Source organism: Medicago sativa, chromosome 8 (assembly GCF_051527215.1).
Source record: "Medicago sativa cultivar Bolivia chromosome 8, Bolivia_mono, whole genome shotgun sequence".
In the NCBI taxonomy this organism is placed as follows: Eukaryota; Viridiplantae; Streptophyta; class Magnoliopsida; order Fabales; family Fabaceae; genus Medicago; species Medicago sativa.
The window spans coordinates 63679702-63751790 of NC_140756.1; the positions used below are offsets into that span (position 1 = coordinate 63679702).

Consider the following 72089-nt stretch of genomic DNA (forward strand, 5'->3'; position numbering starts at 1 on the left):
ACCGACAGATTCTAGACGGGATTCTGATTGCTAATGAGGTGGTAGATGAGGCTCGAAAGAACAAAAAGGAGCTTATGTTGTTTAAGGTTGATTTTGAAAAAGCCTTTGACTCGGTAGATTGGGGATATCTGGATATGGTTATGAAAAAAATGGCGTTTCCAGTCTTATGGAGGAAATGGATTAAGGAATGTGTAACGACAGCAACTGCATCAATTCTTGTTAATGGCAGCCCTACAGATGAGTTCCGTTTGCAAAGAGGCCTCCGTCAGGGGGATCCTCTATCTCCTTTCTTGTTTTTGATAGCCTCGGAGGGTCTGAACGTTATGCTGACTTCGGCGGTGAGAAATAATATTTTCAATGGGTATACGGTTGGAAACACTAACTCGGTCGTAGTATCCCATCTCCAATTTGCTGATGATACTTTACTCCTTGGTGCTAAGAGTTGGGCCAATGTGCGTGCCTTACGGGCGGTCTTGTCTCTATTTGCAGAGATGTCTGGTTTAAAAGTTAACTTCAACAAAAGCCTGTTAGTCGGTATAAATATTGCAGATTCTTGGTTATACGAGGCGGCCTCTATCTTAAATTGTAAGGTGGGCAAGATTCTGTTTGTGTATCTGGGCTTATCGATTGGTGGTGACCCAAGGAGGTTAGCATTCTGGGAACCTGTGTTGCAAACAATTAAATCTAGACTGATGGGGTGGCAAAGTCGCTTTCTCTCTTATGGAGGTCGGTTGGTTCTTCTTAAGTCTGTCCTGACTGCGTTACCTGTCTATGCTCTTTCCTTCTTCAAGGCTCCGTCAGGTATAATCTCTATCATTGAATCTATTTTTAATAAATTTTTTTGGGGAGGGAGTGAGGATAACAGGAAAATTTCCTGGATTGCTTGGAGCTCTGTTTGCTTACGTAAGGAGTATGGAGGACTGGGGGTGAGGAAGTTGCAGGAATTTAATAGTGCTTTGTTAGGTAAATGGTGTTGGCGAATGTTGGTGGACAGAGGTGCGTTTTGGTATAGGGTTCTGGTTGCGCGGTATGGTGAGACGGCTGGGCGGTTGGAGGTTGGGGGCCGGAGTGTTTCATCTTGGTGGCGGGAAGTAGCGAAGATTAGGGATGGGGTGGGTGATGTAGAGGGGGGTTGGTTTGCAGAGAGGGTGTCGAAAAAGGTAGGAGATGGCACTAGTACGTTCTTTTGGTATGACAGGTGGCTTGGTGATGTCCCTTTTTGTATCAGATTTCGTCGCCTTTTTAATTTAGCGTCTAATAAGCTGAGCACGGTAGCTGATATGGTTGGTGGGGAGGTTGATGGAGTGGCGTGGGGTTGGAGGCGTAGGTTGAGGGTGTGGGAGGAGGAGATGCTAGAGGAGTGTAGGCAATTAACTAATGGTGTCATTTTGCAGTCTGATATTTCTAACAGGTGGCAATGGGACTCTGACTCTGAACGTGGTTACACTGTGAAAGGCGTCTATCAACAACTGACAACCCAGGTTGAACCTTCAGATAATACCATTGGAGATCTTATTTGGCATAATCAGGTGCCGCTGAAGGTCTCCATCTTTGCTTGGAGGTTGTTACGGGATAGATTGCCGACTAAGAATCATCTTCTGAGGCGTGGCATTATCTTTGGCAAGGCAGCCTTGTGTGTTTCTGGGTGCGGCATGGAAGAGTCCGCATCTCACTTATTTATTCACTGCACCACTTTCGGTACATTGTGGTATTTTATCAGGTGTTGGATTGGAATGTCAGGTGCTGATCCGCTAAATATTGACGACCATTTCATTCAGTTTACTCACTCTACAGGTCACTCAAAGGCTCGACAATCCTTCCTCCAACTTATTTGGTTACTTTGTGCTTGGTTGGTTTGGAATGAACGTAATAATAGACTACATAATAATATCCAAACCAACATGGAACAGCTCGTAGAAAAAGTTAAATTTCATTCTTTGTGGTGGCTTAAAGCTAATAAGACTAATTTTATGTACGGTACTCAAAGATGGTGGTCGGACCCTTTATTATGTTTGGGTATCGACTGACCTTCACTTTGTCTATACATTGTATGTCTGACTGTTTTTAGGGGTGACACTTTTAGTACATCTTGTACTTAGATGTCTCACCTCCGTTGTTAATATATTTCATTTTTATGTCTTCAAAAAAAAGTATTATATAAAAAATAAAAATTATATTAAAAAAATTGTAATTTTTTTTGACAGGATATAACGGAAATACATCATTGGACTGCCTTTTTCACTTCCAATTAAACCTTCAACAAATGTGCATGTTATACTATTGGTGTCATTCAATAAGATAAAAATTTATATTCTATTTGTTATATTGTTTGTATCATTGAAAAAGATAAGTACTGTTTATTACAATATGAAAGTGCACAATATTAATACATATAATTTATTCAAAATAATTTTAATCAAAATCTAAATTTCACAAAAACCAGTGTCTGTAATTCTTACATAAAAGAAGGAATTCTAAATTTCACAAAAACCAGTGTCTGTAATTCTTACATAAAAGAAGGAATATTGCTCTAGATTTCGAGTAAATTTCAACCTCGGTTAAAAATTCTTGTTGCAGTTGGAGATGTTGTGACGATTGCTATGATTGCAATCATTGTGGTTGTTGTGACGCATGTGACTAGGCATGGCAAAAAAATCTGCACCCGTGGATATTCGCGGTTAAATACGCCACGGACGGGAAGCGGATATCTTAATGGATATCAATGGATAAAATAAACGGGTATTTTAACCACCCGTTAATTAATGGATACGTATGCGGATTTAATAGTATCTGCATTGTTGATATCCATGTCCGCAATTAAACTAAGTAAATAACATTAAACCTTTCAATTTCCTAAGCAAAAAACCTCGGTAGTGTGAGTATTATTGGTTATTACACGACTATTCAAATTTGTATTACGCTCCTTTAAAAGGAAGTGAACGTCGTCCGAATTGTTGAAGCAAGAAGCTTTGTTTTTGTTGAATATGATGAGCTTTATTTATACTTTTGTTAAATCAAAGAACTTTATTTTTATTAAATGTAAGGATCTTTGTTGCTATTTTAATGTATTGATATTATGTTTTGCTAAAAAGAAAAGAAACTGCATGTGATGAACTTTTATTGTTAAATTTCAGCTAAAAAAAATTAACATTTTTTTTTTTAGTTTTTGTATAAATGTTATTCATGGATGTCTGTATGAACCAACGGATACCTCAAAATCCGTGGATTATCCGCTAAACGGATATCTGTGCGAATATGGATAGGATACAAATTTCATATTTATCCAACGGAGCAGACACAGATATCACACCATCCACATCCATGGATAATCATTTACATCGCTACATGTGACACCTTAAACTCAAATTCTAATCTAAAATACTTATTTTTGTCAAAAAATCTAAAATACTTATTAAAAAAAATACCATTTCCTAGGCATTTTGTTGAGGAGAGAAAAATTATAAATATAAAATAATTACACAACGGGTTCAAGGTACGACATTTGTACTTACACGTCGTAATTAAATATCTCTAAACTAAATCGTTGATCTAACAATAAATATTAAATATGACAACTTTTTATAAATGTTATCCATGGATGTCTGTATAAACTCGTAGATACCTTAAAATTCGTGGATTATCCGCTAAACGGATATCTGTATGGATATGGATAGGGTACGAATTTCATATTTATTCAACGGAGCAGACACATATATCACACCATCCACGTCCATGAATATTCATTTACATCCCTACATGTGACACCTTAAACTCAAATTCTAATCTAAAATACCTTTTTAAAAAATACCATTTTCTAGGCATTTCGTTGAGGAGAGAAAAATTATAAATATAAAATAATTAACACAACAGGTTCAAGGTACCACATTTGTACTTACATGTCGTAATTAAATATCTCTACATTAAATCGTTGATATAACAATAAATAGGACAACTTTTTATTCCTTCACAAAAATACGTTATAGATATTATTGCTGAAATAAGGTAACAATGTGAGCGCGTGCGCAGGTTTGTGTGTTGGTGTGACTCTATCACTCATCCATAGGTGTCACTATTAAAGCGGGAGGACAATAGTTCTATGCCACCATCCCGATGCGATGGGAGGACAATTTAAAATTCGAGGAATGGTATTTTGACAACCAATTTCCAACAACTTTTGGTGACAACCTTTTTCCTCTCTTTCTATTGGACAATAACAATAGAGAGAGAAAAAGGAAGAGAGGGAATAAAAGTACAATGAGAGTATGAGAGAGAGAGTTGTCACAAAAGCTGTTGAAAAATGGATGTTCAAATATCATTTCTCTAAAATTCCACGTCCTTATGGATACTTTGAGTTGGTAAATCTAGATGGTCTTATCCTCATTGATAATTTGATATAGGAACATTGAGTTGATCTTATCCTCATTGATAATCCGGGTTGGTAACATAAAGTTGGTCTTATACTCATTGATAAGTCGGGTTAGGCCTGTCCTCATAGACATCCTCCTCAACTATAGACATTTATGTGATTCGTTTAGAAGCACTTCCCCACTTCGCTTAGGTTTGTCACACCCTACTAATGACGCTTCATCATATGATGTTTGTTATGAATTGAAGCCTTTTTTCTATACATTTGAAGACAATATAGAGGTTTTAGATTGACTTGCTCATGGTTTGGAAAATGTTTTGTAATGCTTTGGTTTGAGTCGTTGTAATTCAACTTTTTCCCAACTAGACAACTTCATAGGTTTTTGAGTCTTTTAAGGTTTAAATCATGTAATTCGGAAAAACAAGACACCTCATAGAAGTTATGCAAGCTAGAGTGATTTAAAAGTAAGGACCACAAATTTGAATGATAGACGTGAGTTGATTTAAAAGTAGGGACAAAAAATGGTGATGTAAAACTTTTGAGAGACCAGAAGTCAAAGAAAATTTTAAGGGAACTAAAACTAAATGTTGGAATATTTATAGGAACAAAACACATATCTAACACTTTCTTTATGTTATTTATGCTATGAAGTGAGAAATATACATTTTAAATATATTGACATTTTAAAACACATATCAAACTCGATTAATCACATCATGCACTGCTTATTCAAACCTTCTCATTTGGTATCATAATCTTTTATAATTGAAAGATATCCCTTCTCATTTGGTTTCAAAATATTTTCTCATAATGAAATCCCTTCTAGTAGGAATCTCTCTCTGTAAGAGCACCCACATCCATGCCACCCATATGAGTGGTATAAATGGGTCCCACATAATACTTTATATTACTTCACACTTCTCAATTATTTAAATCACTCAACTACATTTTCTAAATATTCATACCACTCTTCTAAAACTCTAAAATGGGTCTCACTAATCTTACAATAGGTCCCACTAAATTCACAACAATCAATCACAATCCAGCATGTACGTGTTATTTGTGATTTATATGTTTTTTTATTCCAACACAACATATACCACGGCGATACTGTATAGGAACGGTGGCAACAATTAAAGTCACTTTTCAAAGCCAAGTGCCATGTTTTTCTGACAACTTCAGTAAAGACCAGTAAAGATACGGTTGTTTTTCAACCGATATTTATGCTCTAAAAAGTATACACCCTAAAGTAACATTATCCTCAAATTTTATATCACTTGATATTGTAGCCAGATTGGATGGCTCCAAATTCAATGTATGGTCTAAATTCACTAGATTAGCAGCATCACTATTCTTCTTTGCATGATATTTTGAAGGAACTTCACCACCATGACTTAATGACATTATCTAAATTTCCTTCATTGATTTTGTCCTCCTTGTAATCTCTTTGCAATGATATTCCTTATTAACCTTTTCACCACTTTTACCTTTGTCGTCTTCTGAATATGATGAAAACTTTTCATCCTTTACTACATAAGAGCATCCACATCCATACCACCCATATTGATGGTATAAATGGACCCCACACAATATATAAATATTACTTCATATTTTTAATTATCTAAACCACTCAACTACATTTTCCAAATATTCATACTACTCATCTAAAACTCTAAATTGAGTCTCACCTAATTACACAATACACCTCAAATTTATGGTGGCATTTAACATGGGAAAGTCTAAAACTTTCCCACCATGGGAAAGTAGGTTTTGACCATTGGATCAAAGAGAAACATTGATATTATCATAGTCTCTCCACACTAAATTTTTTTTCACTTTCTCTTCAATCACTCAGCAATGAAAACAACCCAGAAAACTTAATTCAAACAAGCCGTGCAATCAAAGGAAAAACTTGATTCGTTGAGACAACCTCTCGACCATGAAATCAACATCAAAACTCACGAATCAGAACTTATTAAAAAGCAAAAGGGTCATTTCCATTGTTGGATATTAATACAGTGAACACAATTATCATTTCAAAAAGCTATTTGTGTTTGTTGTTGTTGTTATGTTTGTGTTTGAGGAGGAGAAACTTGCCTGGTTAATAAACTGAAACTAGTCATATGTAGTAATCTTATGAACAACAATAGGAAATTTTCACAAGTCAATGTCCTTGCTCATTAAAATAAATTGTAGTGTAAACATTAGAATGGATTCTAGTTTTCAACTAGCTATTATTGTTTTGATTTTGAACATTTAGGATATTGTGCAATTTTCAAATTTTAAGGTAATGGGTGTGAAAACCTAATTGTTGTTTGTTGAAGGAGAGCTGCTGATTGTGGTCGGTGAGAGTAGTATGGAGGAAAGAGAATGGTTGGGGTACTGAAAAAATCTAATGTTGAGAGTGCATGATAAGAGTGTGTTCTTCAATTGATCAAATGGTTAAAATCTACTTTCCTATGGTGGGAAAGTTTTAGACTTTCCCATGTTAAATGCCACCCAAATTTATAGTTTAAAGTCATATTCTAATTTTATCGAGATTGTGAAATTCAGTACCACGAGACTTGTTGGAGAATGTGAAATTCTAACATAGTGTCATACAATTTCTGCAATGCCACTCTAAAAGGTTACCGATATTTATGCTCTACGTTTCTCTCTTGTATGATCACATTAGAAAATTACCAACTTCAAACTTTCTCAACAACACACGATTACCGAGCTTGTGACTTGTACATTTTTGAACCAAGTCTTCAGTTTAATTTGATCGCATTGGTAGAGCTTCTTCTTCTACTTCATCATAATTATGAAACATATCAAATTGATTAATAATAGATACACATTCCAATCACTTTTATAAGCAAATTACTTGATACACAAACTTATTTTGAACAAATCTTATACATAATTGAACCTTCTTTAAAAGAGATGTTGTTCCGAACACAAAATATTAGATAAAAAATTTCCCGATATTAATCGAGATTGTGATAATGAAGAGTAATCATATGATGAATCCAACCTATAAGACTTGACAACTTTAGAATTATCAAGCCTTTACAAGTATTTTGTTGAAGCAATTTGAAGGATGAAAGTTTCATCTATTCTAATTGCATAAACCTCTTTATAAAGTGTTTTTATATTTATACCAAGTAAACCTTGATTATCATAGAAGTTGAAATAAACTTGACATGAGCATTGATCAGATTTGTAAGGTTGTCTCTGTATGAAATTTATTCTTGCATCAATTCACGCCTACAATGTACATAAAGACAAATAAATATCAATAAATTTAAGAACAACGACTATATACATACATCATAAAACAAGAATAAGAAATCAAGTATATTAAGAAATATACATACATATCATAGTTAATTGAACCATACAAGTAGATCTTTGTGAAACAATTTGAATATGAATCAATGATAGATAGATATTGGAAAAACCAAATGAAAGAAAATTAGAGAAAGAAGAGACAGGGAGATATGCGGGCAAGAGGCGTCGCTCATATTGTTACAGTGAACTTCGCTAAATACATATTTATAGAAGAGGAAGTATTGGTGTTAGGTTAAGGTTTCTGGTCCATAATTTGTTTTGGCCCATTCTTAACTAAATGAAAAAAAATTTTCGTCAAAAAAAAAAACTAAATGAAAAAAATAAAATAAGAATTACAAATATAAAGGAAAAGGGGGAAAATAATCATTTTTGTCTCTGAAAGTGTAACGAGTAGTTACAATAGTCTTTCAATGTATCGAAATTATAAAGTAGTCTCTAATTGTGCACTATGGTAATCAAAATAGTCAGTGACATTAAAATGATATGATAATAGTGTCATATCTCAGTATACTTATTTATTGTCATATGAACTATTTTAACGCAAACCCGGGTTTGAGGGAGTGCAAGGTGCTCTACCAGGCTGGGCCTCCAAATATTACGGGCCTCAAACAAAAAATTATGTCGAATATTCACCCCCCATTTAAATAAAAAAATATATTTTACTTCTTTTTCTTTTTTCAGTACACGTTTGAGTTTTTTTTAGACTCTAGTTCTCCTTTCTGTACATAAATCTGATACTATCAAACTACTCTAATTTGTAAAATCACTTAATCAGTCAATTTGGAAAGCTATTTCATTGAAAGAATCACAATAATCATTTTTTTCCGCATAAACCATTCGTTTTCCCTTCCCACAACGAATGAGTGACAAATCCAAACGACACTGTTAGGTAAATTTCATCTCACTTTCACTTAATTTTCTCTTTTTTAATTTTGTTTCATGTTTAGAAGTTCTTATTCTGATTTTTTTAATGAAGTTTAGCTTCACAAAAAAATTATTTTTTTATTTTACCAGGGGCCTATTTTAAAAAGAGAGTCGAGCCTCCTATTTCATAGGAACGACCCTGTTTTAACGACATGAATTATTTTGTCTAACAGAGTATACAATCAAACACTATATTTCTAAATTTCGATACAGTAAGAGACTATTATAATTGTTTGTTACATATTCAAGGACGAACATAATTATTTGTCCAAAAAAAAAGAGAATACAACATGATGTTGAACACTATTTGTCTAACAGAGTATACAATCAAACACTATTTCTAAATTTCGATACAGTAAGAGACTATTATAATCGTTTGTTACATATTCAGGGCGAACATAATTATTTGTCCAAAAAAAAAAGAATACAGCATGGTGTTGAACACTATTAATAATAAAAAAAAATTATAATTCCTTCAAAAAAAATTATAATAATAACATTTTCAAAATGAGCCCATGGCTATTTCGTTTCGATTCATAATTCAACCAAGTTAATTTGGTTATCACACATTATTTATAATATTATCTCCAACTCTTATATTTTTTTCACCTTATCTCTCTCTACCCCCAACTTAGTGTACATTTGAACTCTTGTATTTTTTCACCTTATCTCTCTCTACCCCCAACTTAGTGTACATTTGATTATGCATTAATATAAATTGATTTTAATCAAATTGATGTCGACTAAAAGTTAGCTCATGTAAATTAACTTACATATAGTTAGATTAATATACAAGTGATTCTGACTAATTAGTGAAAGGTGTAAGAGAAACTTTACTTATTCAACCAAAATACACCCAAAATCAATCATATCTAATTAAGAACACCATTGCAAAGAATATGAAAATGCATATAACATATAAGATTGTATTGTAATTAAGATAAACTTATTCTTATGTGAAGTCTCAATCAAACACTAACAGATTCTTTTGACTCTAATCCAAGATTATCATTGTCTTGGGATTCACTCTTACTATCATCACCAACATTTCCAAAAAGCAGAACAATAATTCCAACAAGTGCAGCTACAAAAGCAGCTCCAAAAGATGTTTTAATTTGTCCAGGAACAACTGAAGCAACTGTGAAACCCAAACACAACCCAGCAGCTCTAATCCAACCATACCAAACACAGAAAACACCTTCTTTCCCATTAGGAGCACTTTCCAAAATCAAAACTCTTCCAAATGCATGCAAAAGTCCACTTCCAATGCTTTGAACCCCTCCAAATAGCAATATATGACCCAATTTCCAATGACTATTCCAAAAATAGAATCCAAAACCAGAAGACAACATTGATAAAAGAAACCCAATAATTTTCATTTTCACAGAATTTGCCTTAAGCAATAGCTGCAATGGGTGCAAAAGTGGCAAAGAAACCAAAGGAAAAAGGAAATAAATTAACCAAAAGTAAAGCAAGTGTAGTGGCCTAATACAAAGGTTACCAACTATGAAAAGCACACCACCAGTGAAAATACACATTGTGGTAAATGATGAGAGGAAAATCCCAAAAAGTCCTCCAATTGCTTTTGGATGTTTAAGTAGAGAACAAGGGTAAAACATTGTTTTGTTAATCAAAGAAACAGAAGAAACAGTGGTTCTGTTAACAGCTGTAACGACATGTAAAACACCAACTAACCAAATTAAGCCACTAAAGATTGAAACAATCCAAAGGGTGAAATAATTACGATCATCGGGTTCTCGAAGCATATGGTAAATGAAAGAAGAGATTATGGCTGAACCTACACAACCAAAAGAAGTAGCATAAAGAGAGAAGAAACTTGAAACTTTGTTTCTTTTGGATTTGTTGAAGGAAGAAATCATGAGAGCAAGATGGTGAGTGTGAGATGAACTAGCAACTGTGCTAGCTAAAACAATGAAAGCAATGTAGGGAATGAAGATTAAGGTTGTTTTGAAGAATCCTGCTGGGAGACAGAAGAAAACTCCAATGCCTGTGGATGCTGCTGTGATTAGGGTTTGGTATTGGCTGTTAAGGTGGAAAGAGATGAAGGTGAGGATTGGAATGGCTAAGGTTAAACCTGAAGCCCATGCAATTGATGTCCATTCCATTGAAGAGAATTTTGAACCATTCACTGTTATTGTGCGCTTTGTGAGAGTGCTGTACCTGTAATAAAATCCAATGGTTTGCATTCATATTTGTGTTACACGTATACTAAAAAGGCATAAAATTTAAAATCACTACTAAAAAAATTTAAATTAATCAACAGAAATTAGAGATTTTAATCTTGGCGTTTTTAATACTTGCTAATGATATTCTTCAAAAAAAAAAAATACTAGCTAATGATATTAGAGACATATTTTATTTATTATGGATTTCTCTCTAATTTTAATCTCAATTCAATTTTGGGGTGCTTGTTTTAAGCTTACTAGATTCATTTATATGAATAACTTTCCTATGAATATGAATAAGAGGATGGAAGTTTTATTCAAGGTATCTTTGAAAAGATGTTTGGTTAGTATTAATATTCATGGAAACTATTATAGAGAGAAATTAATGGATAGTTATATATAAATTTATTCTCATTTTCATAAGAGCCTTATTCACACCCTTTTCTTTGGAAAGTTTTTTTTTTTTTTTCCTATTTCTAGGAACATTTTATACACATCGGAATAATTTTTTTTGAACGAATACTCAAAGGAATATATCGTCCTATCAATTTATTTCCACGAATCTATAAAATAATTTGAAACGAACGCAATTAATCATCTAATTCAGAGGAGAATGGGTACATAGTAAACTCTCGCAAAAAATTGTTCCACCTAGTAGTTCTCCTGAAAATACATCTTTAGTCATAGTTCAAAAAAAATTTGGGAGTAAGTCTTTCATCCAATTATCATTTTTTTCATATTTCAAAAAAAATTTGGGAGTAAGTCTTTCATCCAATTATCATTTTTTTTTATCAAATCCAATTATCGTTTTATTTATACGAATGGTGCGATGATTGTAATTGGAATTTGAATTTAAAAATACTAATAATTTAATAATAATCATATATCTCGTTCCACAAATTAATTCTTATATACCTCAAATTAGTATTGTTTACTTTAGACTAAAAGGAAATGCATACAATATGTGAGCCATAGAAATTTCTAAGTTATAAATTATATTTACTTCCTCTCAAAAATTATATTTTTGGTACTAAACTGAACTTGAACTTACAGATGAATTTCCTTGTCTGAACAAATCATGCCATGGTGATTATTTTGCCAATCTGGAACAGGATCCGTAGGTAGAATCTGTAACTGACTAATAATAAGAGGAAAGAGTACAGGTATAACAACAGTTTGAACAAAGTAAGAGCAAAACTCATACAAATACCATCCCCAAACCTCATATCTTGATGGCTTCTCTCCTATTGATCCTTCAAACTCATCACTATTATAACCACTGTCTCTTGATTTTACCACTTTCTTGGATTTGCTATGTGACACTATTGAAGGTTCAGCTTCAATTGTACTAGCTTGATCCATCTTAAGGTGGTTATTTTGTGGAAAGAAAATGAAACAAGAGATTATATATTGAAATAATGAATGGTATTTACAATGGAAGTGCTGGCCTATGGAAATAAACGTGCAAAAACAGCTGGGTTAACGAAACTTTCAAGGCTACAAAAACAAACTTAGATTCTTTGTTTTGTTTTGGAATATTGGTGTTGCTTTTGTCCTTTTGTGTTTTTATTTATAAAAGAGAATGTGTTTGTTTTGTTACTATTGAGGCTTTGGAATTTTCATGTCGCCCCATTTTTGACAAAAATATATATGATATTCAAATTGATAAAATACAATGATATAATATTAATTTACTAAAAACGATGAATTTACTATCAAACTCACAACATTCATTTTAATAATATAAAACAACAAAGTATCACAACATTCATTTTAATAGTATAAAACAACAAAGTATATAACCATATAAATATGATTATATTCAAGTGTCTGAAATTTAACAATTTAAACTGAACAAACACTGTGGAAAAACAACACTGCACAAAGACGACGAATAAACAACATCGTACTAAAACGATGAAATCATGAAAGAAAAATTATGAGTGCGAGAGTACGTAAATCACTTATTTAAATAAAAGAGAATGAGAAAACAATTTAAAGAGGTGATTTTGGATCAAAATTTGACTCAAAATCACCTTTTTGATGCATGAAAAAGAAGAAATTAGGGTTATATATGACCGTTTACAAGAGAAAATCGACTTTGACAATTTTATTTAATATTTGTTTTTTCTTTTTTTCTTTTTTGTCTTAGATGAAGTGATAATCCACTGAAATTAAACTCACACACAACTGTGACGTCCTGGGTTTGAACCCAGGTCACAACGTTCAGCTTGCAATTTCGACATTTATCAGATGAGCTTGCTTCATCGTTTTATGCAGTCTCAATTTTCCCTCCCAAAGAGGCAAACGAAAACAAATTGTTGTACAATTCAACGTTGGCAAGAAAATGATTACTCTTGGGATGTTGACCGGCAAACAAAATTCTTATTAAAGGAGGTGTTTGAATCATATAAGATACTGTGATATCTCCTTTCATACAACACATAGATACGCAGCATTTTTGACAAACCGTGTTCATATCACCAATATCTAAATACTCTACAATACAAAATAAAAATATATAAAAAAAAAAAAAAACAATCAAAAAATTAATAGTGGTAAAATTGACAACCAGGATGATAGTGCAAACGGGGTCACAACAAATCGAACACTAAAAACTGAAATAACCTTCTTATTCACTCCTATTAAATAACTCCATTGCCGTTGATAACATGCTAGAGGAATAAACACCGCTAGTTTCACCAGAAGAACTAGAAATACCACCCGTGCGTTGCATGGGTTTCATAATAATATGTCATTAAAATTTTGTTCTAATCGAAAATTCATTATTTTAATAAGGTTTAAATTTGTTTTTTGTCATTGCATCATTTTTTTCATAACAATTTTGTTTTTGTATAATATCTATATATCATTCAACTCGTTAAATCTTTAGTTTCAACCATCAAAACAATCTTATATATCTCAAATTATGATGAGTTTGTATCAAATTATAAATTTTCATATTTTATTATCAATATTATAATGAATTATATATTCTTCCTATTATCTCTTGAAATATATTAAATTATACAATGTTTTTCCCTAGTTGTGATAACTTGCATATAAATTTTGCATATATACGTTATCTAAATCATAATTTTAAAGTTGGATATTTTTAATATTATAATAAAGGATGATTTAAAAGTAAAGGATGAATGGTTACATCTTTTTAGTGACCTAACTCTTCATTTGTTAGAGTGCACACTTAAATTATTTGTTTAAAATTACACACAAATGAATTTTTAAAAATTCCTAGCAATTAAATAGTAGTTTTTATTCTTCTCTCTTAAGTCGTCCTTTTAAATGAAACTTTTAGGGTGTGTTTGTATTGAGAGTTTATGAGAGGAATGGAGGAGAGAGTTTACTTTTCTTTTTTAAATTACGTACTATATATAACATGTTTTTCTAAAATAAATTAAGTGTGATTGAAGTATTATATGATTGTTTATCAGGTTAATATGTTAAATTTTTAAAAAACATTTCATAGTGTCCGTAATTTAAAAATGAAAAGTAAATTCTCTCCTCACTTTCCTCTTAAACTCTCCATCAAAACACACCATTAAAGTCCACTTCCAAATTCATCGGTTAATAGAGTTTTTTCTCGGGCTTCGTCCCTCTTTATAATAAATAAATAATAATAGAGTTTTTGTTAGTTACTCTATTAGATAGAACAACAGAGTTGTGGAACTTTTTTAGAAGTTACACAATATGACAATGTTTTCTGAGGGAAAATTGAATTTAAATTACAAAGAAGTTAGTTCAATACAAATAAAAAAAAATGTATCACTTATATTAGTCTTGATATAAGAATGATAAGCTCGAAGAAGCTTCGATATTAAATTTTTTTATCTTTCTTTTTTTTATAAACTTTTTTTAATCTATTCATGTATTCTTATTAAATTATTTTAAAGGATGATAAGTTCTGTAACTTAAATTTTTTTGTATTATTATAATTATTAGATTAGATAGAATAAGAAAGGGTGATATGTTATACTATATGTGAGAGTGTCTTTTTTAGAGGTAGTGCATAAGCATAATCATAGCTTAAGAATAATGACTCGAGTTTAATTTATGGGAAGGTCTCAGAGGTACCATATCATCACAATTCCTAGATCAAGAGTAACTCGAATTTATTTACATTATAATGTAGAACACAAATATATATTGATAGAAACACTTCTACATTCAACCTTAACCTCATACTTTTCAAACATATAAAATCCATATAAACTTTATCAAAACAAATCTAAAAAAAAATTCTAATAAATTTATTAGACCTAAGTTAAAAGAAAACAACTAAATTACAATAAAGTCTTTTAATTATTCCTTAAAATAAAGTAATAATAAAACTTCCCTGAAGGAGTGTGAGTATAGGTAGACAATTCCATGAGTTGCACCCAAATTTACTCTTAATTGCAGGAAACTCAATTGATGGAAAGTATGAAGGTCAGCCAATCACATGAGTTAAATTTTCATGTTGCTACGTTCAAATCATCAAAACATGATTTTGTCTCTCCAATTTCAAGAAGATCAATAACATTCCATTAGAATTTTTAGTAGATGTATGCTTCTACAATTAGTTACCTAGGCCTTGATGTTAATAACTCTTATGAGAAACTATTCACTTAAAAACATATAAGAGTATTTTCTCTTATTACAAAGACATATGGATACTTGATCAAATTAAACTAACCCCTATGGATAAAGATTCTTACTCTCTCTTGTTCGACCCATTTGGATTTATTGGTGATAAGAGTTTTGAGTTTCTTGTAAGCTCCATCCAAATCCTCCTCCATCTTATGGCAATTAGTTAAAAAGGAAGAATCTCTAATAGTTATAGGAACAACCACATGCTGGCTTTGAAATGAAAATGAATAAAAAAATATTCATTTTTTTTATGCATTTTTAATATGTTTTCTTCCACATGTTTATGAACTCTTGATTTCATAACAATGTTAAATAAAAAATAATAATGAAAAAAATACTCTAATTTCAATGAAAAATACAACCACATTTTTATATATGAAGTGGCCTTTCAACAAAACCCTCCCTTTTTCCAAAACCTGTGCATGTGAAATCAAAGAAAGGATATACATTAGAGAATACGAAAAATTATAGAAATATATACACACACACACACACACACGAAGCTTCAAGAGAGAATCAAAACCATCAAAAAATGAAATGGAAGAAAAAATAAAAAGGATAACATAAGAAATGAGAAATGATGATAATTCGTGAATTAGCAACCATGAATTGCTCAAACAGAATTCAATTTAGTGAGTACAATCAACACGAAATCTAGAACTACAATCACAAAATTTAGGAAACAATTTTGCATTTTATTTTTTGTGGAAAATTGAAAATAAATAAGTCATGGTTATGACTCAATGATACCTGGACCGGCATATCCTACTTTATGCAAGTACAATACCAATTGATGTGAACCCTTTTAAGTCCTCATAGACTCGATTAAGCCATCCTCATGCTCGTTTAGGTTACACGTCTATACACACACACACACACACACACACACACACACACACACACACACACACACATAAGCTTAGGACAAAATGAGGAGTTTTGTAGTAAACTTGTGTGTAAGAGGATTGAATAAAAATAAAATAATTTTAAAATGTAACCGCTCAATATTAATAAAATGGATTATAATGCATTTATTGTGCAACTTGCATGAAGTGAAGTAAATGGAATGTTTTTGTAACCGATGGAAAATGGAAGATAGATAGATATATACAATAAGGAATGGCTAGTAAAGAATCAAGAACAAAAGAGAGCCACATGGAATAAGTGTGAGAGATTAGTTACAAAAGGAGGATCATTGGTGAAGTTACACATAAGCAAAATGTAGTTTAGAATACATGTATATAGAGATTTATAGAATCATCTGCCACAAAAATTCAAAAGTAACAGCAACATCATCTTAATGCATTTCAAGCGTTGGTCAATGAAATTAAGTTTTTTAAAAACACTTCAACCTCTCTTTCCATAGTAATCCCATTACATGTAGTCCATATAAGGATATTCTACTCTTAAAAATTACGGATAAAAAAAAAAAAGGAATCCATTAATCCAAACCATATACATAAAAAGAGGTAGCTGAATATGTCTTTTTAGCGTGAATCAAAACAAACCGGACTCCATTAAGGTTATGTGCAATGACAGTGTTAACTTAAGAATTGTTTATGCCGTCTCTTACATTGATGTGCTCGCCGCTGCGAGCAAAACATAGCTCCTGGCTCTGGCAGCTTCCCTGCTACTCGCCACTGCGAGTTGGCGTGCTCGCCACTGCGAGCAAACACTTGCTTCTGCCATTATTGCCTTTTTTCTTGATTTTCTTCTTTGCTTGGTGTCTTGAGTTCAAATCCTGCATAATTGGATAGAGTAAGATATATAAAGCTTAATAGGGTAATTAGCAATTATCTCCTGGCCTTTCCCTCAATATCTTGCAAAACAAGTAACAAAAGTGCCTAAAATAAGACATGAAATAAACACTTCCTGGCACTTATCAATGAGTCTAACTAGTGGTAGGCTGCCTTGAATTGTTGCCTTGCGAACCTTTCACACGTGTAGTCATGAGACGACCTTGGGGTAGGAATGAAAGTTATTTATGGTGTTAGAAGCTGTCCAGAAAACCTGAATGAAGATGATTAAGATTAATAGTAGTGAGATATTGTTATATATGCACTTTATGTATTGTTTACGATGCTTATGATGATGTGATTCATTCTTTAATGTTGATATGATATATAAGAGCTGTTTATATGCTGCATATGTTGTTGTTTTGCTGTTGTTAACCATTGATGTCATAAAGTTGTAAATGTCGGTCTAAGTTGTAAAGTTGTAAGATGTTGTCCAAATTATTGAAGTCATAAAAGATGTTCATGATGTTCAAGATGTTTAAGATGTAAGATGTTGAGTCCATGCATACTCATTCATGTTGGGGGCTTGATGCCCTGGAGCTTTTGCTCAATTATGTTGGGGGCTTGATGCCCTGGAGCCTTTTTACGCTCAATTATGTTGCGGGCTTGATGCCCTGGAATTGGTACCACATGCATTTGCATTGTCAAGATGATTTAAGATGTTAAGAGTTGCATAGTCGAGTTGAAGTTGCATAGTCGAGTCAAAGTCGTCAAGTTGTTAAAGATTAATTTACGAAGTTGATTATGAAGTTGATGTTGATGATTGATTATGAAGTTGATGTCGATGATTAATATGAAGTTGTTTATGATAATGATATGATGTTACATGATTATTATTATGATATGTTGATGATGTTTATGTTGTAAAATGTAATTAATGAATTATATGCTTAATATTGTTGTTTGTGAAATTTCACCCCTTTTGTTTGAAAATGTTGCTCTTCGTATGGGTAACTTGCATGTAACCAAGATTAGTTGCGGTCGTGAGTGGACTCCTCATAAGTGTGTGTCTTAGGTGCTCTGATACGTAACGGGATGAGAATTTTGTTGTTGCTTTCTGTTCCTTACGTATTACTTTAAGAAGATTTTCATGAATTATTAATGAACTAAGTATTTATGAGATTTTATGTTGAGACCCTTGTGCCAAAGATTATTTAGATGTTTGAATACATTCCGCTGCGAAGTTTTAAATATTACGTTGTTGGATTTCGAAGGATAAATATTTATTTGTTCCGTTTATGATTTGATGAAAAGAAATGTGACATTCCGTTTGTGTTGAGAAACTCTGATTTATTTTACGAAATTTTTATATTGAGAAAACGGGGTGTTACAACAACCCCTCGTGGAAGAATTCGAGGAATCAAGCCTTTGGTTTGTGATTCACCCCAATCATTTATATCTTTGGTTCTCGAAACAGCCTATAAAAAAAATCATTTAAAGAACACCAGAAACACAAACTCTAAACTCATAACATTTAGGAACAACACCAGAGAAAAAACATAGCTTAAATAGAAAAAGTCATTAATCATGTCAATAAAAAATCATTTAAAGAACACCAAAAACACAAACTCTAAACTCATAACATTTAGGAACAACACAGAGAGAAAACCTAGCTTGAATAGAAAAAGTCATTAATCATGTCAATAAAAAAAATGAAGATGAAAACAAAATACCTGACGAATAAAATCACAAATAATCACTTCCGCATTAAAATATTTTTTCAGAGTTTTTTCAAAGGTCGGTAGAAGTTTAACATCCTCCGCAGCAGAAACACGGGTTACAAGATTCATAATAGGACCAGCAGCATCTTCATCCTTGTTACACAAAGAGCAACAACCAAGCATGTCCTTCAACAGATCTTCTTTGCATTTAAATCCAAGAACATCCAACAAATCTTTGTGAGTGGCGTTGTCCGAGCCAACAGCGAGAATTCCAATAACCATCTTCAGAGAGATGGGCGAGAATACTGTGTTTTCTATAGGATTTTGGGATAAAATGAGTTGGGCAAGGTTAAGGTCGAGGGGAACGGGAGCGCGGCGGCTTGATTCAGCCATCCTTATTTATTAATTTTATTAAGTCTGCAGCAACTTAACCTAATAATTTCCCTCTAAAATGTTGCATTTGGTTTGCAACAATTTAACCTAACAAATTCCATCTAAAATGCAGCGCACCAATTTAACCTAACAAATTCCCTCTAAAATGCCGCAATCCCTAATATTTCTCCTCACTGATGAACTTTTCATTCCTATCCTGTTGTGTCATCGTTTGTATATATCTATTGTTTCTGTAGACTTTTTTTTTGACAAGTTATTGTACACTTATTTAATACATTTACAAACATAATACCCTAATTTCCACGCAAACTCGGCTACCCTAATTTCCATGCAAACTCGACTATATATAGGAAACCCTATCGGCAGAAGTACATTACTGGCGGGAATTTTCGTCAGTAATTCAGATCTGTATAAACATAATAATTAGATTCAAATATTAAACACATAAGACATCATCAATCATATTTTCATATCATTCATGCTCATAATTAAATAATCATCTTTAAGATCATTACATCATTTAACAATTATCAAAGGAACCTTTATCACTTCAGCCTAAATCAATTATCCATTTAGAAATTTTAATAATTATAAAGGAACCTTTATCACTTCAACCTAAATCAATTATCCATTTAGAAAATCACATCATTTAATAGCATATATAATAAGCATAGAAAATCATATACATTATCATTTAACGCATCAATACACATCTTTAGTTAACACGTGAATACACATCATCAGTTTACACGTCAACACACATCACCGATTAACATATAATCACAACATCATCAAGTTCAAACATCAGCAGTTATGCAAAGAATGCAACTCACTCCTAACATCTATATGCATGTGGTACCAATCCTACTTATCATCGTTTGTATGTTAGAGTTGTGTTACTAAACATACACTCGTCATTCTCGTCATTTATATGCAATATGATATGATTCATGAAGACAGACTCGCCAAATAACACACATTAACACAACATCAATAATTTACACCACAATAGGATTTTCTCATCATTACTCATCATTACAAACAATAAATATATATCGTCATTACTCATCATCATAAACAATACATATATTTCGTCATTACACATCTTCATAAACAAACAAGGTTTAACTCATCAAGCCATCATCATAAATAAACAATATTTAACTCATCAAGACATCATCATAAATAAACATTATCTCATCAAGATTCAACATCATCACAACATTCAACTCATCGGTTAACTTCATGTTATTGCATTTTATTCCTCCCCTTAAATTCATTATTTAACACATTACTTCGTCTCACACTAATCATCACCTATAACATTTACCATTCTCATAACCCTGACTTCATTCTACTTAAGGTCTTTATCTCTCTATTACTATTATTCATAACATCATCAATTTTTACAACCAAAACTCCAAAATATTATAAGGTTCCATTCAAAATTATCGATTGTTGCTTTTATCATCGATAATACACAAACCTACTTTTGATAATTATACATTTTTATCATGGAATTAAGATATATCCACATAGAGCTTTCCTAGTTACCAGCATAGACACATATTGAAGCATTATTCCTATAAATATTATGTTTTGGCTATAGGTTATTATACATGCGAAGAAACCATTCCTTAAAGTTGTTTCCAATTATACAGACATATTGAAGCATTATTCCTATAAATATAAATGTTATATTTTGGCTATAGGTTATTATTGTCATACCGACAAAGTTTTATTTAGCCAACTAAGTTTTATTATTGAGGTGCAATTTAAACATAAGTTTAAATTTGAGGGGAGTATTTATACATAAGTGTTAAATTTTAAGGGAGTATTTACATATAAAGTTATCAGGTCAGAGAATGTGCGCAAATGTTATCGTTGAAAAAAAAATCATATTTTTTTTATAAAAATATAATCAATTATCCCCTACGATGTGACATAACTTTTCTAATCACTAGTAAAAGACCCGTGCGGTCCGCACGGGTCACGTAACATTGTGCTAATCATATTAAAAATAATAACATTGTTAATATAGTCAAATGTTTTTAAACACTACCAAAAAAATGTTTAAAAAATTTAAATGAAAATTATCAACATTAATATAATATTTTTATTGAATGTTTTTTTTCTTATATATATAAAAATATGTTTAATATTTGAATCACGTATGTTGTGGATTTTATTTTCTTATATACACGAAAACAAATTTTTATATACATTATATTAGAAAATCAATAAACTAATTTTGTAAAAACTCATGATTATTTTTAAAATATCAAAATTATCGTAATGCTTCTATTAAATAACTTTTTATTTTATATGTAAAACACCGTTCAATGTTTGCATCACTAATTTTTTTAAAAACTCATGATTATTTTTAAAATATCAAAATTAATGTAATGTTTCTATTAAATAACTTTTTATTTTATATGTAAAACACCGTTCAATGTTTGCATCACTCCCGTTTATGGGTTTTATATGCAGAAACAAATTTTTATTTTAATATATGAGAAAGTTGATATGATAAAATTATGAAAACTCAGTAATATTGTCAAAATATAAACATTAATATAGTGTTTCTATCGAATAAGATTTTATTTTATATGCAAAAAAACCGTTCAAGGTTTGCACCGCACCCGTTGTAGATTTTTTGGGCTTATATATGCATAAATAAATTTTTATGACACTCATGACTATTTTCAACATATCAACATCAATGTAGTGTTTCTATTAAATAACTTTTTATTTTATATGCAAAACACCGTTCAAAATTTGCATCGCACCTATTGCAGATTTCGTTCAATGTTTGCACCGCACCCGTTGTAGATTTTTTGTGCTTATATATGAATAAATAAATTTTTATGACATTCATGACTATTTTCAAAATATCAACATCAATGTATTGTTTCTATTAAATAACTTTTTATTTTATATGCCAAACACCGTTCAATGTTTGCATCGCACCTTTTGCAGATTTTATGTGTTTTATTTGCAGAAACAAATTTTATCTAAATATAGGAAAAAGTCGATGTGATAAAATCATGGAAACTCATTAATATTTGTAAAATATAAACATTAATATCGTGTTTCTATTGAATAGCTTTTTATTTTATAAGCAAAACACCGTTCAATGTTTGCACCACACCCGTTGCAGATTTTATTTGCTTATATATGCATAAATAAATTTTTATGTACATATATGAGAAAATCGATATATTAAAATTTTGCAAACTCGTGACTATTTTCAAAATATTAACATCAATTTAGTGTTTATATTAAATAACTTTTTATTCTATATTTAAAACACAGATAAATATTTGCACCGCACTCGTTGAGGATTTTATAAGCTTATATATGCAAAAGAATATTTCTTCAAAAAAAAATATGCAGAAGAATATTTTTATTTAACAATATATGATAGTCGATGTGATAAAATTTAGAAAACTCGTGACAATTTAAAAAAAAAAAAAGGTACACCTTTTTGTTTTTAATCAAAAAACAAATAACGTTTTGAAAGTATTCCAAATACTTATTAGTTTTGCATCCCAAAAAATAAATATGAGTGAAAATTTGTTATATCCGTGGATAGTTCCATAATATTTGTTTTTACGCCATTTAAAAAAAAACAAATAAATTGATTCCATAGTTATTCGTGAAAATTTGTTAGAGTTGGGATGACATTATCCGTAATTTTTTTAACAAATTAATTAATTTTATAGTTATCTGTGGAAATTTGTTAGAGTTGTGATGACAATATCCGTAATTTTTTTAACAAATTAATTAATTTTATAGTTATCCGGAGAAATTTTGCTATATTTCAACTTTCATATATTGTTATTAGATGTGACCGTGCAACGTGAGTAATTAAGTGGTACATCAGCAAATTAGAGAGATGAAACTCACGCAAGTGGTAATTGATAGACATTTGACAATTTCATAGGTCACAAAATTAAAGAGGGTTTAACGAAAGTTGAAATTTTGGAAGGTAATTGAGTATTTAGTCTTAATTTCATACATCTTTATTTATTAATTTTGTTACGTCTGCAGTAACTTAACCTAATTTTTTCCCACTCACTTGCTTTATTAGGTTTGCAATTATTTAACCTAACAAATTCCATCTAAAAAAATGCATCGCACCAATTTTATTCCTATCCTCTTGCCTTTTTTTTTAAGCAAATATTTTCTACCCTAATCCTTATTTATTAATTTTGTTAAGTCTGCAACAACTTAACCTAATTTTCTTTTATAATATTTTCAGATTTCATACATTTTATAAAGTGTTTTATATTGACTACCAAATTATCACGTGTTATTTTTTTCACCGTTACCAATTATATATTGCATTTCCCTTCAAAAAAATTATATATTGCATTTTATTATTCGTATGTCAATTTTTTTACAATAAACCCGAGCGGAGCACGGGTCAAAAATCTAGTATACGATAATATGATACTACGATAGTACGGGCAGAATGTTGGTTGACTTTAAAAGACCAAACCTCGGTCTTCTTTCCTCCTCCACTTCTTCAAACTCAACACAGTACACAAAGCAAGAAATCAAACATGTCAAACTCGAAGACACACATTCTGATATTCCCATACCCAGCACAAGGTCACATGCTCCCACTTCTTGACCTAACCCATCAATTAGCCCTTCAAACTACCACCACCTTAACCTTCACCATCATCATCACCCCTAAAAACCTCCCTATACTAAACCCTCTCTTATCAACTCACCCAAACGCCATCCAAACACTCATTCTTCCCTTCCCTTCACACCCCAAAATACCTGAAGGTGCAGAAAATATCCGTGATGTCGGTAACACCGGAAACTACCCTTTTATTAACGCTCTCTCCAATCTCCAAAGTCCAATTATCCATTGGTTTAATACCCACCCTAATCCCCCTGTTGCACTCATCTCTGATTTCTTTCTTGGTTGGACTCACCAACTCGCTACTCGGCTCGATATTCCTAGACTCGCTTTTTACTCTATTAGTTCCTTCTTGATATCAGTCATTAACTGCTGTTGGGGTAACAGTAACGGTAACAGTAACACACTGCTGTTAAAGAAGAAGGAGGAGGAGGTTGTTCAGTTCTCCGATATCCCCGGAACACCATCGTTTAAGTACGAACATCTTCCTAGTTTGATTCTCAGATACAAAGAATCGGATCCTGAGTCTGAGTTTGTAAGGGAGAGTTTTATTTCCAATGCTGCAAGCTGGGGATTTGTTTTAAACACTTGTAATGCTTTGGATGGTCCATATTTGGATCACATTCGGTCTGAATTCGGTGGTAACCAAAGGGTTTTTGCTGTTGGCCCGTTGAGTTCTATTCGTGTTGATGCAAATTTGGATGGTGGGTCTGAAGTGTTAGAGTGGCTTGATCAGTTGGAGGAAGATGGTTCGGTGTTGTATGTTTGTTTTGGGAGTCAGAAGCTACTTAGAAGGGAACAGATGGAGGCGTTGGCATTCGGGTTGGAGAGGTCTGGGACACCATTTGTTTGGGTAGTGAAGGGGCCTTCCACGGCACAGCAGTTGGAGGAAGGTTATGGATTGGTGCCGGAGGGGTTTGAGGACCGGGTTTCGGGTAGGGGGGTTGTGGTGAGGGGTTGGGCACCACAGATGGCGATATTGGGTCATCGGGTTGTTGGCGGGTTCTTGAGTCATTGCGGGTGGAATTCAGTATTAGAAGCGGTGGTGGCTGGGGTTGGGATACTTGGGTGGCCAATGGAGGCTGATCAGTTTGTCAATGCAAGACTGTTGGTGGAAGATATGGGAGTGGCAGTTAGGGTTTGTGAGGGGGCGGATTCTGTTCCCGACCCAGACGTGTTGGGTCGGGTAGTTTCAGGTGTTATGAGTGGAGATAGTCCCCAAAAGAGAAGAGCTAAGTTGATGAGAGAGGAAGCTGTTGAGGCTGTGAGTAAGGGTGGAGTTTCCTCTAAAGAGTTGGAGGAGCTTATCCAAGTTTTGAAGCAACATGGTGTTAAAGAAGGATCATAATGATAATGCTACTGTGTGTGTGTGTGTGTGTGTGTGTGTGTGTGTGTGTGTGTGTGTGTCTGTGTGTGTGTGTGTGTGTGCGCGCGCCTAAGCACTATATATTTGGTCTTGTGATCAAGCAAGTATTTCTCCATATGATATTAGAGAGACCAATAATCCCTGTGTGATGATCATCAAATAATTGTTCGTATTGTCTTGTAAAGTTTATGATATTTAAAGGATGTTGGTTAGTCCTTATGTAAGTTATGTTCAATTTTTCATAATCTCTTCTACATATGATGTTTAATGGAACATGTATGTCTTAATTAAAAAATTTGCACATATGGTTTTGACCCTCCACTGAAATACTACTTTGATTTTTACCTATTTTGACAACCATTATGTTTAACTTTAAGTAATTATGTGTCTGCAAGTTTAGCTCTTATGTTATACTTGTATCTCAAACAGTAAATTGCTTACACCTTGGTGCAATATCTGTTGTTTTGGGCATCCATTTTCCTTTTTTTCAGGGCCTTGAGATTCACATAGTTCATCGTATAATTCAAGTAAAGCCCAATTAATTGACTGTATTTGGTAGAACACCCAACATCCATTCACCCCAACAATTGCATTATGGTTGAATGTGTCATTCGGGTAACGGCGGAAACACATTATTCTAGAAGGAATTATGGCAAGGGAATCAGCCAATCTGTCATCAATTTCCAAACCTGTTCTGTTTAGCTTCTGACAATACAGAAACTGTATGAGTCCGATACCGAACTGGAAATGGGGTTGGAGTCGAAATCTGAACCATGAAGAAAATCTGCCTGCTGCTAAACTGGTCATTGTTCTGCCTGCAGTGCAGCTGCCGGAAGGCGTGACATATGCGTTTAAATAGGAAGATTACATCAGTTTCTCAGTTAAGTAGTGGTATAATCTGCTCTGTGGTCTGCATAATTCTGTAGAATACAGTGACGATATTTATGGCAGCTGCGCATCGCTAGTGGGAAACGTCGGTGCCGTTAAAAATTTGTATGTTTGGATGGATATTACTTCAAGTTAATTTGGTGATGTGCTATGCTACTGTTAGCAGTATTTTGAGTGGTGATTTTGCACTCAATTATGTGGAACTTTGCCATTTAATGATTGCAAGAATGCTTAATTTTTATGCAGTTCTCAAAAAATAAAAATAAAAATGGATAATCAATCAAGGTCTGTATTGGAATGCAAAAATAAAATAAAGGAGTGTAACGCCCTGTGAAGATATAGCAGGAAATCGCCAATGTGGGTTGCAATACATGGCTGGAAGCTCTTCTTTGTGTAGGCTTATATGTTATTGGCGATGTTTTTCCTTGTGAAGGCTAATTGCTTCTTTGTTGGTATTTAGAACCTGTATTAGGCTTTCCATGTCAATGGCATTTGAATTAGCTTGTAAGTTGTGTTGGTGTATGAAAACATTATCATTTTGGCAACTATGCATATCTTGTGCTAAATAAAATCTGTTTTTAAAAAAAAAAATGATGTTTTAAGGATTCAAACTATAAAGATCATCCAAGTGAATATGCATCTAAAGAAACTACGCTGAAAGACACAAACTCAATAAAAGTTAGATTAATCAATCATTTTCAGTTACTTTTCTCATTTTGTAAATTTTCACTTTTACCGATATTATGCAATTTCAATATTTTCTCTCTTCTTTCATGATGCCACGTTTCTTAAAATAGTAGCCACGACCGTTTAAACACTTTGGAAACTTTGTTCTAATCTTTAAAATTGGATCTCTAATGAAATGAAAGTGTCAAGTTGGTATTGGCACTTATGATTGATCGAAGGCGTGTCTAGTGACCTACACATGTCGGTGTCATATACTGACACATGTAATTACATCTATTTAATTTTTTTTTTAAATTATCATCGGTATCAACGCGTCGGTATCTTGTGTCATGTTTATATCAATGTTTCATAGGTAATGTGAGAGAAATTATAGAGGATTATCTTATGCTTTGATTTTTCTGGTCTGTACCATTTATAATGGACATTCAATTTTATTTGAGTGGGATTGACTGATCAAACTTCAACTGGCATAAGTTATGACCATATTCAAAATTATTTTACACTTCCACTTCCACACTTATGTCATGGTAAGACAAAATGTATGACATGCATATTTGTAATGAATTGTTTTGCAGTTCTTTTATTACATTCACATAAGAATTATCCTATGGTTGTGAGAAGTTATCTTTGTTTTAATTCAATTTTCTTTTTCAATCACTATTTGGTTCCTATCATTAACTCAATCGTACAAGTGTCATGGTGGACATTTTGGGATTAAATGTCATATCTGATGCTTAAATTTGTGAATTGGGCTATTCAATCACTCAAAAGATACTTAATTAATGAGGTAAAAGCAAAAGTTATAAGGTCATGGTTAGCACCAATCTAATTAAGATAAGACCAAGTCCAATGGGGGTATTGAAAGGGTATTTAGAGTTGTTGAATGATTGGAGAAGAGGGTATTGAAGATGAGATGGAGGAGGGAAGTGATGAAGCCATTCAATAAGTTGAAGCCTGCAACGAATTGCCACGCGGCGCGTTTCTGTTGGTCCAGGCAAGCGCGTGTAACACACGCACCGACAGGGCGCGTGGGACTGTGCAAACGCGGAGAGAGAAGAAGCTTTTGAATAAAGCTGTGACACGTGGTGTTATCTGGTTGGCTGCCTGGATTTTTATCTTCTTAATAATTTGGACTCAATTATTTCATTGCAAATAATTTTTTTATTTTTTTTACCAAAATTCGTGATTTTTTTTTTCTCTATAAATAGAGACTTGGATCATTTGATTTGGACACAGAAAAAAATCAAGTTTTTCACTCTCTTAATCTTATTATTAGCATTTCTTTTGAAGTTTTAGTCTTTGATTAGTAAAATGGATCCCAATAACAATCAATTCAACACCCAAAATTCTTCTAATTACCCATTTAGCTACCAAAATCCCAACAATTATCAACACCCAAATCAATTTCCCAACCAACATCCTCAAAACCCAAATCAATTTCCCAACCAAAATCCTCAAAACATGCCTAATTTTGGTTATGCCTCAAATTTCAATCACCCATCCTCTGTTCCAAACAACTTTCATCCATATTCTAGATCTATGATGGGATATTCATCTCAAACACCCCCATTTAACGGTTATATGCCAATGATGAATGAAAGTTTTCAGAGTGTTGGTGAATATCCTGAATTTTCATCACAAATAAATCGTGATGGAATGACAATAGCTAATGAAGTCACTACAGAGGATACAACTCCTAAGAGCAAGAAAAACCAGCAACCAGCATGGAACACTGAACAAAATTTGGTGTTGATTAGTGGGTGGATAAAATATGGAACATGCAGTGTTGTCGGGAGAAACCAGACAAGTGAATCATATTGGGGTAAAATTGCTGAGTATTGTAATGATCATTGCTCATTCGATTCTCCACGCGATGTCATTGCATGCCGAAACCGTTTTAATTATATGAGCAAATTAATAAATAAATGGGTTGGTGCTTATGATACCGCTAAGCGTCAGCAAGCAAGCGGTTGGTCGGAAGATGATGTGTTGGCAAAAGCCCAAGAAATATATGCAGGTGGGAAGAATGTTCAATTTACTTTAAAGGAAGAATGGCGTGCTCTCCTTGATCAACCTCGTTATGGCAGTCAAGTGGGAGGAAGTGTTGGCTCAGGAAGTAGTGGATCTAAGAGATCTCACGATGACTCTGTAGGATCTAGTGCTCGTCCAATGGGTAGCGAGGCAACTAAAAAAAAGGAAAAGGAAAAAAGAAAAGCAAGGACGCTGGCTTGGAGGAGGTGGAACATGAGTGGGTTCAATTCAAAGAAATGAAGGTGCAAGAGATGGAACACTTTAAAGAGTACACCGAAAAAATGGAAAAGTACACCGCAGTGCAACAAGAGAAAAACAAATTGAAGAAAATGGACATGTACATAAAGTTAACTTCCCAAGAGCATCTCGATGACAGAAAAAAAATGGTGGAAAACTTGGAGCGTGAGCTGTTTGGAAATTAATTTCACTAATATTTGTTTGTATTCGGTCAAAATTGTCAGTGTTGTCTAGTCCCCAATGTTTACTTTAAATAATTGTCAGTGTTGTCTAGTCCTCAATGTTGCTTTAAATAATTGTCAATGTTGTCTAGTCCTCAATGTTGCTTTAATAATTATGCATAATATTTGTCCCGTGACTTTTTCACAGACTTTAATTTCACAGCACATGGTATTCCTCAATAGTTTTTTCACAGCCCATGGTATTGTTTTACTATGCATACAAAACTTTAATTATGCATACTATTTTGTCAGTGTTACATCCATGGTATTGCTTTAATTATGCATACTTTTTTCACAGCCCATGGTATTGCTTTACTATGCATTCTTTTAACACTCCCTGTGCTTCAACTATTTGCTTATATATAGGGACTTGAATAGCATTCATATCTACTTGGTATTGCCACTTGAATATTGTTTAAACTATTTCCTTTCTCAAATTGCATTCATATCTACTTCCAATATCTACTTCCAAACACCATCAATGGATCCTTTTGGTTTTGATATGAAAGCCTACTTCCAAAAACATGATGCTGAAGACACTTATATCGTCAACCGATTTATTCAGCGTCGAAAAAAACTAGAGGAAGGTAGTGGATCAGGTAGTGGATCTCGTAAAAAAAAATATTTAAATAGAGATCATGCAGCAGCTAACCAAAGACTCATTGACGACTACTTTGCCAATGAGCCTACATATGACGATGCAATGTTTCGTCGTCGGTTCTGGATGCAAAAACACGTTTTCCTTCGAATCGTTGGAGACCTTTCAAGTAGTGATAACTACTTCACCCAGCGAGTTGATGCCACCAACAAAGAAGGTATATCACCATTAGCAAAATGTACCACAGCAATGCGAATGTTAGCATATGGTGTGACAACAGATGCGGTCGAGGAATACATCAAAATAGGAAGTAGTATATCATTGGAGTGCTTAGATTCTGCAAAGGAATCATACGACTGTATGAGCAAGTGTACTTGAGAGCACCAACCCAAGATGACCTGCAAAGAATACTACATGTTAGTGAAATGCGGGGGTTCCCAGGGATGATCGGGAGTATTGACTGCATGCACTGGGAGTGGAAAAATTGTCCTAAAGCATGTGAAGGTCAATTTACCAGGGGGGATAAGGGAACCACCACAGTTATTCTTGAAGCAGTTGTATCTCATGATCTATGGATCTGGCATGCCTTTTTTGGATGTCCGGGAACGTTGAACGATATAAACGTTCTAGACCGGTCACCAGTGTTTGATGATGTGGAACAGGGAAAGACTCCAAGGGTGAATTTCTTCGTGAATCAACGTCCCTATAATATGACATACTATCTAGCTGATGGTATCTACCCTTCTTATCCAACTTTCGTCAAATCAATTAGACTTCCTCAAAGTGAACCCGATAAGTTATTTGCAAAACATCAAGAGGGATGTCGGAAGGACATCGAACGTGCTTTTGGAGTGCTTCAAGCTCGATTTAAAATCATCCGTGAACCAGCTCGCTTGTGGGACATAGCCGATTTGGGTATCATCATGAGGTCATGCATCATATTACACAATATGATTGTTGAGGATGAACGAGATACATATGCTCAACGTTGGAGCGATTTTGAGCAATCTGAGGGAAGTGGATCTAGTACACCGCAACCATACTCGACCGAGGTGTTACCCACTTTTGCAAATCATGTGCGTGCTAGATCCGAGTTGCGTGATCCAAATGTTCACCACGCATTGCAGGCAGATCTAGTGAAGCACATATGGACAAAGTTTGGAATGTTTTGAGTTTGAAGATCATTTGTATCGTACTAAATAAATTATGTGTGTGTTGTGTGCTTGTTTGTTGTCTTGCATTTTAAGCTAATCGTGTGTCGCGTGCTTAGTTTGTTGTATTGCATTTTAAGTTAAGAAAATAAAAATAAATTATTTAAAAAAATATTGTTTTTTTAAAAAAATTATTTGTATTATTTTAATTTAATTATAATCGATAATTATAATTTTATGCAATTATAAAAACAAAAATTAAATAAGAATAAGAAATAAAAAGTGGTGGGGTAGGGTGTTGAATGAAAACTATTGGAGTGGTAAAAATTGAATGGGTGTTGAATTAAGAGAGAGAAAATGATGTGGAGTGTTGGGAATTGAAAAAGTGGGTGTTGAAGGTTATTGAATATTTTTTGCCATTGGACATGGTCTAAGGGATGTGTGGTCTGAAATTTCAAATCATTTGGTATTGTAGCTTTAGACACAGAGGGGAGTGAGGGAACAAAAGTTTTGTACATAAATGGGGGAGAAGAGGGAACACGATACCTGAATGTTAGGAAACCCGGACATGTAGTACGGGTTTAGGTATGATACGATATGGGTATATGGATACACGAAATTTTAAAATTCAAGATACCATATAGATAAGATAGGTTAACAAAATATTTATATTAAAACATATATTCATGTAAAATACTTAAAAAAAAATAAGTTTTGATCACTCTTCAATACTATATAATCATAAAAGTCATAATTTACAAAAAAATAATATATGTGATCAAAATAAAATATAAAATGTAAAGTTTCTGTATACCTCTTTGTGAAATATTTAATAAGTATCTACGTGTATCTGTCGAGTATCTTATAAATATTCGATAAGATATATATCTTAAAGAAAAATAATTTATTCTAATGATCCGTGGATACGTATCCGCGAGTATCCGTGAAATATTGGTATCCAATATGGATAAGTATTTATTATGAAGTATTTGACTTCATAGCCGGAATGAAATAGCAGCAACGACTCTAGAATAAGTGTTTCTTGAAGCAAAGCACCAATGTTAGGTACAAGGTCGTATCTGAGGCAGGGCGAAGAGGGCGACCGCCCTAAACCCTAAAAAATAAGTACAAAATTTGGGCCCCAAAATTTCTTTTTAGGGGTCTATTAGGCCCTAACAAATTGCTTGGTTTTTTTTTTATCAAGTTTGATGTTTATATATATTTATTAGTTAGGACCCAAATTGTAGGTTCGCCTTAGGCCATCAAAATTTTAGAACGGTCCTGGTTTGGTACTCAAATAATACCATAACATAGAATGTGTAATTTTCTTTTGTTCGGGAGAAGGGGAAACTCTCCAAGACTAAAAGTAGAAGAAGTACATCATGAAGGAACCACTAACCTTAAGCATATGGAAAAATAGTTTAAGGTTTTCTACCAATAGTTTGGACAATTCTCTTTCACAACATAACTGCCTATCATTCTCATACCCATTTTTAACAAGGTTTGGTAAATCTATTATTTTCTCACAAAGAACGGTAAGATTATCCTCGTGCTCAGACATCTGTCGTATTTTGATCGTAATTTTAGGTATAGTCGATTGAGGTTGCTCATTATAAGAATCAGTTGTCGAAACTTTCCCTTTTGAAGTTTCTTTACCCTTCGACGAAGAAGATGACGCCAATGAACTTTCAGTGGAGGAGTTGAGAGAAAAAAGCGTGGGAAAATGAATGTGAAGAAACGTTGGATTAAGTTTAAGTTTTTACTTTTTAAAATAACTAAATCATAAAGTCCATACATTCATAATTTAGTCCCATCAACAAATTAAAAGGAAAAAAACAATAGCATGGTGTATACTTGTATAGCACCAAAAACAATAAAACAAAATAAATAAATAACAAAAATAGGATAAAAATGACATTTTCAAAATGGATCCATGATTTTTTCTTCTGATTTTCACAGCGCATTATTTTCATCTCAAGTAATATAGTTTGTAAGCACTACACATACAACCAATATAAATCTCTATATAGTATTATAAATGGAGAAGATTCTAACTCTATCATAAGAGTCCATCTTTGCTGAAAGAAGTTGTTACGATCCAATGTACTGCAGAAGTAATGCCACGAGTCATTCGGATGAAAGACATCTAGAAAATACTAATAAATCGTTTAGATTTTTCATTCAATTATCTATTGTTAAGATGTAAAATTATTTTTTTATTCGAAATAAATAGCTTTTAGGCAATACTAATTTTATTTTTTTAGTGTTTGTGGGTCTTGTTAGAGCCTTAGTTTCTATCTTAGAGGCATTAAATTTTTTAATTGATGCTTGGTCACAACCTTCTTCTAGTTGAATGTAATTTAGAAAGTTTTAAATGTTTAAGTTAAAATCTTTTGTCTTGACTCAAAGGTTAAGTTAATGTCTTGAAAAAGGTTTAATTGTAAATAAAATTTAGGATCAAATAGTTGTAATAAGTCTTTAAGCACAACGAAGAAGTATATTGAATGATCTATCGGTCGATGTTGAGTTATGGGAATAAAACTCTGAATATATTTTGTTAAATTCAATTTATAAGTGGTTGACTCATACTTTATTATTATTTAAGCTACATGATATAATGAACAAGGATTTATGTGCTCATAATCAATATTATGGATAAATGTTATTGTATGGTTAGTTTACCATTGTTGATTAGTTATAAGTTTGAAAGAGTAAGACATAGAACCTATCATCTATAAGGGTAGAATTTAAGTTTATGAAAGACCAGTCTTAGAGTAAATATGTACGAAATAGTAAGACACTAAAGGCAACGAAAGACAAACTTGTCTTGTAGGTCGAAACCACATCCAAAATGTTGTTCAATGTCGTTTTTTTTACACTATAGGCATAAAAGTAATACTTTGTCGATTCTTGATAAAGGGACTAGAGGCATGAAGTTATACTTTGCTAATTCTTGATATTGTGATATGAGGCACAAAGTGATTAAAACTTTCTGCTTATGGATCTTGTATTGTACAATTAAACAAACAATTAGAGAAATTATTCTTTTGTTTTGTTATCATAAAAACATCAATAACAAATTATATTACTCAGCCAATTTGATTCTTACACAACTTTTATAAAATAAAATAAAAAATAAACTACAAATTTCACTTAAGTAACTTTTTATTCATGAAATCTCAAGTTTGAGTTATACAAAAATAAAACTATATTTTAATAAAACTAAAATATGAATTTTATGAAAAGTTACTTTTTTTTTTAATTCAAAATTGAGTTTCACTGATTATTGTTTCTAAAAGTTGGTTCTGTAAATTCAACTGAAAGTAACTTTTTGTTATGTGAAGTCGAATTTTCTCATGAGAAATGCTTTTTTACACAAATATCAACACATACACAATATATTTTGCAGTTTTAAGTTTTAAATCATTCTCTTTCATCAGAAATAATATCAACACTCAATGATATATAATGCTATAGATTGTTGGTCGAAATGTCACATTTGTTTTTTAAGTGCTTAAAGAACACTTGTTATTAAAAAAGAAAATAATTGTTAAATTTCATGTGAAAAAAGTTGCTTTTTTATCTTTTAGGGATCTTGTTATTCGATGCTCTCGGAACACTAGTTAACAAATTATAAGTATAAAGAAAAATCAAATTTTGTATTAAAAATAAAAAAATTTCAACTTTCAAAAAGTATAATATATAATTTCCAAGAAAATATTTCCTTTTATAATTCCTTAACAAGAAGTGCAAACACTTGTTTACATTTCCTATATTTCAATAAGTTGAATATACAATTTTCAAGAAAATATTTCCTTCTTGTAAAAAAATATATATTTCCTTTTATAATTCCTTAACAAGTGCATGCACTTGTTAACATTTCTTATCTTTCAATAAGTTGAATCCACAATTTTTAAGATGAAATTGTTACTTCAAACTTCTTATCAAGCAAAGATACTTGTTAGAATTTCCCTTCATTTTTAGGGAAATGTTAACTAGTGCCCTCAGACACTAGTTAAAGACCTTAAATAATAATTTTTTATGAAAGTTTGTGCAATCAGTACATTGGAAATTTAAAACTTCGACATTTTTAAAGAATAATTACTTAATTTAAAATGCTTAAAGAGTGCCTCGGGCCACTCGTTAACAAAACCCTTATTTTTATAGAACTTTTTTTATTTTTTATACTTTATTTAAATTGAACTTATATTGTTCAATTGTTGTACCAAAAAAAATCAACTTATAGGGATATTTGTGTCCATAAATAACACCAATGTCATTGTGTGGGCCATTGGTTTTTGGGCGGGAATATTTCGGTGCAACTTTACCTTATACTCACTTTGAATTTTTTTCTTTTGTATATTGTATATACTAAAAAAAAAATTCAGGAAAAGTCGAAAGAAGCCCTAAGTGGTGGTAAAAACAGAAAGTAAAAATGAGTCAGTGATAACCACCTCCGTCCATCCAATCCAAACTGAAAGTACTTGTTGTTTTTTTGGTACTGTGTTGTTTACTTTGATTAGATTAGAGAGGAGTGCTACGGTCAGCTGCTCAAGCACTCTCTCATAACCACTCTATCTTTGATTGGGCCAAGTCATCCATATTTTAAACTGTTTTCTTGGCTACCGGTTCTTTACCTGCACTTTAATATTTTTATTTTTATTTTATTTTATTTCATTTTGTCATCCATCTAGATCAAGCATATAGAGAAGTCAGCAGCTATTGAAGGGCGTTCTTCCCCATCTAACCGCCACCGTCAACCATTTTCCTAATTAAACCACCATTAACGAAGCACAAAATCTCAGCCTTTAATCCTCCATAAACCTTCTCCTACCCACATGCATTCAGAACCAGCACCTCCAAATACCACAACCCACTGCACCAAAACATCATAATATTCTCCTTTCATTCATTAGAGCTACTGAAGGATACAATTGATTGACATATGTAAGATTCAAGCAAATTTTATCTTGTTGGGTGTGTAGTTTATTTTGCAGAAGCGATAAAGATGGAAAGAGAGAACAATTTTTCAAAAACTTAATTAAGCCATTTTTTAATATATAAAAAACCCATTTTTAAGTTGATGTGTTTGGTTTGGTTTGTTAAGATCTGGAAATTGGTAGTTGTATTTGAGCAGGAGGTTGTTTTGGCCTTGGAAGTTTGTGGGTTCATAGCAGTCATGAGGAAGAAGGATGGGCGTGTTTTTTTCTTCCCAGATTAGATAAAATAAAAATAAATTTGTGAGTGTGTGTAAACCAGCAGAACCGGTTAGCAGGTAATTGGTTTAAAAAAATTAATGATGTGGACCAATAGTTGAGAGAGTGGTTAAGAGAGAGTGTAAGAGAGATTGACAATAGCATTCCTCTTAGATTAGATTAGATTCGCAGTGAAACTAAAATCTACCAAACACTTTCTTTGTTTGTTTCCTTTTCACCTCACAAAAATTACATTTCCCAACGCAACACAAGTTACACAACACATTGATTACTAAATTCACTTCACACTCTGAAACGGTCAACACAAAAAAAGCAAAACCCGCTTCTAACCTCTCCAATATTTAGATCCCCAAAATTACAGTTTCAAAACACACACTCTCTCTCTCTCTCTCTCTTCGAAAATTCTACCTAACCGATCCAATTATCAACTTCTCCGCCGCCGTCGCAATGACGGAGGAATCGCCGCCGGAGGTGATTCAAGCAGAGCATGCAGACGAGTCCCAGCGATCTCCGGTGGTGAAATCGGCTCCTTCCGATGTAATTGACGGCAATGTACATTCTAACGGAAAATCTGGAAGGAAGAAAGGTAGGGTTTCTGAGATGAAATTGTCGGAGGAGAATCGACGACGGTCACCGAGATTATCAGGCGATTCCGACGGAAGAGGCTCTTCTTCTTGTTCTGTTAAGGTGTGTGTTACTCAATTCTCTTTCTCGCTCTCTTCTTTGTTACATTTAATTTTTTGTTTGACCATAATTATCTTCATTCTTTTAATTTTTACAGTTTTATTATTTTCTATAACATTGATTCTTTAGTTTAAGAAAGAATTATGTCTTGAAAATTTGTAAAAGAAAAAAAAAAAAAGATTATGACTTTTTTTTGGTGCAATTTTTTGACTGAAGAATTATGACTTGAAATTTGTTAAAATATTTTTGGAAATGTAGTAATTAATTACAAGTTACGTCATAGAGAGATTTAGTTGGATAATTATATTTTTTTGACCAAAAATTTGATAATTATGTTAAAGTTGGATAATTATTTTTTTTTTTTACCAAAATTTTGATAATTATGTTAAAATGGACAATTTATTTTTAAATAAAAATTATTTTTCGGATTTTATTTGATTTTATTTTTGGTCAAGGAAAAAAAAACAATTTTTTACTATAAACGTTTTTATATCAGTTTTGTTTCCATTTTTTGCAAAATGTTCTCTCTTTTTTTTTTGTATTTAATTAGGTTCACCGCTTAGATATTTATGGAAATATTTCTAAAGTAAGAAAAATGCTAATTCTGTCAGAAAAGAAAGAAGGAAAAATGCTAATCAGTAGAAGCAGTTAAGGAAACCAATATGGTAATATTCTTTTGAAATGTGTGTATTAACTTTTTAAAGTTTACAAATTGTTAATATTTTTAATAAAAAGTTTCTATATTTTTGTTTTGAAAACTTTTTAATGTGTGTATTTGTTTTGAACCTAATAATAATAATATAACATTGTGACATTGTTATGATATGGTTCCATCTCTATAAAATTTCATCACATTAGTGCGTAGTTATTAAACTCTATAAATCTATCGCCTAAACTAGATTAAACTCTATAATCTATTAATGGATATTTACTTGTGAAAAAATTAACTGATACAAAATGGAGTTGTAGCGGGAAAAAATAGATCTTTACAAGAAATTGATAATTTAAAGATCTATTTTTTTCCCTCTACAACTCCATTTTGTGGCAGCTCCTCTAAAAAAAATTAAACTCTATAATTTATTAATGGATAATTTATCATCAAATAAAATATAAATATTGTGATCAAATATCAAGCTTATTAAACTCTATAATTTTATGTTAAAAAAAAAACTCTATAATTCATTACAAAAAAAATTTCAAACTTATTTCTATAAATTAAGTTGCTTCCCCAAGCCATGTACAACTTTAGTGTTATTGGTTGGTTCTAAAGAGCTCACCGGCGAAACTCACTCAAAACTAAGTGTTGAGAAATGGGGACATGCGGATACGAATTTGCGTCCTGACATATCAAATGTCCTTGCAACCTTTTACTAGCTGCGTTGTACTTAAGATACTTTATTATTATTATTATTATCATTACGATTATTGCTGCTTTTAAAGTGTATTTGATTCTTATCGTGGTGTTGCTATAGTTCATATGTCCTGACCTAAACTACTTTCGTTTTATTTTTGTCTGTGAATCTTATTTTTTACTATTATTATTATATGCAATAACACATTGGTACAATGTGCTGCATTGTTGACATACCTTTGATTGTTTTTTTCTTTCTTTTTATATTCCATGATAAGAAATTTCTGTCTACTGATTCTTGAATCATGCAGCTGCGAAGAACTCGATCTTCAAATGGGATTGAAAACACGCAATTAGTTTTTTCTCAAGGAAAAAGAACCCCAAAGGTAGTTCACGAAAAGAACAAAAAAAGAAAAGTGAATTCCATTTCCATTGAATTGTCCAATTCACCAGTGGAACAACATTCTCCTGAAGTTGACGATATAAACTGCTCAGCACTGTCTCTGGACGAAATCACATCCCCAACCTGGTTTGAAAATGGCGGAACAAATTCTGATTATTTTGCCTCGTCTGTGTTAAAAGGCAAGCCACCAAAAAAGAAGTTTAAATCATCTGCTTCTTTAACGAAAGGATGTATGTATGGGAGAAACATTCCTTCATTCATTGGTGATCCAATACCTGATGATGAAGCTCATAAAAAATGGGGATGGCGTTACGAATTGAAGGTTGTTGACCTGATTTTTTTAGTATGCTTTTCATGCCGTTGTATCTAAAATAAGCTTTGCCCAAAAAGAAAATATTAACCATTTCCATTTCCCATAACAAGTTGGCCAATGTTTGAGTTCTTCATTTTAAGAAATGAAAAGATCTGTTAGTTTCTTTGATTTCAGAAACATTGTATTCCGTATTCTTTTTATCTGATTTTTCTGTTGAAACTTGCAGGACAAACAATGTAATGATAAGGTGTTCATAATAAAGTAAGTAGCAACTTATTCATAAATTGAATTGTGGCGATTTCAATGCTCTTTCTCGGCTGATAAATTTTCTAATTTTTTTCACTCTATTTTTCTTTTTGACATTGCTGATATGATAGTGAGGATGAAGAAGACGAGACAATTATAAATGTTAAATGCCATTATGCCCAAGCTATCATTGGGAACTGCATTTTCACTGTTGGCGATTGTGCATCTATAAAAGTAAGTGCATAGTTCAGAAAACACTGTTTGTAGCTGTATGGAATACAAAGGATAAAGACATCTTAGCCTTACTTGTAATTCAGTTGATAGGTGTACTCGGTCATTTATTATCCATCCACTGAAAGACCGTGAAATAGTTAGATTTTCTGATTAATATATGAAAAATCTGACAATCTGGATTGCATTTATACTTTTTTTCAAGAGATTTTCTTCCCCGAAATGGACTATTTTCTGGAGTTCAAGAAGTATACTGAGGAGTTGACTTCTCTTTTAGCATGCCAATATATCAAATAGATGCTAACCCAGCAGAACAAACTCATAGCCTTGAGTTGGCTTTCTGGTCTTGATTTGAGGCATAAGGTTGTTCGGTCTCAGGTTTTGTCATAAATATAAGGGTCATTACGCATTGTAGTCTATCCGATTACAGTCTTCTCATCTCTTCCTTTCTTTCCACTCACTCTCTCTTTCTACTAATACTTTCGATAGTAACTCGGGAGGAATAGAAAATGGTCATTTTATTGTTATATTCTGCCAAGCTTAATTGGAAAACAGGCCCTTCGGTCAATGATACAAATCATCCGTCATGCGGCTTGCACATATTCATAATACATATTTTAACTCTTAGATTTTGGGCTAGGCCTAATCCAATCCCGAAAGTTAGCTCAAGAAATTAGGATTGTTGAAGCGGTATTTCGGTCATATCTCTAGTCGATGTGGGATCTCTTCACACTCCACTTCCACAACTAGACATCTAGAGTATGAACCAATTCGGATGGCCTAATAACAACACCCTTCATGCTTAGAACTAGACATTAGAATGCGTACAACTACAAATATGAGTTTTATGGACCCAGTACAATCTTACCCTTTGTGTTATGATCCCGCGATTTACTATCTTGACCCCCCTTCCTGATTCTATGTAGGGTCTCATTTTTAACTTCCTTGCCTACATGGCAATTCAGCTACTATTCAACTGCTATTTATGGCTGCTAAATCTGCTAGAGAAAAACTCTTCACACCTGCTTCTCATTCCACTATCGCCTGCTGCAGTACCGCTATTAACAACACAGATCTCCGCACTATCATTTGTCCTAGTCACTTTTTCTATAAAACATACCTTCTCTTTTTTCACTTTTGATATTTATTTTTGAAAATGGTGTGGACTAACTAGAGACTTTCACATCTAGTATTATACTTGTGCAAGTGATTTAACTAGCTGGGAGATGAAAGGGTCTAATACTCTATTTGATTCTTTCCAAAGGTTATGGATTCAAAATTTCATGGCATGATCAGTTCGAGTATTAGACCCTTTCATGGCATGATCTATTATTTTTCTCTCTCATTAAATCCATCAAAGCATACTGCTATGTGTTCATGTTCATCGACTTTATTACTAAGAGTGTATGCAGTGTCCTTAAAACTTGCTTGTGAGTATGGCCAGTTATATTAACCTTTCTACTGTCCTATGAAGAACTGGCAGAGTAATATATAGACGTCAGTGACATCCGTGTATGTCAAAATCTCGTGATTCTGTGAACACCATGAGAGATATTTATGCTTATATTCTATGTAATTCTTACAGGGTGAAGGAGAACAAAAACATATTGGCAAGATTGTTGAATTTTTCCTAACAACTGATAGCAAAAAGTATTTCCGAGTCCAATGGTTTTACAGAATTCAAGATACAGTGAGTACCGAGTATATCATGATATTTATTTAGTTATGTTGAAAATATATGTCATTGTAATTTATAACTATTACTTCCGATTTATTATCAGGTTGTCCAAGATGAAGGTGATTATCATGACAAGAGGCGTTTATTCTATTCATCAATAATGAATGATAATTTAATAGATTCCATAATAGAGAAAGTCAGTGTTAGATATAGAACACCTAAGGTATGATGGATATCTGTTAAGATGTTCTTTTCCCCGCTCATACTTTCATCTGATGAGGGACTGCTGTAGTGTCAATTTTGAGGTTTATATTTCTGTCTTTGTATGTAATAATTGCCAGTTCTTTTTTCTGGGTGTGACTTCTTGCAGGTTGGTCTGAAGTTGGCTTCTAATTTACCATCTGACTTCTATTATGATATGGAATATTGCGTTGATTACTCTACATTCCGTAAAATACCAACAGGTATGTCATGCGGGAGTTCAAGATGCTTTTGGTCTTCTTTTCTATACCAATTTTTTCTAGTTTATTCTATCACTAGATAGGGAAAAGGAAATGGGAGGTGGAAGTGCGTTGACACGGAAAAACAAGTGGTTTTGGAAATATGAAACAATTCTGTACATGTGCTTCTTGCAGCTGCTATGATTGTTTGGTGAACATAAAAATTCATTTTTTTTTGTAGTGATCACCAGTTTTAGCTAAAAAATCGTCTATTTTCCTGTCATATGATACACCTTTAAATTTTACCATTTCCTATGTGCTCAATATTAGCGTCCTTTAACAAAGTGCAATTTCAGTGATCATATAAAAAATGCAAGTTGAGATGCTCGGATTTAGTTCATCAATATGTCTTGTTTTGTTCAGACTTATATCTAAAAGATGTCTATATATTTGCTTAGATGATGCTGTTGAGATTAACAAGTTATCACATCCTGCTGTTCTTAAGAGTCACTCAACAGAGGCATCTACGATTACCAAGAGTCTGCCTAATCCTGAGTTGCACAGAACAGAACTAGCATTACTAGATCTTTATTCTGGCTGTGGTGGCATGTCAACTGGACTGTGCTTAGGTGCCAAAATATCATCAGTTAATCTTGTCACGGTATTATACATGGATTCCATAGTTGTACTGAAATTATTTGTATCTACTAATTACATTGAATATCATCTGTGATACACTGATCCACTAATTCTGGCTTCTTTGCTCAGAGATGGGCTGTTGATAGTAATAGATATGCAAGTAAAAGCTTAAAACTAAACCATCCAGAGACACATGTAAGTGCTGACTATCTTCTACAAATTTATTCAATGATAAATTTTCTGATTCCATATAATATTTATTGATTTCTATTGTATAGGTGAGAAATGAATCTGCAGAGGACTTTCTGCAACTATTGAAGGAGTGGGAGAAGCTATGCAAACGGTATAATGTTGGCGACACAAAAAATAAAATTCCATTACGGTCAAGGAACTCAGGAGGAAAGAAGCAAGTGAATTCTAAAGCTGATGATAGTTCTGACGATGATTTTGAAGTATCTAGGATTGTTGATATATGCTACGGTGATCCCAGTAAAACAGAGAAACATGGTCTATATTTGAAGGTAATAAATCTAATTTCGGTCAACTTTTGGCTATTTTTTTCCAAATAATTAAAACCTCAGTCATCTTGAAGTAGTATTGCAGATATGGTTGCTTGCATGTTTTTAGATAGGGTGATATTCATGTTTCATTAAGTGATTAGTATTTGTCATTGTTCCAAGTTCAGATATATTCTTTGATTATAAAATTATTTAATTAGAGGTTGACAACTGTGGGTTATAAAAAGGCACGCACGTTTGAAAAACTTTGTTTCCTGCCTTTATCGGTAAAAGAGAAACAAAAGAAAAATCAAGCGAGATTTAAACGAAGACGGTGTTATAAATTCATTTTAAAGACTAAACAAAATAAGCATGAGAACAATTTTGTCCACATTAAAAAAATGATGCGACTATACTTGTTTTGTGTAATTAAATGAGAAAATCTGTTTATGAATTGTTTGGTGGTGAGCACTAGGATTAAAGACCTTTGCACTATTAAATCTAAAGCCCAACCCTTTTGAGTATCCAGTCATTGCAATATCTTTTACGTGAATTTATTTATTTTTGTAATATTTTTTTATTAATAAATTGTGTTTTACTTCAATATTCTTAATTATAAATATGAGTGAAAGTTAGCATGCGATTTTTTTAACTTCTGTTTTTTGTTAATAACGGTGATGGAATAAAATGTTTTGGCATCTCTAAAATCAAACATTCTTTTTCCAAACTCAAATCCATTTTGTTTTTATAAATTTTAAGATAACATTCTCATAACATAAGGGACCAAGCAGATTTTATTAATGTTGAATAAATTTTAATGTTAGTGCTGCAGATTCTTGTACACCAGCCCGACACTTTAATGGCGAATCTTTTTAGTTTACTGTCTAATCTTCTAATCAATATGTTGCTCATTGAATCTCTGATAATGTTCATGCATCTCTTTTGTAGGTACACTGGAAGGGTTACGATGAAAGTGAAGATACATGGGAACCAATTGAAAACTTACGGTATATAGCTTGATTCTTTTCAATGATTGGTAATATTAACTATTTTTTGTGCGTCCATCCTTATTTATTTGTACCTGCAGCAATTGTAAGGAAAGCTTGCAGGAGTTTGTGAGAGAGGGCATACAATCAAAACTCTTGCCCCTTCCTGTAAGTAGTAATATTGATAGTGTAAATTTGATAAAATCTCGAGGATTTTTTGCATTTTAATTAGAATTGTTGCTTAAAATTGTTGCAGGGTGAAGTTGATGTTGTTTGTGGAGGTCCTCCTTGTCAAGGAATTAGTGGATATAATCGTTATAGAAACATGGAATCACCATTGGACGATGAAAGAAATCATCAGATAGTAGTTTTCATGGACATAGCGACATATCTGAAGCCTAAGTATGTTTTAATGGAGAATGTGGTTGACATATTGAGATTTGACAAGGGTTCACTCGGAAGATATGCTTTAGGTCGTCTGGTACACATGCATTACCAAGCAAGATTGGGAATTGTTGCAGCTGGCTGTTATGGTCTTCCACAATTTCGATTGCGTGTTTTCATGTGGGGGGCTCATCCTGATGAGGTATTAAGTAAACCTGATGAACATGGAAACAAAAACTAACATATCTCTATCTTTTACTGAAAAATATATTTGAAAGTTTATGCCTATGTTAATTGACCCAACTCTAAGGGAAGACAATATCTCTCTCCATCAATGCATTCAACAGCAGCCATTAATGCTTAATACAAAAAAAAAAAAAAAAAAAAAACAGCATCCATTAACTACTGTCATTTCTAACATTCATTATTGTACCTCAAGAATAGTAGCCAAAGTATTTTTCCAGTTGCTGAGGTGAGGTACATTAATCAAATGATGCAATTGTGTTCTATCAATAGATGTTCCATCAGTTTTAGGCATGATTCTACTGTCTCGTCATCAGTAGATGCCACTCTTTTTTCTTCTTTCTGATTAATACATTAATTCTTGATGTATGGTCCCACTCAACCAAGCCAACATTCTCATAACTTTATCACGTATCTAGTAATCAGTACCATACATCGTTGTTGGTCAACCCATACACAGTTTTTTTCCTTAACTCAAATCACGCCTTTCTATAAATAACACTACATATTCATCCATTTCACCACCTTGCTTGAATTTAATTTTTTAACTTCTATTTCTTTATCTCTGTGTCCAAGATACCTAAACTATGTGACATGTTGTATGCTATGAAGTTGAATTTTCACCTCCAAGAGAATGCTAGTTTGTATCCTGCTAAATTTTCATTTCATATATTTCATTTACCTATGTTATTCCAAGGTTTACACCCACAACTCTTGTTTACCATTTATTTCCTCTTCTGATACTTTCACTAAAACATATTTGCAAAAAGCATGTATTAAGGGTTTCTTGTTTCTCCACAAATTTTAATGCTGTGATCTTCTCTTCTGACCCTTCTAAGACCCACTACATTATTCTACCAAATTTACTCTACTATTATGCCTACCCAATTCATAGATAGCATATTTTTTACCAACCACTGATTAAAAACCGAAGTGTCCTTATCCCTGCCCTTTTCTCTCACCAGTTTGCGTTCATGTATGCACATGACAATAAATCCTCCTCCCAACCATGGTGTCAACTATTACCATTGATTTCAAGTGTGCAAAATATTCCAAGTTCGAAAGCCAAGTCTTAGGGAAGTAGTTTCTTTACCAAACTTATTGCCAAAAGTATGGAAACGCTTGCTTGTTTTTCACTAATCCTAGGCATTGATGCAGTTGACGAAAATGATGATGTATTTGAGATGTGCAACATACTACTTAAGGGTGACAGCCTAGAAATAGTATTAACAAAATCACATCATCTATCTATTTCATAAAGATTTCAGAACGTTTTACATTGGCTATCAACATTCTGATACAATTCATTCTCTTTTGTTTGGGATTGGGACTAGCTACATAAAATAACAGAGCTCAATATAGGCAGAGTTTTAATATGCATATTACGTTGTGGTGAGAGAGAAAATAGATCAATCATTTGCTTACTAGACCTGTTTATATAGAAATATCTAGGACACATAGCTGTCTAATACTACATATGTTTATATAGAAAATAGAAAATCATGAAGATGAACTAGACTATGATTCAACAAACATGAAATTGTTTTCTAGGAAAGTCTTCTACAAGTACACATCTGATCCCGCAAACTTCAGCCCAAACATAAATTTTGGACGTGTTATTTTCAACTGAAAATTTTTCTTTCATTGAGTAGCCGTCCAATCCCTGGAAACAGCCTCTTGTGTAAAAACAGGGTAAGGCTGCGTACAATACACCAAATGGTGGGACCCCTTCCCGGACCCTGCGTATGCGGGAGCTTCAGTGCACCGGGTTGCCCTTTGAGTAGCGTCCAATCATTTTCTACCAAGGGCATCAATTTTACTCATTCATCTAATTCCTTGTATTCATCAGATCAAATTCTTGTATGCAGTAAATTTCTTCATTTTGTTACTAAGAAACATATCAATTGCACTTGAACATTCATCTAATCACTTGTATTCAGCACATCAAATTTGTTTATGAAGTAAATTTCTTAAATTTCATGGGTCTAAAGAAATTGTTTTAATTTTCTACCTTTCTTATTTTCTTACAGGTTCTACCCCAATTTCCATTGCCATCACATGATGTTATTATGAGATACTGGCCTCCGCCTGAGTTTGAGGTATTAATCCTTACGCTTTTTTTCAAAATAATTTATCTGGAGTTCTCTCTATTTTTCACCAGCTTTGGCTTTTTTTGGCAGCGCAATACTGTTGCTTATGATGAGGAACAACAACGAGAAGTAGAGGAAGCTCTTGTAATTCAAGATGCCATCTCTGATCTTCCTCCTGTACCGACCTGCTTTTGCTTGATTTTTTATGTTTGGACAAGGCTTCTCTAAATTGAACTACTAAAGTTATATTCTCCCTTTTTTATTAAAAAAAGAAGTTATATTTATTAAATTCTGGGGTGAATACTCTCTTCTTACATTTGACACGATCTTAGAGAAGCCTTTTCCTTTGTTTACTAGTTTTTAATATGATTTTAACATAATTCAATATTGTAGGTCACAAACTTTGAAACTCGGGACGAAATGCCATACCAAAATCCTCCAGAAACAGAATTTCAAAGATATATACGATCAACTAAACATGGTAATAGTGCCTTCCCTTGAGTGCATAATTTGTAACTAATCATGAAATTGTATTTATATTTACTTCATAGTATTAATAAATACAGTTCGGTTACCTATGTTGCGACAAGTGGTTGTGTTGTGTCTTCCATCTATCTTTTATATTTGTATATCAAGGGATAAATACCAGCTGATTTTCTGGCACCTGTGCCGAGGATGTGTCCCATATGCTAGTTAATGGCCAGTTTTCCTTTGTTTTTCATCATATGCTGTCTGCAGTTCTCCTTTTTATTTTTAATGTATTCTAACAATAAATTATGGATCAAACATTGGCTCATCTTGTTTCCTTGTTATTCATTTTGAGTAGAGGTGACTGGATCCACATTAAATGGAGCAACAAAGAAAAAGCATATGTTATATGATCACAGACCCCTCTTTATGTCTGAAGATGACTACCTACGTGTTTGTCAAATTCCCAAACGGAAGGTTGTATTCTGGATTAAGTTCATGTATTGCATTTGCATTTGCGCCATTCGTTGAACAACCTTTAATTTAGTATTACTGCAGGGAGCAAATTTCCGTGATCTTCCTGGAATTGTTGTAGGATCTGACAATGTGGTTAGGCCACATCCAACAGAGAAAATTCCATTGCTACCATCTGGAAAGAGATTGGTAAATCTTTATATTGCTTTCATTGCATATTAAGACTGAATAAATATTCTTCGAATTTGGACTAGAACTAACTTAACACCACAAAAGCAACCTATAAGGTAAGGACAACCCCAGCCTTATAAGGACTACTTTGTCCATATCTCTAATCGACGTGGGATCTCAACCAGCCTTTATTGTGGTGCTAGATTTTGTGCCAACTGCTGCAGCCAATCTGTGAAGGATGGCAGTGTCATGGCGGAAATTGTTGCTTAAAATAGTGGATTTTTGGTCTTTCGCCATTCGTAATTGATAGTAGTTATCTCATCACCCCCCCTCACATCCAAGACTAGACATCCAGAGTGTGGACTAATACAGGTGGAATAACAGAGAACTTGGCACAAAAACATAATGTTGTAACAACAACGACAACAACAATAATAATGATTATATATTACTATTAAGATATTGCCAAGATGATTATATATTCCTATAATTAAGGGATCTTGATTGTAATCTTTTGAATGGGAGGTTATCTATTTAGGTTCATGCTTAAAACGGCACTTAGTTAAGTTATTTACCTACTTTATTTGGTCTCAGGTCCCAGATTACTGCTTCACTTATGAACAGGGGAGGTCCAAGAGGTGATTTTTTCAGTTCTATAGTCTGTATGGTGATTTTTCTTGCTTTACATTCAAATACTTTTGATCTAAATTTGCACATTTATGTAGGCCATTTGGACGATTGTGGTGGGATGAAACGGTTCCTACCGCACTAACCAGCCCAAGTTGTCATAACCAGGTCCTGTCGCGGTCTTCAATTCGTTTACAGTAGTCACATAAAGTTGGTAACTTATAGATTCAAACTCTTGTAGGTAGTAATACATCCAGAGCAGGATCGAATCCTCACCGTACGAGAATTTGCCAGGCTGCAAGGATTTCATGATTATTATAGATTTTGTGGGTCTGTGAAAGAAAGGTATAAAAACATTATTTAATGAATATAAATAGGTTTAAAAATGTTTTTTTTCCTACTATCATACCGAATTTTGATTGTAGACCCTCTAAAATTTGGGTTTTGGTTTTTGTCCCTGTTTTGTAAAAGTGATACCTTTTGTTGTCCACCATAGTTACATGATTCTGATTTGTTTGATACATCAACACCCAATGTAATTATGATAAAGACAGGATCAAAAGTATTTTTTAGATAGTTAAAAAACATGGGACAGAAACTGAAATTGATTTTAGAGGGACTGTATTCAAAATGCAGTTGACTGTTGTATTCCTTATTTTTTTTTCTTATGATATTATTTGCAGGTACCGTCAAATTGGAAATGCAGTTGCTGTACCTGTTTCGCGAGCTTTAGGATATGCCCTAGGAATTGCACATAGAAAGCTTGGTAGTAATGAACATCATATGACCCTCCCACCCAAGTTCTCTCTTTCCAATTATGTTCAATTATCAAGTAATCATGTCGGCGACACGACCTTTTTTGAGTCGAAGGATGTTGTCAGTGCTGCTGTTCTTGAGCCAAAAGATGTTGGCGACACCACTATTCTTGAGTCGAAAGATGTTGGCGATACTGCCATTTTTGAGTCGAAAGATGTTTGTGAAACCACCATTCTTGAGCCAAAAGATGTTGGCGACACCACTATTCTTGAGTCGAAAGATGTCGGCGATACTGCCATTTTTGAGTCGAAAGATGTTTGTGAAATCGCCATTCTTGAGTCGACAGATGTTTGTGGAACTGCCATTTCTGAGTCGAAAAATGTTGGCGACACCATTATTCTTGAGTCGAAAGATGTCGGCGATACCACCCTTTTTGAGTCGAAAGATGTTGGCGATGTTAACACTCATGAGTTGAAAGATGTTTGTGAAACTGCCATTCTTGAGTCGACAGATGTTTGTGAAACTGCCATTTTTTAGTTGAAAAATGTTGGCGACACCAACTAGCAGAACATTCTTCATCCTGTTATTTTCCATTGATTTCATGAAAAGTGGAATTGACATCTGATTTTCTTGCTGAGCAATTTTTTAATCCTGTAGACACGCCTCAGCCACTCTCCATTTAATTTAAATGTATAATCTCATTTATTTGTACAACTCCTGTGTTACTATGTAACTTATTTAAGATGTAATATCATATCTAATATTTGTTTTACAATATATCTAACTCTAATAAGTACTTGAATTTTCGTTGGAAGTGAAAATTCTTTCCCTGCCTAATTTCATGCGTGTAAACATTCAAAATTTATTATGCACGTGCATGTAAATGTCAATTGTTGTGCTTTTGAATGATAAATGCAGGTAATTAGTTGTTAAATTAGTTTTTCTTATTTATCGGAGTTTGAACCAAACCAAGACTTCTAACTTTTTATCCTCTAACTCAAACCATATCCAACCCCAACTTATAGTGACTTTATAGATAAAAACTATATTTATTTTGTAAGGTTGTAGATAAAAACTACCAAATCAACATTTGTTATAGTTTCTTGTTTTTAGCATGCATTAGTAAAACAAAAACTGTACACCAAAAAAAATACAAAAATTAACTTAATACCTTGTGAACAAACTTTAACATGCATGAAATTACCAATTGTACCAGTTAAACCATGAACTGGCCAATTTGTTGTTTGATTTAATTTCATTTTAACTGTAGTCTGGTCGAGCCAAAATGAGTATTTGAAAGAAGGGATTGAACTACATGTTCAACCAATTATATATATATATTTTACTTTCGTTAGTTTTTTTTTGGTTACATGAGAAAAGAAAAAGAAGAAAAAAGAAAAGAAAAATAAGAGATTACATCCTTACAAAGGACACCCCAAGAGCATCAGCTAGCAAAGCTAATGACAAACTAGAAGGAAGCGTTTGGAGCATAATTAAAGTATCTACGTTATTAGCTCCCAACTTTGCTAGCACATCTGCACAAACATTCCCTTCGCGAAGGGTGTGATGAAGCGATATTGACCAATCTTTTGCCATGAAATCTCTAATAATCTCTAGCTCATTCGAATAATGATGAAACTGAGATGTTCCCTCTGTGACAAGTTAAACCACATGCAAGGAATATGAGAAACACATTACTTTCCTATATCCAGTCTGCCAACACAATTTGATGCCCACTAAAAGTGCTTGTATTTCTGCATGGAGAATATTAGATAAACCTACACTCCCATAGAAACCAAATTGAAATGTTCCATCATGGTTACGCACCAAGCCACCAAACCCTGCCTTCCCTGGATTAGTAAGAGCACTTCCATCGACATTGAGAATCATGGCATCCTCATCCCCTTTATTCCAACACACCCCACGAATTGCTCGAGTGGAGTGGGAGGTTGGATTTTCAAACGCCTGTTTGGAAACATGTAGCTGAGTAAAGATAGAGGTTATGATCTGGTACTTCACAGGAGTTGTTCTCTCAAAAATAAAATTGTTACGAGAGATCCAAATATTCCACATTATTAATGGAGCTAAAATACCCGCTTCATCCACTAAAGTCGCGAGGATCTTTGAAATATTGTCTAGACCAACCTTGTGACACATTGCTTGAACATCACTAAACCCACAATCAGCCCAAATTTCAACTGAGCGTGGACATAACATTAGACAATGAGAAATAGTTTCATCTTCATTGCAGAAAGGGCAAGTAGGCGTTAAAAGTACTCTCCGATGGCACAAGATATGAAATTATGATATAGTTTCTCACATTTAATTTTTTACTTCCGTTTGCTCAAACTTTGTGATTCAATCTCTATATTTTCATTGAACTTGATCACATATATCCATAAATGTTTCTCAACGAGAAAATAAATGAAGATTAAAAATGAGAGATGAAAAATATGTTTTTGATAAATTTAATATGAACAATGACAATTTTGTTATCATTATTAAATTTAAATATAATTAGATCAGATATATTTAAGATACCATTAAAAAAAATATTTATCGTTATTGAAAGTAGATTCAGGAGTTGATTCAATCGTAAGGTCGTGAGTTCAATTTCCGCTATCAATGAAATAACATTTTTACATTTTTGATGGAGAGAGACCTAAATGGAGAGAATCTCAACTCTCTTCGGACAGGTCACACGTGGAATTGCTAAAAAAATAAAATAAAGATGCCACGCTTGGAACTCACCTCAACTTTTTCTTTTTCTTTTTCTTTAATATAAAAAAACATTTATTTATTTATTTATTTAAAACATAAAAACATAAACCCTCCCTATACGAGGGTTTAACCATTTCCCTCTTGATTTTCTTCCCTTTTCCATTCCATTCCAACGATGAAGAGATACATGACTCTAGCAAATTCCGTCAAAACCCTTTTCCAAACTGTTCAATCATCATCCCTTCAACTCCGTTCCAATTTCCATAATAAGAACTTCTATTATGGAAGTTTCAGGTACATTTCCTCTGCTCCAACCACCCATGGCGAAGAAGCTTCTGTTGATAATCGCGTTCCAGCTACAATCATTACCGGTTTTCTCGGCTCCGGAAAGGTGCTACTTTATTTTATTTTTTGTTATTAGAAAAATAACTTATACATAAGTAGGAAGCACTTGTATGATAAGTGCTTAATTAAATTTTGTGTTTCCAAACAAGGCCCTAATAGTTTATAACTTAAGGTTTATGACTCCAATCTCGAATATAAGCAACACAACTTCTATGATTGATGGTCTTCGTCAATATACAAGAAAATGTTGACTAACTTCACATTATTTGATGATATCATTCTTTAAATACCATCAATTAATTTAGAATTTGTTTTCCAGTAATCATTTTATTTACATGCAACAAGTTCTAATGGAGGGAAGTTTGGGAAATCAAATTCGTTTTTGATCGTATAAAGAAAATTAAATGAAATTAACTAGTAATTATAGTAGATTTAGTAATTTTTTCTAATATTCAAGACCGGAAAAATTCTATAAGTTCTAAATTTATCGAATGTTATATTTTTTATTGGATATTTTTAGTTGTTTTTTTAAAAGTTGTATTAGAGTACTGCTTAGCGAGGCTCTTATTTTGGTTTATAATTGACTTTTCTGTACTGCAGACCACTCTTCTGAATCATATTCTCACATCCCAACATGGCAAGCGGATAGCTGTCATTGAAAATGAGGTATCAAATCTGTTCTACACTCAATAACTGTGGGTTAGGTTTATTTAACCGACAGCCTTTTATTTCAGTAACTAACAAATTTTGAATTGGTATTGGGAACAGTCTGTTGATAATACTATGTTAGCAAAATATTTTTGAGTTTTGACAAGCTTCAACCTATGAAAACAAACCATCGGTATCTTTTTCCTGTGATATTGACTCGACTAAGCTAAAAATTGTTACTTGTGTATGATACCCTGCTCGAGGTATTGTGTTCATTGTAAACAAGGGAATGATTTGAGTGTGTGGAGTGTTTTTGAGGATGTGTTTTTAATAATATGGGTTTACAGTAATTTATGATATTATCTGGCTGTTGTATGTAGTTTGGTGAGGTTGATATTGATGGATCACTGGTTGCTAGTCATTCTTCTGTGAATGGTGAAGACATTATCATGGTCAATAATGGCTGCCTATGCTGCACTGTGCGAGGAGATCTAGTTAAAATGCTGTTGGAGTTGGTTAGGAAGAAAAGAGACAAATTTGATCACATTGTTATTGAAACGACAGGTTTGTAAGTTTCTCTCGTTGTTCAAGGATTTTGTGCTTTGTGTACTGGGGGATTGAGTTGTCAGAGAGTAAATATTTACTTGCAAGTTGAAACTAACTGACCAAATTGTGAAGTTACTAATATTTTGCCTGAAATTCACTTTGTTTGGGACTTCGATCATAGGTGAACAAAAGTAAAATAAAAAATTATTCAATGAAAAGGGATTTATATAAAATTAAGTTTTTGCAAAACACTTGGTTTTAATTATTGACCTTATCTAATTCTAAATGGTTCAATTTTATTTCTGATCATGTGTTGCTTAAAAATCTTTAGGGAGTGTCCCTTCATGGTTCTCCAACTTTTTTTGGAAGCTTTAGTCTTTCTCATGCATTTTTAAATGATGGATTGCATGATTGAAATTTATCTGTTCCGATATTTAAAACAATCGAATAAAACATTATTTTAATGTCTACATTCTTAACTGTTTTGCAGGTCTTGCAAAACCAGCCCCTGTTATTGAAACTTTTTTCAGCGATGAACTAGTTTCTGAGTATGTTAAACTGGATGGGGTTGTGACTTTAGTTGACTGCAAGCATGCCATGCAACATTTGAATGAGGTGAAACCAAGATTTGTGGTCAATGAGGCAGTTGAACAAGTTGCATATGCTGACCGAATTATTTTGAACAAGGCAAGCTTCTGGCTTTAAGATTGTGTGATATTTCTCTGTGTACTTTAACTTTGTTTCTCTTGTGGATTTTGATTATTATTACTTGCTTTTGATTTTGATTATTATTACTTGCTTTTGCAGATAGATTTGGTTACTGAATCTGAGTTAAAGATATTGACCAAGAAAATAAAGGTGTGTTTCAGTTACTTGTGGATATGCAGACATTATTTTTCTTAATCTAACTAGGAAGGTAATAGAATTATATGCTGAAAAAAAGATGAAATGTACAAATATGAAACCGGGTTCATGAAATGAACATGTGTTCATGAGTTTCGACACAAATTCACACGAGTTTTGACTCAAATTTCATAGAGTTCACCATGACCAAAATAACTCCATATCAGTTATTTCCTGAGTAGTGTAATTCAGAACATAATTTACCAGAGAAGCGCAGATTGCAAAAATTCACCTCCATGGAGCAAGTCATAGATGCTATCTTGACTTGCTAAAGGGAAATTTTACCTCCCAAGTATGCAGCATTGTTTAAATGGTGGAATGGCATGGCCGATTTTTACAACCCCCACATCCCTTTTTCAAGTTGCCAATCGCATCATTAAATTTTACTCAAATTATGTTCCGAATTTTACTACCAATGTAAAAAAAAACCCTTCCGTATTCTAAGACTGCCTTTCAATTGGTCAATGATCAAGGATTAATAGTTTTATGGCTCATATTACGTATTCCAAAACTTTGTTTTCACGGTGATTAATATTAGTTCTCTCCTGTAGATCTTCCAATATGAGTATAATAGTTCTGTTGTTTTGGACTGCATTATAATTCTTGTTTTTTGGCAGAAGGTATTAAACATCTAAGAAATGTTAATCTGTCATCATAGATATAGCTATTTCATGTTTTATTATGACATGATAACTGTATGTACATGTGTATATTGGGGAGATGGTGAGATAAATTTGAATTATTTTTTATGAAATGCATTAGATTATTGCCTGTATATTGTTTATTATATCAACTTCTATAGAGTTGTATATGAATGCTTCCCTAGAAATCATGCTTAAAGATATTTCTTTTTAATTCATGGAATTGTTGTCAGCATATCAATGGAATGGCACAAATTAAGCAAGCTAAATTTGGATCTGTTGACATAGACTTTGTTCTTGGTGTGGGAGGATATGATATTCAGAGGTAAGAGGTATATTTACTTTTTTAGCATCTATTAAAGTACTACTATACATACAGATCATAATGCATAGTTACCTTTCCGTCTGTATTTGCTGCAAATTCATCTTCATTTTAATCAAACTGACTTGATATTGCAGAATCGAAGCTGAGGTAGAAGGAGAATGTCCCTCTACAGCAAGCCACCCAGATGACTGTGGACATGGTACTCCCTTAGAACCTTGTTGTCACTTTCTTAATTACTTATTATTAACCTTTCTTGTTATAGTTGACTGCAGTATGAGGTGAATGATGTTCAAATAGAAATTTGTTGTTAACGGATCATGTGGATTTGATTAAATTTCTTTTATCACGACAAAATAAATTTTGCCATTGCATTATGCCAGATGCTTCTCTTCTTAAAATACTAAAGTAGGAGCAGTAGAGAATGAACTGGATGTCTTCCATATAGAAATCTAGTCTTGTAATGCACATTACCGTTTAATAATCATAACTACTTGTTGAATTTGTGAGATTTAAGGTAAAAGGAAGAGAGAATAATAAAAGCTCTGAATATTATTGATAATGACTAACTAGTAGCGTGATACAAAAGACTCAATATTAATCCCTATTTATAGGGATACACAGACTCGATCCTAAATTAAGAACAAATCAAAATAATAATAAGGGAGGACGGTAGCTCACTGGGTTGAGCTAAGGGGTTAACGGTCCATGATTTGAATCCTGGCAAGGGAGAAAATACAAACATAACAATTAACATACTGACATTTTCCATTTAAAAAAATATCAGAATAATAATAATAATAATAATAATAATAATAATAATAATAATAATAATAATAATGATAATAATAATAATAATAATAATAATATAAAATTTGATCCTAAGACTCCCCCTCAAGCTGAAGCTTACTAAAGCTTGTTATAAATATACCCTGGAAAAGATAAAACGTAACAACTGTGACAATGGTCTGAGGTACATGATTCAGATAAATCTTCAATCTTCTTCTAGCATCACCACCACTCGCTCCCAAAGAATCAAGAACGCCAATTTGGGAACAAACGAATGCACAAAAATTTAACCATCTAGTAGAAGCAACTACTCAAAGCTTAATCACTTAACAGAAGGAAACGTTCTCAACAATGAGAAAAACCAAACTGCAATGATATTAGGCCTGTGCTCACTCCAGAAAATGAGGCCTTAATTGAAAGGTGCACCACATCAAACCAAAAACCAAAATGATATTGGGTCCGAAGCACATACTTGATGGTGTCACAACTCACAACTTCAAACAAACAGAGAAAAGGTGTTAGGACTGGTACACAAGTTATTGGCCGTTAATGCATCATGAGACTAAGGGCCCAAAGATATGGAGGGTTTATACTCGCAGGGCAAAGTCAGCTAAAGGGGAGTGATAGTGTCACCTGAGCTGGCTGCTTCTGGAAGGAGGGGATAATCATTTCTGTTAAGTCAGTTGTAATAAAAGGGATAGTGAGTCCAGTAATCTGGGTCTCATGGAATATCCCTAAGTTTGTTAGAATAGAGAGCACACACTCTGTAGGGGCTGAATCCTGTGGCAGTCAGTAGCAATACCATTTTCCTCTGTAAATCCCTTATTTTCCATCAATAATACTGAAGCTTCGTCTCAATTTTTTTTCTTTATTTCTTATAGTTGTGTTTGAATCTTTGGTTCCTAACAGCTCAATCTTTCGGAGGCCTATGTTTTATTTTATTTGATTTCTTTGGTTGAAAAGCACATCTGTGCCTAAAATTTTGAAATAATAACAAACTCTGTGCGACTTGACTTGATTAATAGTTTAATACACTATGTTTCCAGAGTATTTTTTTTATATTTTTTTGTGATTATGCATGACTTCGTTGTTCTGAATGTATCTACAGAACACAAAGGGCATCATCATGATCACGTGCATGATTCTGCTGTCTCTAGTGTCAGCATTGTTGCGGAGGGAACTCTTGATCGTGATGAGGTAATTGCAATAATTTGTTTTTTTAGAGGTATACATAACTTTTTCCCTTCTGACCATTTACAAAATATTGTCTTACATCACAAGATTGCTTTTCAAGATTTGACACAATGTTTCAACATTCACATCGATGGTTTTTTGTTGATGGCTTTGTTTGGTTGCTCTTGTTTATCCATCTTTTTTCACCTAATCAACCCTATTTTGATTTATATATTGAGAAACTAATCCTTGGTCCTCAATCAATCATGATGACCAAGTTAACAGGAATTCCACACTCTTATTGGATTTCTAAATGGTTTTGTTAATGGTAACAATGTGTAGTATAAATTATGGTGCTATGCATTTGCTTGTGGAATACAGGTTTTTTAATCGTTCTTATTCTTTTCTGCATCTGATTTAGCATAATCATCCACATAAGTTACATACAATGCAAATGCGTGTCGTTCTGGTGTCATAGAAACCAAGGCTTTAAGAATGCATAGTTTTTTAGTAATACAAATTGTTTTCTTAACTTCCAACCCAATAAAGTCATCTTGTTTGACATAATAACTCGTAAAGCAGTAATTAAAAGTTTAATGACTGTGCATTGACTTTTCAGGTATTTTAAATAGACATCCATTCTCATTTCTCCATGAAGTCACAAATATGTATGTTGTATGAGTAGGTGCATGTGTAAAATATTTTATATCATTAACCTTGGCGCAACTGGTAAAATTGTTGTCATGTGACCGTAAGGTCACGGGTTCAAGTCCTGGAAACAACCTCTTGTGTAAAAACAGGGTAAGGCTGCGTACAATACACCAAATGGTGGGACCCCTTCCCGGACCCTGCATATGCGGGAGCTTCAGTGCACCGGGTTGCCCTTTTATTATTGCTGGGCATGGTCATTATGTTAATCAGTGATTTTTTTCTGGCTAGTGCTAATCATGTTTCTCCCTTACTTTCACGGTGGGACCCCTTCCCGGACCCTGCATATGCGGGAGCTTCAGTGCACTGGGTTGCCCTTTTATTATTGCTGGGCATGGTCATTATGTTAATCGGTGATTTTTTTCTGGCTAGTGCTAATCATGTTTCTCCCTTACTTTCACATTAAATGGTGGTTAAGGTTGAAGATTGGCTTGAGAGATTGGTTGAAGAAAAGGGAGAGGACCTATACAGAATGAAAGGTGTCTTGGCAGTGGATGGTTCCGAACAACGATATGTGTTTCAGGTTCTCTTCTACAACACTGTCATTCTTCCATTCTATTGCCTATTTGTAATTTCAAACCTTTTGAATTCGAATTTGCTCACGTTATTACCCTATTTATTACTACTTTCAGGGGGTGCATTCCATGTTGGATGACAGCCCAGGAAAAACATGGCAACCCAACGAAAAGAAGATAAATAAGCTTGTGTTCATTGGAAGGAATTTGGATGAAACTGCCCTCAGAAAAGGCTTCAAAGGCTGTTTAGTCTAGTATTTAAAATGCAGGGAGTTTCTTTTCCCACACCCACAGTCACCGCCCGAAGTATACTTCAGAAGAAAACAGATTTTTTTTTCCCTTTCGAACTACTTCCGGAACCTGTGTTTTTAGAAAACATGAGGGGAAGAAACTCCCTAGAATGTGTATTCTCAAATTTTCAGGTAAGCATACTGTAGCACAATCCGGAAATGTGGTTGTTACTAGATTGTAGTATTAATATTATCATCATTCCATGCTTAGGTCGTGCATAGAAAAAGTAATTTAAATCAGTATACTAGATGTCAGAACGAAATTGTTGTTACAGTGTGTTAAATGTGTATAGTTACCAGTTATTGATATGTTTGATGGTGTAATAGTAGAAAATAAAAAGGGTCATGCTAACTTGTTATTTGTTAGGACAAAAGAAAATAAGTGATTAGTGTCATGTTGAAAAAAAAAAAAAAATCAATTTTTAAAATTTGAGTGTTGAATGCACCATTCATAAGATAAAATTCTTTTTTTTTTTAACCTTTTAATATGTTGAATGCACCATTCCTAGATAAAAAAAATATATTAACATGGAAAGATTGACCAAAAGCTTGTTTGGTAACACGGATTAGGAACCATTTTATCCCATCAAAATGAATTTTGAATGTGATAATATGGAAGCTACAAATTGACATGGTGATGAAACGTATGTTCACGAGCATTTCAAACGTGAAAGCAAACACATGCCAAGAAGTCTTTTCTTTGTAGTGGGGAGCTATTTTTATTTTACTTCTTTTGGTCTTAACCTATCAATTCTCGGGGAAAGGGGGTTTTAGTGTATGTTTGGTATCACAATAGGTTTGTCAGAATCACGATGATCCACTGCGATTATGACATATCCATTGTAATTCAAACAAGGCTTAGTAATATGATATCTAGCCGGAAGTTAAGTAAAGTCAGATCATGGGTAAAGAACACCACATAAAATTTGAAATTTGAAATTATATTCCAAATTATAACTGCGTGTCTGCAATTTTGAGAAAAATTGAAAACAAAAAAAAAATTACATTGACATTTAATATCTGAAATATCCAGTTTATTCCCAATTGAACTAAAAGCACAAAATCTCTTAAAGGTAAGGTAATTTTAACCAACCAACATGTCTGTGTTTGAACCACTACCTCACGTGGAAGTATTTCATTTTTACACATAAATTTTTAGGTACTCATCCATGCGTGTGTAATTCACCTCAGGGTAAAGCTTGGATGCTTCTTCTCCATCTTCCCCTATTTCAAAGTTTGTCAAACAACCCTCATAGAAAATATGATAGAAGTGTCCAATTGCTACTTGAAGTTTATATTCCAATCCTGCAAATCAATTTCACATAAAACCATAAATCACTTACACTAACTGCTTATAACAATAACGTTACTTTCCTAATACATGTAAGGTGCATAACTTTGTCTATACAAATACAATTAAAGCAATTAATTTACTGAATGTGTTACCTTTCAATGTTGTAAGGAAGCCCTCAGGAGGAATGTATGTCTTCTCCAGCTCTTTTCCAATAAGTTTCTCCCAAATTCCAATAAGCTCTCCTTGGGAGAGAATGTTTTCTTGTGGTCTAAGGTATAATGTTTTGTTTAAGGTTCGAGGATCATCTATTGTCTTGATTGTATATGTTGCAACATCATATTCATCAAGAAAAATAGCTGCAATCAAATATACACGTTCAAGAATATATCATTATTGATATAAAATAAAAATGTATTTACTTAACAAATTCGAATACGAACACACAAACTTTTATTTTTTTGTAAAAGTTTTGAACTTATAAAGGTACCTTTATGTTTTCCATCTCCAAAGAGATGAACCTTGTCTCTAGGAGGCACAAAAGAACCCATCTGAGAGAGGCTTCCAGCAAAGTATCCAGCAAAGAGGTTAGCAGAGATGTAAGTGAAAGGAATGTTAGCTTCTTCTATTGCTTTCCTTACAGCCATTTTGTCATCAAATGTTACCCTTCCTGGCTCCAATGCATGTCCCATTCTTGCTGGGTCTAGGCCAAATTCCGAAGGCAAGAAACGCTAGTGTAGAAAAAACAAACGAGTTTTATGATATTATTTTAGTATCCATGTATGTAATTATGTCAAATTGGAAAAAGAGGAAGCTAACCAATCATGTAATGGGGTCATTAGATATTAGATATGCAACGGTATTCACATATTGGGCACCCAAATTTTTAACATTAAACAACTAAAAATTCCAATATAAATGTCTTTCACTTATAAACATTTGTTCAAGTCTCATATCTTAATCTCATCAATTACATCACATCACATAACTATGAATGACATTGTTTGTTGCAAAATAATTAATGACAATATATAGTTCAGGATCTTGCTAATTGATCAGCATTTTCCTTTCTCAAATGAATTATATACAGATTGTGATCGATTTGGTCTATATGGTTCAGGATCAATGTCGAAATTAATTTTTTTTACATAACTACACAACAAACAAAGACAATATATACTATCATATATTTACAAAGACTAAAAACAAACAAATTTTTAATGAGACTAAAAGATTAAGAAATTAAGATAGGAAAAAAGTCCAAGAAATTAATTACCTTAATATTACCAGCTTCTTTGATGGCATCAACAAGTTTAAGTTGCAAGCCAATACTATGACTCCTAATATGAACACCAGATATAGCACTGATGACAACATCAACCTTCTTGATAGCATCAACAAGACTCTTATGATCTGAAAAAGATGCCTCAACAATATGAGCACCTTGTTTCTTGAATGAAAGAAGCCTTTGAATCTTCTCAATTTGAAGTCCCAACTCTGGCCTTTGAATCACATAGGTTTCATGTCCTTGTTCTAAACTTGCCTTCACTATTCTTCTTCCTATGTATCCTGTTCCTCCCACTACTAGAACCTTGCTCTTTTCCATTTTCTCTCTTTTTCTTCTGTGCTTCAAATGTTTTGTTTTGGGTCTTTGGTTTGGACTGGCCTTTTATTTATTTGTGAACTTGATTAGTTGCCACTCTTAATATCCATTATTTAATTAATCTAAGGCTTAAACGCACTTTTCACCCCTAACTTTGCATAAGTTGCAATTTTGGCCCCCTATTAAAAAAATGGCAAAAGTGACCAATGTTTAGGGAAATATGCTCTTTTGACCCTCTAACATAAGGGAAATATGCTTTTTGACCCCTTATCTTTAGAAAAAGTTGCAATTATGACCCCTTTTTTGGGACACGTGGCCTCTGCTCAGCAGTTTTTGGATGAAGGGGGCCAAAAATGCTATTTTTTTAATAGGGGGCCAAAATTACAACTTATGCAAAGTTAGGGGGTGAAAAGTGTGTTTAAGCCTATAATAATATAGTATAAGAAAGAAATAAGTGGTTGGTGTGCACGAATAATAGAGTATAGTATAAGATGTTTTTATATGGATTATTATTATTTTAAGGGGGTGGAGGTAGCTGGGTAGGTGGAGATGTCAAAATGAGTTTGGTCTCTTAGTACATCCGTAAGTTGCGTTTGATTCTACCTTAGTTGACTGAGTGAGGTAGCCAATTTTGAACTGAAAAAACAACTAAATTTTTCTCTATATTATATCGGCATAATATAGAAATTAAACTTTTTTTTTGGTCAAACAATTTAAGCAATAGAATGGCACATAGAAATTAAACTTTTAATATTATATATATATATATCCCCTCATTTTTTTTAATATTATACTGTAGTTATAATAATTTACTATACTGATACGAATAATATTGACTAATGATTTTTTTTGAGTGATTATTGACTAATGATTTGTATATCAACAATTTAAATATTTTGCATAAAAATAAATTTAAATATTATTATGAAAAAAACAATTGAAAGATATTTAAATTATTTAGATGAGAGAGTGGTTGATTAAGAGAGAGATAGACACAATGTCACCCAAGATCAATGTCGCCCAAGTGCCACCTTCTCATAAAAGTGTCACATTTGCACTTTTTATTGGTTTCAAAATAATTGTCAGTTTAAATATCAATAGTAAATTACATTTTCATACCCTCAAAAATGCTTGAATTACACTCTCCTCTTATGTCAAAATATACACTCTCATCCTCTCTTATTCAAAACATATTAGAAAACTTTTCATTCCTCTCTCTTAAGAGAAACTTGAATTACATTATCCTCCTCTCTTACGTTACAATCTTCACTTTACTCCCTCAATATTTTTTTATTTCTAATAATCGAGCAAAAAAATATAACACACTTTGAAAAAAAATAGTATTGCGTGTTTATTTTAATATCATCAAAATTTAAATACATATTTTTCGCTATTTTTTTATTCATGATTTCATTAACATGTAGTTTTAAACTCTATTATAAAATATGAAATAACCCAAAATAAAATTAAAATATGTGAAAAATTACTAAAGACAACATTTAAATTTAATTATCATTGACATTTAAATTAGAAAGAAATGAATTTATTTTTCTTAAATGGTGGTTCAAAATTAGTATATATCATAAAAATATTTATTTATGTTAAAATAGATTAAAACGTAGTGTATATTTAATTATTAAGGGAGGGAGTTGTAATTCAAGCATCTTATAAGAGACGGGAGTATAAATTTTACTTTTCAAAAGAGGAGAGTGTATATTTAACATAAGAGGGGACGGAAGTGTAATTCAAGCTTCTCTTAGGGGAGGGGAGTGTAATTTACTCAAATATCAATGTAACATTTCTCATTTTTTTTTCTACCTACTAATATATCATTATTCGTTAAAGGAGATTTAAGAAGGAGATCCCAAGTTCCATCTTCGAAAACTAACGATTTATATATTTTTTATCAAGGAAAAAAATGAACTGTACAAATTTTACATTTAGTACTCCATTTGTCTCATAATAATCGTCACTTTTGTATTTCTTCTCTATCTCAAAATAATTATCATATCAATGTAATTTTTTTTTCCCACTAATATACCGTTCTATATTGAATTTCACTCATTTTACTACTCTACTAACCAGGTACAAAGCCATGCACAACTATGGGGTAGCTTTGGCTACCAAATTTGTTTTTGTTTTATTCCATAAATAAGTATAGTTTATATTTAGCAAGCACAAGTATGATATATTTAGCTACTTCAAATAAGTTTATTTGTCATAAATTAGTTAAAACAATAACGTAAAAAAGTTATCATTTATTTGATAGATTTATTTCGTCTTATTTTAACACTTTTGATTTCTTTAGCTACAAAATCTTGCAAATAAATTATTTGTTAAGTTAAAAAAGACATTGCTAAACATTTTAATATAATAAAGTCAATTATAGATGAATTTGGCCATTTAAAATTAAATGTCAATTTTTATTTTCTTAGTGTTGCTTTAATTTAACTTTTTAAATGGCCAAATTCAAAATAATTGACTTTATTAAATTTTTTTTTTCGACAGAAGACTTTATTAAATTTTTAAATTTTTCCATAATTGACTAAGAAAATAAAAATTGACAAAAACTATATCATTTGTTTTTTTTTCTACAGAATTTTGGTCCCCGTCTCATTTTTGGGTCACTTTTCATGAAGTGATATATTCATTTATGAAGTTGTAGCGCTTCTTCGACAAATTTTTGCCGACAAATATATTCAGTTTTGCCTAATAAGTGTTGATACGTCATGAATGAACTTGTCACATCATAATTATACAACAGTGAGATGCGGGACCAAATAAATAAAAGAAGTTAAATAAAGGGATCAAAACTTCATATTTTTGAAAATAGGGGATCAAATGAGGATTTAAACCTTTTTTTAATATATTAACATTTTATGTTTGGCCGCTCATAAATATTAATACTTATTTTATCATTAAAATCAATCCAATTATTTTCTTAAGAATTACATATAATGCGACAATTAAATTGAGAGAGTTCTTGACCATTTTTTTTTTTTTGTGAGAGAGTATGACATGAGAAAGAAGTAGTGATTTATTACGTTATACACATGCATGGATCGCTCTTAAGTCACAATACCTCATGAAAGCACAATCGATTCGTCAATGTCCCAAATAAATTATGTGCCAAAAAATAGAAAATAACTTTATCAATTTGACTTTATCACTTATAGATGTTTACACTATATTTGCTCAATAATGATGAATATAATATTCCATTTATAATATGGAAGAGTCAATAATTCATTCACTCTTTCATGTGTAAATTGAAGTTTCAATTGTATATCCTCCGGTCATTGCAGAAAAAATTTATATCTTAGTTTCGTGAGAGTTTTTGTCGTTGCATCTATTAATTCCCTTAATTAGATATACCTTCGAAACGAAATATTGGTGCTACATATTATATTGTAAAAAGCTTCCTATCTAAAAATCAGAGTCAATGAGGCAACCTTCCAAAGATTTCCTCCATAGCCTTTAATTTTCCCCAGGAAACTAACAAATTAAGAGTTTGCTAATCCTAATTTAAATCTGCATCTGGAAATTTCCTAGAAAAAGAGTGATCTTTAGGATCGATCCAAAAATTACACACACCCAGTTTCTTAGTGTCAATTAACAAGGTATACGAGTCAAAATTTGTAATACAGAGACATATGTAGTTTATAGTGAGAAATTAAGAAACATTGTCTTAATCGTATCATTAATGTTGTCATTAACAAAATATTATCTTAATCGTATCATTAATGTTGTCATTAAGAAACATTGTATGTACATCCATTTTATATAGCTCCAAAATTATACTCCCTCCGTTTCAAAACACATGTCCAATTTTTGCAATGTGCACTATTCACTTGACTTACTTTAACCATACTTTTTAACTAATGTATAAATACAAATATTATCATGTAAGATGTTGTTTGATTTGTCTCGACAAATATTTTCAAAATATTAAATTTTTATAATTTTTTTACTTTAGATAATTAAAGATATTAACGGTCAAAATTGTGCATTGGCATGTGTGAAGTGGTTGACTTGGACAAGTATTTTGAAACGGATGAAGTAATAAGTAGATTGAAGGTGATAAAAAGAGAAGAAATTAATTGGTTGAATTCTGTTGACTTTTTCAAAACTTTTCAAAGTGTTTGTGAAAACAGTTCAGAGTCTAAAGTAGAAACAAAATTTAGATCTGAATCTAAAACAGAGTTTATGTGCAGAGGATAAAATAAAATAAAAACAAAAAACACACAGAGAGAGAGAGAGAGAGAGAGAGAGAGAGAGAGAGAGAGGAGAGAGAGAGAGAGAGGAGAGAGAGAGAGAGAGAGAGAGAGAGAGAGAGAGAGAGGAGAGAGAGAGAGAGAGAGAGAGAGAGAGAGAGAGAGAGAAGAGAGAGAGAGAGAGAGAGAGAGAGAGAGAGAGAGAGAGAGAGAGAGAGAGAGAGAGAGAGAGAGAGAGAGAGAGAGAGAGAGAGAGAGAGAGAGAGAGAGAGAGAGAGAGAGAGAGAGAGAGAGAGAGTCACAAACCCAGAGTAGTCTAGTCCACTTACACTTTCAAATGATTTAAGAAAAACAAATACATTGTATTGTACTCTACTATATTTATATGGTACCAGAAAATAAGACATCAACAATAGTGTAAAATAGTTTTGCAATGATGTTGAATAACTCAAGTATGTATAAAATTTTTTAGAGATCAAATATGTATAATGTTACATCAATATTTTCCCTTTCTAAATACTAAAGTCTAAAATCTTTTCAAACTATATTATTATGGGTTAATTATGTTTCTAGTCCCTATAAAATAGCGACCTTGTAAGTTTAGTCCCTACTTAATTTAATAGCATTTTTAGTCCCTATAAAAAAAAATTACTTATAATTTTAGTCCCTGCTAAAACAAAGTTTGATTAATTATCCTTAAACTCTTAAATTTTTGAACGATTTTTTTGAGACAAGATTAGAACACTATGAAAGGTTCGTTTACTAAAATTTAGAATTTTCTGACATGAAATGAATTAAATATGAATTTTTTAAAACGACAAAAGTTAAAGATAAATAGTAATAAAATCTGGATGTAGAAATCAAATTTGCGATAATTTTTTGCGGACGAACTTTTAGTAATGTTCTAAACATGTCTGCAAAAAGTTATTCAAAATTTAAGAGTTTAAGCATAAATTAAACAAATTTGAATGAGTAGGGACTAATACTCAGTGCAGAAAAACAAAATTAGGGACTAAAAATGCTATTAAAATTAAGTAGGGACTAAACTTACAAGGTCGCTATTTTATAGGGACTAGAAACATAATTAACCCTATTATTATTCGTATAATCATTTGTATACATATTCATTTACCCACTCATAATTATACAGCACTTGCTTACTCCAACATTACATTCACATTTCACACACAAAAAAAGTTGACACATGATATTACGGTCTATAATCTAATCCAACCCTTAATTAGGAGCAAGTTGTTCAAAATTCCCATGTCTTGAAGCTGCAAAGCCATAGGAAGCTATAATTCCTACAAGAACAACAAGGACTGCAAAAAAGAGCTGAAAATTAGCAAGCAATTTGCCATGAACCTCGCTCTCATTCGAATGACACGTGACAATATTGTCCCTCATGGTACATCCAGCCGGTAGCATAGGACCGTAGAGAACGAAGGCTGTCTGATATAACCAGATTCCTTGTAGCGTTATGGCGATGCTACTACATAAATCGACCGGGAAACTGGTCGGAAGAAGTGCTCCGGTAATTGTAGATAAAATACAAAGACGAACCAGAAAGCCAAGGAGGATATGATAATAGCCTTCTAGACCTGTGTGTGTTGTTGAGTGATAGTAAAATAAAATATACTCTGTACTGAATGCTGTGGAAAAAATTAAACTTAGAGCACCTTCTGGCACGGTAACATATCTACATAATAAATATAATAAGATCAAATTAGAGGAGGGAAATAAATCATATGCATTTGGATTATTCACATTAGAACAAGAAAAGGTCAGGAACATAATAACATAAAAAACAAGTAAATAACCTTGTCTTTTCTGATAGCAGGGTAACAAAACCGAAGATAAAAAACATGAGCATCGTTCCAGAGTGTTCAAAGTTATTCAAGTAAGTAGCATTCAAGATTCCACCATAAAAAATTCTGAGTTGTGTTCCAATAAAAAATTCAACGCACAAACTAATGAAAACACCAATTGGAATAAAATAGAGTTCCAAGTGCTTGAGCCTCTCATGAAATCCTGGTACCGGATTCCAGACGTGAACATGGAATGTCTTAGGGCTTGATGCATGTCTCACCACAGAACACCATATATGCCATAATCCAACTAGAAGAAACAAGGTTCCTGACAGAATATGACCTATGAAAGATCCCATCTTTATAAATAAATAATTCAACCTCATTTAGTACTTGTTTGGTTGCGTCCAGTTTGTGAATCTCGCGTCCCAATTTTATTTACACCACAATTTTTCAGTCTCACAGCACGGCTACGTTCATGCCACTGCAAAAACAAACATGCACTTAATCAACTGGATTCTTGAATGATCCTTCAGCTGATCATAGCAAATAAAAATTTCCACAAACTAGGAAATCCTGTTTCGGGTAAAAGCATAAGCTGTTTTGAAACTTCGAATTATAACTTTCTGGATAAAAGTTCACCATCTTTCTTATAGCATGTCATGTTAAAATTAGAAGTCAAGCAACTAATGTATTCTATACTGATTCCATATCTATTGTGAAAGAAAAATCAAATTACGTCTTTTTGCTATCGTTTGTAATATCTACAAAGTACTGATATACACACCAGAAACGATACAGCCATGTAAGTAAACATCGGTAATAATTTAAGAAAATAGAAGTGATTGAATGTAACCAATAAAGAGTTTACTAGAAATTTCCTTGACAAAGACTGATCTTTAGGATCAATTCGAAAAAATTTAGTTTCTTAGTACATAACAAAGTATCCAAATTTGTAATAATATATAAGTTGTCAGACTATCACATAAATCAAAGGAAAACAGTCATCAGAATTCGGAAGAACCACAAGCCAAAAAAAAAAGAAGGGAAAATTAGAAGAAAGATCAAGGAGTTTCATCTGCAGTACATTTCCATTCTCTTCTTTGAATACAAAAAATTACAGGAGCAAAAAAGTTAAGACTTGTTTCTCAAGTTAGATGATATGAATGCACCATATATAGTGGGAATAGCAACGGAGGGAATCTAAAGAAATAGAAAAGAATAATGTAGATTAGATAACTTATTGTAATAGTAGTATTAATTAATAAATACTTATGGCATGATTAGTCTTGATTAAGAAACTAGAATAGAAAGAAAACTAAATTTTTAATTGATTAATCTGCTCAACCATTCGGGGAAACAAATTATCAAACTTTATTGCGGGAAAGGCAAGGTAACTTTCTTTGTTTCTGATCCGTCTGATATATCAAAAGGTCCAAAATATGCCGTGCGGACCTCACTGTTTCTTAAAGCAAAGCTCCATAGGGAACACATAGTATCCTTGTTGCCACAACGGCACATTACCGCCGATGCTCCATAGGGAACACATAATATGACCATGTTAGAATTTCTCTCTGCATAGGTATTAGGTACTGTTACGGTGAGATACGACAGTTTAAGCAAGAAATAAGATACAGGTATGTCAATACAAAAACGTGAGTTTTTTTACATATATAATATAAGATGAGAGCTAAATTATTCCATTTACAACAAAACATCAAAGTAAAATTCTAAGAAGTCGAAAGTTGTGTTGGTTACAACAACAAAGAAACTCAATATAGGGTTACACTTGTGGTAAGTGATAACTATTCATAATTAAGGGTCATCACAAGTGTAACCAATTTCGATGGATAATTATGAAACTTCTGAATAATGGTATCACAAGTGTAACCAATTCTAAGAACTAATATACGACAAAGATACAAATTTCACTTGCAACGAAATAATGAAGTACCATGCACACACCGATATTTGGATATGTACCACTGAAAGTCTGAAATGTATATTTCACCATTTTACAAGTATCGTGCATCATAGGGAATATGTTTTGCTATGCAAACAAAGAAAAAAATTGGTGTGCTTGCTTGCCATGGCACCACGACAATGTGTCTGTACCTTTTCCATAACAATTTTGGAATTTTTTGGGTATGTGTTCCGTAAAATTATATCCAATTCAGCAAATTAAAAATCATTTCAAATCTACACCTTTCTGTCACTACTATTACAAGCAAAAATCATTATTTTAAATTCATTTAATAAATGTGGTATGTTAATTGCATGAATTTAAAATATAAATTTTTTCTTATAATAATGATCGGAGCGTGTACAATTGAAACTTCAATTTACACGTAAAAAAGAGAATGAATTATTGACTCTTCCATATTATGAGTGGAATATTATAATTAATATTATATTCATTATTATTGAGCAAATATAGTGTAAACATCTATATTTGACTTTATCACTTATAGATTTCCTTCAATGAATTTATAAGTGATAAAGTCAAATTGATAGTGATATTTTCTATTTTTTGGCACATAATTTATTGGGGACTGATCGTACCTAATCAGAAGGTGACTGCCGGTGCTTTGAATGCGGTGGTTGTGACGGTGGTGAAATGCGTCAGAATGTTTCTTGGAGCGGATGGGGGGTGTGTATCTGCAGGCACTCCGACGCTCAAGTCAGTAGAGATAAGAGAGTGAGGGTTTAGAAGGAAGAGAGATTCTACCTTGGGGACTGCAGTGAGTCCCCTATTTATAGAGGTGGAAGGCTGCAGAGTCGTTGTAGTGGCACACCTGGCTCTGGAGGTTACGAAATCGTGGGAAGTGTAACCGCCAGAGAGTTTATTGCGGGAACGTGCAGAGAGACGTTTTGGCTCGTTTGAACTGGTCTCGCTCGTTTCGTGCACCCCCTTCGCGGAGAAGGGGTGTATCGCAAGTAACGTTGCCAAACGTGGAGTTTGGGCTTTGGATTGTATTGGGCCTAAGTAATGGGCCAAAGACCTTTTTGGCCGGTCCAGAACAGGGACATTGACGAATCGATTGTGCTTTCATGAGGTATTGTGACTTAAGAGCGATCCATGCATGTGTATAGCGTAATGAATCACTACTTTTTGTTTTCTCATATTTCTATTCTCTACAAATATGGATGAAATTCAGCAGTTTGTAGATGCAAGATGGATTTGTGCTCCGTAGGCATTGTGGAGAATATTTAAATTCACTTTATACAAGTTATATCCCTCCGTTGAAAGACTGCAAATTCACTTACCAAATCATCAACAAGTGCGATACTATAACCATCAACAAATTGCCGCTGTGCTGAATGATGACCGAAATTCAAAAACAATGCTCACAGAATTCTTTGCACTAAACCAAATGGATCCATATGCTAGAAATTTATTATGCAGAGAGATTCCAGAGCATTATTGTTGGAAAAAAGGGGTTAAGAAATGGTAGAGAAGAAAAATAACCGAAAAGTTATTGGTCGAATCTATACAGTGTCCCCTTCAGAAGGAGAGAAATTTTATTTACGTGTCCTATTATCTCATTTGCGAGGTCCAACAAGTCGGGAATACCTTCTCACATGTAATGGTACTTTCTGTCACACATTCAAAATGTCAGCAGAGTGTCATGGATTTTTGGAGAGTGACAATTGTATTCGAGAATGCATGATTGACGCGTCAAATCAACGCTTGCCATATGCTTTAAGAAGGTTGTTTGCCACTATATTAATTTTTTGTGAGCCGACTGATGTTAGAGGTCTGTTTAATGAATTTTACCCCCACATGGTTGAAGATTATCAGCTAACAAACAATATTGTGGGAGATAACTTAACTAATAAGTTATTGAGAGAATTGAGGGATCTCTTGCTTCTTCACGGTAAGTTTATCAAAGACTATGATCTTCTTGCGATAACTATCGAAACAACAGAAGGTGATGGAGTGCCAAAAATGATTTTGGAAGAGTTATCAGTCCAGATTCCACATGAAGACATTCAGTCTGTTGAAAAGTTAAATAGTGATCAGATGTTTGCATTCAACACCATTATGGATGTCATCAACCATAAGGAAAGAGCTGTTTTTTTTTTGTTGATGGTCCTGGAGGTACAGGAAAAACATTCCTCTATCGAGCAATAATGGCAGTTTTGTGAAGTAGAGGAGACATTGTCTTAGCAACGACTTCGTCTGGTACAGCTGCTACATTATTACTCGGTGGAAGAACTGCACACTCTCGATTCAGAATACCCTTCGAAATAGAGCCATCTTCCAGATGCACAATACCTAAGCAAGGCGACCTTGCGAAACTCATTAGAAAGGCTACTGCAATCATTTGGGATGAAGCACCCATGATAAACAAGTATTGTGTAGAAGCATTAGATCGAACACTACAAGATGTTATGGGTAACAATGCACCATTTGGTGGGAAAGTGGTTATTATGGGGGGAGATTTTCGTCAGGTGCTTCCAGTTATTGCAAAGGGAAACAAATCGCAAATGATTTCTGCATGCATCGTTCAGTCTAATTTGTGGGCCATT

The 72089-nt window shown here is 32.9% G+C and overlaps 6 protein-coding genes across 7 annotated transcripts; 3 read left to right on the forward strand and 3 right to left on the reverse strand.

Moving 5' to 3' along the window:
* Window positions 1-9535: 9535 nt before the first annotated feature.
* On the reverse strand, window positions 9536-12308 carry LOC146900421 (uncharacterized). Its single transcript, XM_085737376.1, has 2 exons — window positions 11861-12308; window positions 9536-10804 (listed from the first exon to the last, which is right to left on the reverse strand). Exons 1-2 carry the CDS (start codon window positions 12169-12171, stop codon window positions 9592-9594), a joined length of 1524 nt encoding a protein of 507 aa, XP_085593502.1. The 5' UTR covers window positions 12172-12308; the 3' UTR covers window positions 9536-9591.
* Window positions 12309-23774: 11466 nt separating this feature from the next.
* LOC146900422 (UDP-glycosyltransferase 89A2-like) lies at window positions 23775-26763 on the forward strand. Its single transcript, XM_085733432.1, has one exon. The coding sequence runs from the start codon at window positions 23875-23877 to the stop codon at window positions 25309-25311; it is 1437 nt and encodes a 478-aa protein (XP_085589558.1). The 5' UTR covers window positions 23775-23874; the 3' UTR covers window positions 25312-26763.
* Window positions 26764-36726: 9963 nt separating this feature from the next.
* On the forward strand, window positions 36727-49816 carry CMT2 (chromomethylase 2). Its single transcript, XM_085737634.1, has 22 exons — window positions 36727-37045; window positions 38705-39118; window positions 39336-39370; window positions 39487-39589; window positions 41172-41276; window positions 41368-41487; window positions 41635-41728; window positions 42163-42365; window positions 42473-42538; window positions 42622-42864; window positions 43789-43847; window positions 43928-43994; window positions 44083-44412; window positions 46484-46552; window positions 46634-46720; window positions 46937-47024; window positions 47370-47488; window positions 47570-47674; window positions 48251-48294; window positions 48382-48451; window positions 48525-48628; window positions 48967-49816. Exons 1-22 carry the CDS (start codon window positions 36806-36808, stop codon window positions 49574-49576), a joined length of 3375 nt encoding a protein of 1124 aa, XP_085593760.1. The 5' UTR covers window positions 36727-36805; the 3' UTR covers window positions 49577-49816.
* A 2072-nt stretch (window positions 49817-51888) lies between these two features.
* LOC146900424 (uncharacterized) lies at window positions 51889-58999 on the forward strand. The gene is made up of 10 exons (XM_085738395.1): window positions 51889-52151; window positions 52706-52771; window positions 53134-53317; window positions 53790-53986; window positions 54107-54157; window positions 55077-55168; window positions 55303-55367; window positions 57063-57151; window positions 58254-58358; window positions 58468-58999. Exons 1-10 carry the CDS (start codon window positions 51936-51938, stop codon window positions 58603-58605), a joined length of 1203 nt encoding a protein of 400 aa, XP_085594521.1. The 5' UTR covers window positions 51889-51935; the 3' UTR covers window positions 58606-58999.
* A 566-nt stretch (window positions 59000-59565) lies between these two features.
* Window positions 59566-61573, reverse strand: LOC146900425 (isoflavone reductase homolog). The gene is made up of 4 exons (XM_085738396.1): window positions 61208-61573; window positions 60422-60662; window positions 60087-60290; window positions 59566-59945 (listed from the first exon to the last, which is right to left on the reverse strand). The coding sequence occupies exons 1-4, from the start codon at window positions 61535-61537 to the stop codon at window positions 59782-59784; spliced, it is 939 nt and encodes a 312-aa protein (XP_085594522.1). The 5' UTR covers window positions 61538-61573; the 3' UTR covers window positions 59566-59781.
* A 5183-nt stretch (window positions 61574-66756) lies between these two features.
* LOC146900426 (uncharacterized) lies at window positions 66757-68753 on the reverse strand. 2 transcript variants are annotated; one of them, XM_085733441.1, is made up of 3 exons: window positions 68644-68753; window positions 67569-68040; window positions 66757-67447 (listed from the first exon to the last, which is right to left on the reverse strand). In XM_085733441.1, the coding sequence occupies exons 2-3, from the start codon at window positions 67940-67942 to the stop codon at window positions 66985-66987; spliced, it is 837 nt and encodes a 278-aa protein (XP_085589567.1). In that variant the 5' UTR covers window positions 67943-68040; window positions 68644-68753; the 3' UTR covers window positions 66757-66984. The 2 variants fall into 2 exon arrangements, with proteins under 2 accessions (XP_085589567.1, XP_085589568.1); XM_085733442.1 differs by lacking the exon at window positions 68644-68753 and having other exon boundaries at window positions 67569-68603.
* Between the last annotated feature and the right edge of the window lie 3336 nt (window positions 68754-72089).

Coding starts and splice junctions, on each gene's coding strand:
- CMT2 (XM_085737634.1), top strand. CDS start 36,806: ATGACGGAGGAATCGCCGCCGGAGGTGATTCAAGCAGAGCATGCAGAC. Junction 46,721..46,936: donor CCATCTCTGATCTTCCTCCT/GTACCGACCTGC, acceptor TCAATATTGTAG/GTCACAAACTTTGAAACTCG. Junction 48,452..48,524: donor GCCCAAGTTGTCATAACCAG/GTCCTGTCGCGG, acceptor AAACTCTTGTAG/GTAGTAATACATCCAGAGCA.
- LOC146900426 (XM_085733441.1), bottom strand. CDS start 67,942: ATGAGGTTGAATTATTTATTTATAAAGATGGGATCTTTCATAGGTCAT. Junction 67,448..67,568: donor CTGCTATCAGAAAAGACAAG/GTTATTTACTTG, acceptor TTTATTATGTAG/ATATGTTACCGTGCCAGAAG.
- LOC146900425 (XM_085738396.1), bottom strand. CDS start 61,537: ATGGAAAAGAGCAAGGTTCTAGTAGTGGGAGGAACAGGATACATAGGA. Junction 60,663..61,207: donor AAGAAGCTGGTAATATTAAG/GTAATTAATTTC, acceptor TTTCTACACTAG/CGTTTCTTGCCTTCGGAATT. Junction 59,946..60,086: donor CTTCCTTACAACATTGAAAG/GTAACACATTCA, acceptor ATTGATTTGCAG/GATTGGAATATAAACTTCAA.
- LOC146900421 (XM_085737376.1), bottom strand. CDS start 12,171: ATGGATCAAGCTAGTACAATTGAAGCTGAACCTTCAATAGTGTCACAT. Junction 10,805..11,860: donor TCAGACAAGGAAATTCATCT/GTAAGTTCAAGT, acceptor ATTTTATTACAG/GTACAGCACTCTCACAAAGC.
- LOC146900424 (XM_085738395.1), top strand. CDS start 51,936: ATGAAGAGATACATGACTCTAGCAAATTCCGTCAAAACCCTTTTCCAA. Junction 52,152..52,705: donor GTTTTCTCGGCTCCGGAAAG/GTGCTACTTTAT, acceptor TCTGTACTGCAG/ACCACTCTTCTGAATCATAT. Junction 53,318..53,789: donor CATTGTTATTGAAACGACAG/GTTTGTAAGTTT, acceptor ACTGTTTTGCAG/GTCTTGCAAAACCAGCCCCT.
- LOC146900422 (XM_085733432.1), top strand. CDS start 23,875: ATGTCAAACTCGAAGACACACATTCTGATATTCCCATACCCAGCACAA.